Source organism: Amblyomma maculatum, chromosome 3 (assembly GCF_055883805.1).
Source record: "Amblyomma maculatum isolate TAMU_Amacu chromosome 3, ASM5588380v1, whole genome shotgun sequence".
NCBI classification, from domain to species: Eukaryota; Metazoa; Arthropoda; class Arachnida; order Ixodida; family Ixodidae; genus Amblyomma; species Amblyomma maculatum.
The window spans coordinates 36069266-36130213 of record NC_139346.1 but is presented as its reverse complement, the minus strand read 5'-3'; the positions used below and the strand labels follow the sequence as shown (position 1 = coordinate 36130213).

The 60948-nt window shown below is 46.3% G+C and overlaps 1 protein-coding gene across 1 annotated transcript; it reads left to right on the top strand.

Annotated features, from left to right (window-relative positions):
• Window positions 1–1322: 1322 nt before the first annotated feature.
• LOC146194517 (uncharacterized) lies at window positions 1323–56927 on the top strand. Its single transcript, XM_084596577.1, has 5 exons — window positions 1323–1457; window positions 16377–16534; window positions 28858–28931; window positions 32189–32272; window positions 56794–56927. The coding sequence occupies exons 1-5, from the start codon at window positions 1323–1325 to the stop codon at window positions 56925–56927; spliced, it is 585 nt and encodes a 194-aa protein (XP_084452703.1).
• Window positions 56928–60948: the final 4021 nt, after the last annotated feature.

Below are 60948 nucleotides of genomic sequence, written 5' to 3'. Positions count from 1 at the left end.
AAATTTCTATCGGTCAGTGACAGTTTTAGTTGGTTACCTACCAATGAAAATATTCATTACTTCTTCACATATACTGCTCTAACTGCCAGTAACTTCCAAACATTATGCTTAGGTCTGTACAACGAGGTGGAGCCTGTACATCTGAGGACAAAGCCATAGATGGACGACTATATGAATTTTAAGCATTTAATATGTGCAGGAATGAAGAAAAAAATCAGAATTAAAAAATTGAGGAAACAACTACACCCAAAAGTTTTTTTCTAAACCCGTTTGAACCGCTTCGGCCAAGGTCTAACCAGTTTGAATCGGAATGGAATATGTCTCCGGGGCCAAAACGGAACCCGAACTTGAAAGGCGTGATCCCGTTCAAAACCTGAAAAATTCTCGTTCCACACCCTGCCCATACGCATCCTGACTTATACCACAAACACTTCTTCCCCACCCGCTACCCAGAAAAACGCTCAGCTGGCGAAAATACAAAGTTACACAACATCATTTACTTTGGGCCTGCACCACGCAACGCGGCAACATTCCGCCTATCAATCTCTCCACTCCGTCCTCCTCGGAGCATGCACTGGGTTGCTACGTGCCAACTACCAGCGTGGACTGATCGAGCGGGCCGCTATAATAGCACTGGCAAACGGGACTCAGGATTGAGAACCCTTATATATTTCCCTGAGGCCGCTCTCACAGGCACCAATCCGCAAGACCAGCGACAGCTGTTCTAGCGGACCTGCAGAATAGTGGCAGTACATGGGGCCCTCGACAGAAGGCTGCGCTCATAAAAAAAGGCAAAACACAAAATACAAGTTTTTCCTCGTCCTCCTCCAGTACATATGAATGACCAGGTTGTCTATAGCTGAAGAAGAGGTATCCGCTGTCAGCATCAGCAAGAGTAAATACCCTTAAGCAGCATATTCGCTTTTACGGTTGTCTATAGCTGAAGAAGAGGTATCCGCTGTCAGCATCAGCAAAATACCCTTGAGCAGCATATTCGCTTTTACGGCCCATCAGCCCGAGCACTCAATTGATGTAAAACATGAGACTTCCCGTGCATTCCCGTACAGCTGTGCAGAATGTGAATGATATGGCAGGAAGAGGCAAGCTCTCTTTACCTCTGTGCTCTCTTCAAAATAATGTTACTAAAATGAAACAGCTGGACACAGGAAGACGAAAAGGATAATAACACAGTGCCTTTATTCATCCGGTATCCGTGCTGCTTTCTTTTAGCAGCGCTGCATCAACTAGCTCGTAACAACCGCCTGCTTTACGATAAATGTTTCACCTTTGATATTAGTTCTCGCTCAGGAGGGCAACGCACAATGGCGGCAGGGAAAGCTCAGATATTCATTGCGGCTATCGTGGCTTTTGCCGTGAAACAGCAAGGAACGTCAGCTTATCAGACATCCTATCCCGAGGAACGGAGTGACCTCCAGAAGTACCAGGATGTCAGCAAGGTAAGCGTGCTGGATTCTCTGCATTCCTAATGCATTTCGATTGTGAATCTGAGATCCCTCCGTATTTTTGTCCTTGCAATGCACTCAGTGCAAAAATAGTACAGTTTCAACTGCCCTTGAACTATGTTTCATGAGTGTTAGCCATCGACCACAGCCGCTGCCGCAACTTCATCTTGCCTCCCTGTCGCATATGGTAAGGTTCTCGCAACGGGCTAGTTTGGCTTCTCGCTGTTCGATGGTCTCGACAGCCTCTCTGACCCGACTACGGTCTCTGTGCTCAGCGACACGGCTAAGTATATGACGTATTTACTTAGGTTAAATTAAGAAGCGGCACAGATGGAACTTCATCAATACGAGAATTTTCAAAGCCGGGCGCGAGACTATTTTGAAGTTGGAACTTGATGAACACGACAGTTTTAGTGCACATCGCGATCGTGTGTTGCAGATTTAAACGAGGCTTGATCCCCTGCGGGAATAGCATAATCCTCTCGCGATTGGGCATGACAATGAAGGCGACGATTTGTGCTTCACAGTCGAAAAGGAACAACAAGCAGCGCTCGAAAAGGTGAAGAAATGGGTGCAATGCATGGAGCTACCAGATGTCAGAAACACTTGGTAATGATTTGGCTTGATTACCCCTCGTGTGTCCTCGTGTGTAATTGAAAGCTTTATTACTAATGGGTACACGTGGTAAAACCTTATATTTAAGGCGAAGAAGCCGGTCAAATGGAGCAAGAAAATTCAGAAGGTGCCGAGACGACGGGAGGGAAGAAGACGTGGAGCAAGAAGCTTCAAAAGACGACAAGAACACAGAAGGGAAGAAGAAAAAGGCGGAGCGCATGCGCAGTTGTGACCTTCGCTCGACACGGTGACCTTGACTTTGTATGGCGTAGTAAAGTTTTCAGACGGCATTCTTAGCGCAAAAACTACACACGCACACGAGAGAAAAGGGAGAACATGGGACAGGCAGGACTAGCCCGTCTACAAGTTCTAGCGAAGCTTTCGCGTCAAAACGCGCCACTCGCCAAACAACGGCGCAGAGCTAAAGCTCAAAAAGGATGACCTGACCGCGGAGCCAACGGCGACACGATAGAAAGAAGCACTGCTATTTTCACGTGGTGGCGACAAGGCCATAAGCAACAATATAAGAGGCCACAATTATTCTAAAAATATTCTTTATTATTCTGAATAGCGCCAGGAGCACAATTAAGAAACCTTGGGGGCAGCGCCGATGGCAGTAGGCTAGCTTGTCGGCCGTAAAACAAGGAATGCCCACTCCACTCGTCGGCGCTCAATTTAAAGTCGCTGAATAAATATGTGCATTAAACAATGCAAGGAGACCACAACAATCTGGAAAAATGTAGAAAAATGCGAGTGGCTAGAACCATTTGGCACACATTCCGGTGCGTCCTGGGCGACAACGAAAATTGCAAAGCGCGTATCGGTGGCACAGCGGAACGGCAGCGTAAATAAAGAACATTTTTGCGTGCAGTGCACGCAAACGAAACAAATGGCCGTGGCTTAGCTCAGCTAGGCCAGTATATATCCCGCGTTGCACAATTACCGCCACGCTGTAGAATGCTTCTCCCAACTAAACCGCGGAATCCTCGCAACACAAACTTTGCAAAGTAATGGCATTTTGTCATTAGCATTTTTTAATACCAAATTTGTTTGGGGTACTTGCCGATTCAATCAGAAGTAGGATGTTCCCATCGTATGCGACGGCGGCGATGCAAGGCGAGCCGCTGCCCCAGCGCCGCTAATTATTCAACGCGCGGTACGTAGCGAAAGCATGTGTGCCTGGCGCTCGGCTGCCTACTCCTCTGCAATCCATTCTAAGCCCATCTAATCCATTGTGATCCGATCTAGTCCAATCAAGTACAGCTCATTCCAGTCAAATACAATAAAATCCAGTCCTGTCGAATTCGACCCAAACCTGTCCAATCAAGTCCAATCCAATCCAGTCCAATCTAATCTAGTCCAACCAATCGTATCCATTTTTGAGTACAGGCTCGCCGGAAGTGAGCCGCTGACTAGCCGAACATCATCACCACTATACTCCTCACGCTAGCATAGTGAACTAGAAGAAATATAACGTCAGAGAAGGAGAATTAAGATCACCTACGCGCGATCCCGGGCGTGGCGCAGTTTGTAAAGCTTTCGGCGCGGAATTCGAGGAACGGATGTTCGATTCCCGGTGTAGGTGTTCTCGTTCTTTTTATGAAAAGCCCGGTCCTGTGGTGTGACGTCTGGCCAGATGGCTTTGCGAGGGCGCGGTGTGCGCCAGCTAGGCAACGGCTCTGTGCCGTCTCGGAGTGCGGCCACAGCAAAATCTCAAGTTCGTGGCTAGTGCACATTTTGCTAAAAAATTCTAGGGACCAATTTGGAGCACTAATGCTAAATACGGTGAAAGCTTGCGTTTGGAACACCGGAGAGACGTGCTTTACTGCGTCTGCTTCTCTAGGCTGCATGGTGCGGTATTCGAGGGAGCGCCAGATCAAAGGCGCAGCAAGGACGCTTGGATTGGACTCACGGCGTGGTCAACGTCGTACATACTTGAAGGATCTCGGGAATTCTCAATGACCGGGTACTGCGGCGACACATTTATTTATTTATTTGTTTATTTATTTATTTATTTATTTATTTATTTATTTATTTATTTATTTATTTATTTATTTATTTATTTATTTATTTATTTATTTATTTATTTATTTATTTATTTATTTATTTATTTATTTATTTATTTATTTATTTATTTCAACCTCAAAGGCCCCATTGTAGGGTGCAGTCGGCGGTCAGGCTCGATGGTGCAGTCGAGCTGCCTCCGGTAGTTGTTCCCAGGATAGTGAAGCGCTTTGCGGCCCCAGATCCCGGACCAAGTGCCCGGCCGGTGCTGGCGAGCCGGCCTTTGACGCCAGGCCCTTAATGATGAATTCAACCGCTAGCGACGCTCAGGAACGTCTGTCCCGTTCTCCTGCCCTGAACGAACTCACGCACACTGGCTCGCCCCGCACGTGACCACACTTCACTTCTTCTAGAGTAATCCGTGCACTCGAATACATGATCAACATCATCACAACCTCTCCCCGTTTCAAGACAGTTTCTTGCAACTGTTCTGGCGCTGGCGAGGGAGTAGACGTGGCGGGAGGGGGGGGGGAGGAAGGGGGAAGAATAAACTGCAGAAATATTAACAACACAACTCGTTCACACATGGCTTACATAGTCAGCCCCCACATTATCAGTTCTCTTGATATAATCTTGCGCACGTCATACGGAAGCAAGATCCCAAAGTTGGCGACACCTTTTCATAAGTGGCCATGTTCGACATGCAGAGTATGGGCGCGTTGTGTCTACGGAAATATGCTAATTCGGTTCAAAGATACATGCGCACAAACTCCGAAACAAAGTTCTTACTGCAGAACAGTGCAACTAGAAAATGCATCTCGTACACGCAACACACCATGCAGAAGAAACCGCGAGTGATGTGTATCACAAATTAAGATATAACTACCACTATTCTAAGCAACATCATCAGCCTACAACAAAAAAGCGTCCTGAAAATAGAGGAAAGACAAAAATATTCACAAAGATCAAAATGTCAGCTCCACAGAGCTATCATTCTGATGACTAATCAAAAATGAATTTGATGCTCAGGACTCCACGCTGAGAGCTATATAGCTTAGGTAGAAGAACAGTGCTTGTCCATTGTAGTCTTGTGAAAGAATCCTAGCAAGAAATGTCCACGTTAACTCACACCGAAACAATCGCACTTTCTATCTGCACAATCACCAACTCACTGTCTTCAAGCATACTATAAATCACGTTGCCGACACACCTACATAAAAAGATTCTTTTGAAGCTCGCGTTGATTCTCCCATTATTTCACAGGCTGCTTTTTTTCAGGCAGTCAGTGCGATGTCTTTGCTTTAAAGCATGGTTTCATTTCCGTCCTAGTCTTAAACCGAATTTTCTTGCGGAAACGCGATATGCAGGTCGAGGTGCTTCTCGCACTTCTACACTTTCTCCCACAACTTGCTTCTCGTAGAGGATGTTCTTTCCGGCCACCAACATCCTTCTTGAGATGAACGAGCTTTGGGAACATAGAAGAGCTTCGGCCAGTCTTTCGTCTCCGCTTGTTCTCCAGATATTCTAGAAACATGCTTGTCAGGATATGAATCTTTCTTGGCATGCCTCGGTTGTCCACATTTCCGGCGGTGATCTTCACCAAGTGAGTGAGTCGCTGCAGCTACATCTAACGTAATATAGTCATCTCGACATTCCGGACAATTATCAGTGCTGTTAACCAGTCGATTTGCGAGCTTCTCACGCCCAGCATTTCGTAGCTGCTTTATAGAACCTAGGCCAGCCACAGTCTCGACTCTTAAACTCTCGATATGCATTTTATCATTTTGAGACATGCTCAGATTTCTGCTCTCAATGATTCATTCTCAACAATTGTCTCATAGGTGCTCAGGTGTTCCCTGTGATACTCCATCAACGTGCCTACGTTTTCACTATTCCTCTGACAGTGAGCAGCACACCTTTCCTTGCACACATATGTCTTGCTGGAGCTGTCAGTCTCGTTATGAGCTGACGGGAACATATGAGGACGGTGTCCAACTGTATCTATGTCAAAACAAAGCATCATGTAGTCCTAATGGCTTCATAAGATTTTTGACAGATTTGTCCTTATCCTTTGATGTGATCTTATCCTACTAGCATGTACTGCGGCCTCTTATGCCCCATTTCCTTCATTAAACAGTGAGGTCACTTTGTTAGGGCTATGATCCAACCCAGTAGATCTATCTATGTAACGTTCAAAGCAATGAAACGAGGTGTTTTTCTCCTCCGCTGTCACGCGTTTTCGAAGATCCGCGAGTGCTTTTTCGGTCACCTTTAAACACTGTTCTCTTTCACGGAGTTTTGTAACCACGTGCAAGTGCTTGGGTTCGGCATTAGGCGTCAGCCGCCCATCCATTCGCGCTTCTGCCCAGTCCGCTTCTAATTCCTCTTTGTCAGCGCTACGCTGTTCTTCGTACCAGCCGAAGAATTCTTTGAGCGTCATGCCTAGCTGCTCGCTCATCAGCACCAACGTTTCGAGCTCCATCTTCACCCCTCACGGCGACTGAGATCTAGCACGGCGGGAAATGACGTTTGTCCGAATCCTTCTTGATACTCTGCCCTCTCTCTAACGGATTAATTCTCCGAATCCAGACAGGCTCGCCAAACTGTGATGTAATGTTATGGGCCCAGGTCCGTTCAGGAGCTCTTAGCAGGTACCATATCAGATTTACGGACACACGCACGCTTTTCGTGACCGCACAAAATCACTTTCCCACGAATACAGCTTAACTAAGTTCTACTAGCGCACGTCCAAAAAACGTCCTACATTTGTGTAGTCCGGTCGTGGACTCGAAGCCGGTGCAGGGAGTCTGACAATGCTCGAAGTCCGCTTGAGGCGACAGACGCCGGCGGCCGGGGTATGACGCGGGCCCTGTTCACGCCCAGGAGTCCGAGTACCCGGTAGAGCGGCAGATCACGCCCCGGCGTCCCAGTGCTCGGTACTAGGTACTGCGGTGGGTCACGCTCGGGTACTGCGGCGACAAAATGTGGCGGTCATGCTCGATGGTGCAGTCGGGCTGCCTCCGGGCGTTATTACCAGAATGGCGAAGCGCTGTCCGGCACCACACCGGACCAAGTGCCCGGCCTATGCTGGTGAGCCGGCCTTTGACGCCAGGCCCTTAATGATAAATTCAACCGCCAGCGACGCTCATGAACATCCGTCCCGTTCTCCTGCCCCGAACCAACTCACGCACACTGGCTTGCCCCACACGCGGCCGCACTTCCATTCTTCTCGAGTAACCCGTGCACTCGAATACATGATCAACATCATCACAGACATCATGATGACATCAGTTTGGGTTATTAAATATGACTGGATGTGACGTCATCATCATCATCATCATCATCAGCCTGATTATACCTACTGCAGGGCGAAGGCCTCTCCCATATTTCTCCACTTAACCCGGTTCTGTGCTAGCTGCATCCACTTGACACCTGCGAACTTGTTAATCTCATCGGCCCACCTAACATCCTGCCGCCCCCTGCTACGCTTTCCTTCCCTTGGAGTCCAGTTTGTTACCCTCAGCGACCATCGATTATCCTCTCTTCGCATTACATGTCCTTCCCATGTCCATTTCTTCTTCTTAATTTCTACTAGAACGTCGGTAACTTGAGTTATTTCTCTGACCCACTCTGCACGCTTTCTATCTCTTAATGTTACCCCTACCATTTTTTGTTCCATAGCCCTCTGGGTTGTCCTCAACTTAAGTAGAACTCTCTTCGTTAGCCTCCACGCTTCAGCCCCATAGGTGAGTACAGGCAAGATGCATCTGTTGCATACTTTCCTCTTGAGCGATACCGGTAAGCTGCTAGTCATAATCGTCGAGTGCTTGCCAAATGCGCTCCATCCCAATCTTATTCTTCTTGTTATTTCCTTTTCGTGGTCCGGATCTGCGGTTACTACCTGTCCTAAGTGGACATATTCGCCTACTACTTCCAGTATTTCGCTACCTAATGTAAACTGCTGTTCCTTCCCGAGGCTGTTGAACATTACCTTAGTCTTCTGCATATTGATTTTCAAGCCTACCTTTCTACTTTTCCTGTCTAGGTCATCAATCATTATTTGCAGTTCATCCCCCGAGTTTCTTAGCAAATCAATGTCATCAGCAAATCGCAGATTACTGAGGTATCCTCCATCTACCTTTATCCCTAACTGCTCCCATTCCAAGTCTCTGAATACTTCCTCTAAACAAGCTGTGAATAGTACTGGGGAGATTGTGTCTCCTTGCCTAACACCTTTCTTTATGGGAATTTTGTTACTTTCTTTATGCAGAACTATGGTTGCTGTGCAGCCACTATATATATCTTCCAGCACTTTCACGTACGGCTCGTCTACCCCCTGATTTCGCAATGCCTGCATCACCGCCGAGGTTTCAACTGAGTCAAATGCTTTTTCGTAATCAATGAATGCTATGTATAAGGGCTGGTTATATTCCGAGCATTTTTCTATCACCTGATTGATGGTATGGATATGATCGATAGTAGAGTACCGTTTCCGAAACCCCGCTTGATCCTTTGCTTGATTGCAGTCTAAGGTTGTGCTGATTCTATTAGCGATTACCTTAGTAAATACCTTATACGGAACAGACAGTAAGCTGATTGGTCTGTAATTTTTAAGGTCCTTAGAGTCCCCTTTCTTGTGAATGAGGATAATGTTTGCATTCTTCCATGGTTCCGGTACCGTCGATGGTGACGAAAAATATGGTCACGACGTGGCGTATTACTATAGCCGATGACATCACCACATGATGACGTCAAATCTCGCAGCATCCTGCGGAATCTCGCGTAGTGTGGCGCTTTTCGCAGACACGCACGCACGGACAGACGGAAACTCATGAGCCTATAAAAGCTTCCGCCGTAATAAGGCCCCGCGTCAGCTGGTGCCAGCAGCAACTGTTTAAAGACATCGCCTGGATGTTCCAAAATAAACACTGTATTAGAAAAGATTGCGGGAGTACCGCTGCTACCCAGCCCACGACCTTGCAGTGACTGATAAGTATTTTATACCTATTCAAACTGCATCAGTCTACACTTCGACTTCTGTTGAGGCCAAGGAGGCAGCTATTGTCCTCGTTATTACTCAAACCTACGCCGAATACATTTTCAGAGACTTCAAGCGCGCAATTTACAACTACGCGGTTCGACGGTGGGACCCACCGCCATAGGTATCTTGAGTTCTGGAGTCATCCCCTCTTGCCCTACGCAAATCATCTGAGTGCCAGCTGACGCGGCACATCCTTGCAACGAGGCGGCTAATTCATTCGCTCGCGATTCGACTGAATATGAGCAAGCTCGCCCCTGCCGAGAATAGATACGCGCGACGCGCTCCTCACGTACCACGATATCAGCTTGCATTGCCTGTGAAGGTGCTCCGCGCCAGTTTCAGACATTTTCGGACAATCACTGTCCATAATTTTCCATCTCTCGAAGGTTTCTTCCTTGTACCGAGCGCGCCTTATCAGGCCTTTGCCAGTCATGCCTAGCGCCGCCGGCTGCTCATCGCCAAATCCTTGACTCAGGACCTCATGGTCCAGTTGGAACATGAACCCGACCTCGGCGGCTGCGTTTCGATGGAGGCGAAACGAAGCGGCGTCCGTGTGATGTGCGATGTCAGCGCAGGTTAAAGATCCCCAGGTGGTCGAAATTACTCCGTAGCCCTCCACTACGGCTCCTCTTTCTCTCTTTCCTCTTTCACTCCCACCTTCCTCCCTTCCCTTACGGCGCGGTTGAGGTGTTCCCAGAAAACAAGTGAGACAGTTACCGCGCCTTTCTCTTCCTATAATTCGATGGACAAGTTGGAACATGACATTATTCGGTTCAAGAGTAAAGATGCTAAGGCCATCGTTGGCCTCGATTTAAAGAAGGCATTTGATAATATCTCGCACCAGGGAGTCATGGGCGGCCTATCAGAATTGAATGTAGGGACAAAAACGTATAACTATATCAAACACTGTTTGAGTGGACGTAGTGCCCGCTTTAAATTCCGCGATAGCACATCATTACTTTTCCCTCTGGGCAGTAGGGGTACTCCTCAGGGCTCGGTACTCTCGCCTCTTCTCTTCAACGTAGCAATGGCAAAATTGCCAGAACATCTACGACGTTACCCTCATTTAAATTTTAGTATTTATGCTGACAACATTACACTATGGATCAGCTGGGGTAGCGATGTCGTAATTGAACACACGCTACAAGAGGCGGTAGACACGATCGTGCGGTTTGTAGCAGAACATGGACTTACATGCTTGTCGGAAAAATCAGAACTCTTCATTTACAATCCACGATGCCTGCGGAACGAGAATAAGGTGGATATAAAGATTTAGGTACAAGGACATCAAGTTTCCCAGGTATCGCAGATCAGTATACTAGGTCTCCTTCTCCAAGATAATGGCTACAACGGAGAAACTATTAAGAGGATTGAGCGGCATGTATCTCAAACAGTTAGCCTCATCCGCCGAGTTTCGAGTAAAGGCAGAGGACTAAAGGAAAAGGATCTTCTGTGCATAATCCAGGCATTTATTATTACTCGAATCAGCTATTCTACGCCATACTTAACTTTAAGGCAGCAGATCGACAGAAATTAGCCTCATCCGCACAAGTATTAAAAGAGCCCTTGGACTCCTGCGCTGTACTTCCACCGCTAGTCTCCTGCAACTGGGCATCCATAACACATGGGATGAGATCGCGGAAGCGGTGCGCACTTCACAGGTAGAACGGCTCCACCTAACCGCCGCAGGCAGATCCATTCTAGAAAAACTGGGCATCGACACTTGGGGAGGCGCTCAGACAAAATCTGAAATAGACATGGCTGTACGGGACAGGCTATGGATACCTCCGCTGCCAAAAAACATGCATCCTGAACGCCATACGGAGCGTCGGGAAAAAAGAGCTAAAATGCTCAGTAAGAAATTGAGCCGATTGCCGCCGGAGGAAGTAGCCTTTGTAGATGCTGCCAGAGGGCAAGCCCCTTTATGTTTGCAGCGGTAACGAATGGGTCGGGTAGACCGATCACCGCGGTCACCCTGAAAACTAGATCTCCTGAGACAGCTGAGAAAGTGGCTGTAGCTCTAGCCTGCCCCCAGACAAAGGCGCGTTTCGTGATCTGCGACAGCAAAACTGCCATACGAAATTACAGTCGTGGGTTGATTGCTTCCCAGGCAATTCGAATATTACACCAATCATCAATCTCGCGAGCTATACAGCTGATTTGGACTCCAGCGCACACTGGCGTTCCCGGTAACGAATCCGCCCATGCCATGGCTCGAGGGCTGTACCACCAAGCCGGTGGCAGAGAAGGGGGGGGGGGGGGGGGGGGGGCTTGGAGCGGGGAGCATAGAGTGTGCAAAATCTTACACAGAAATTTTGCAGCATGATAGACTCAGTAGACGGGTGGCTGCTGCGCCAGCCCCTACCCTACATTGCAGGCAGGCCGTCGCCTGGCGTCGCCTTCAGACTGGGACATTCCCACACCCGCTCCTGGTGAGCCATATGCTCCCAGGAGAAAGATCTGAATTCTGTGCAATCTGTGAATTGAGAGGGACTCTCGAACACATCCTCTGGGACCGCCCCTTTTCTCCCGGGAGGGGTCTAAATCTGACGCCGCAACTCTTAGAGACCATGCTGCGCTGCTCGGACCCTGGGCTCCAGCTAGCCGCCATCCAGCTGGACTGGGATGCCGCCGGCCAACAACGTCTGCCGGCCTGAGTCTGAGGCGGGGCACCCGCCATTCATCCCAACCGACGGAGGGCCGAAGCCTCTTCATCCGCTGGAATAAATAAAAATTCTGCTCTCTTTCTCTCTTGTTGGGCTAGTTTGTGTCGATTTATTATAAATTAAAGGCCCGTTCTTTTTTTCCTGTGTTTGTGTGTTGTTTTGGCGAATTTAACTTATAGCTGACGGCAGATGGGTGACGTCACATCCTTGACGTAACCTTAATATAGTGACTTAACTATTTTAGTCTTTGGAACTTTCAAATTGCGCCAATCACAGTATCTGTCACTCGCGGATCCCGTTATCATCCTCACGGTGGAAAGCGGAATTATGAAGAGCGTTTGACGACCTGCGGTGTGCGCAACGGTAAAGCGCTCGATTGATCCAAAGGATGGAGGTTCGATTCCCGGATATATACTACAAATTTTTTTTTAATGAAGAGGCGTCACGCACGTTTTAAATGCACCTGCGCCTCCTCTAGTGACGTCACTCGTCGAGTTCGCGCATACGCAGCTGTGGCTAAAAGTGATCACACGCCCGCCAGACCCGGTGTTGACTAGCCTAGTGAAACTGTGCGCTTCAAAAGGTACCGTAGTGGATGGCTGTGGAGTAATTTCAACCGCTTGGGGAGTCCGAAACATTAAGTCTAACAAGGCCGCAGTAGTTTTAAAAAGAGGTAGTGTTGAAATGTAGTCTTTATGGACTGATTTGCAGCCGCAAAAGGCAAAGTCGGCAGTGGCAGTAATAGCAAGCGTGCTTGTCGGTCACCAAAATACGAATGCCCATTCCACTGGTAAACGCTCACAGTCGCTGAAAGAACACCCATATCAATCAATCAAATTTTATTTACAAACAGAAATACACATAAAGGTATGGTGGTTAATCTAAGCACGCAGTGCTTGTGAGATGACCAGGCAGCCAGTGTTGCATGTTTTAGAGGAAATAAATTATTACAAATTCAGAAACAATGCATCCATCGAGGAAAAAAAATCACGCACACACAAACAAAATCATAACACCAAGTTTCTCTCTAGGCAAAGAAAAATAAAGTCATGTGAAAACTCACATATCACAATACAAAGATAAACACCACTTCCTTACATTTTTCAGCATTTTCATTCGTGATTTTGTTCCAACAGTGTTTCACTTAGTTCATTAAACGTTCCCGGTACATAATAATTTCTGGCTTTCTTTCCATAATTAGTGAATGCTCTAGGTTAATTGTATCTCTCAGTTTTCCGCATTGGTACACCTTTTTTTTACTAATATGTAATTGCATTTCAATAGTAATAGCGGGTCAGCACGACATATTCAAATAGCTCGTGTACTGGAAGTATTTCTAGAATGCGGTATTTTTCTTTCGTCTCTGCTTGTTCTCGTTCTGTTCCATGGGTTATGCTGCTGACAATTCTTTTAACTACGCGGTTAATAGTTTTTTTATAATTAGAACATATACCGTATAAAGTGATACCGTATGCAATTACTGATTCGGCTAAACCCTTATACACAGTTCTTCTATTGTTGACAGGACGTTTCTCTCGCAGGCCGCAACATACCGCCGCAATATATAGCCGCAACAGCCCTCAGCTTTTCGCAAACGTACGCGACATAATTTTTCCAGGAAAAATGCTGATCAAACAGGATTCCTAAATACTTAACTGGCTCGGATGACAAAAGCATATGTTACAATTAGACTATGCATATATATGTTCCTATTTAACACAACCGTCTTATAAGAATTCCTGAAACACATTAGCTTTATCTTTGTGTGTTTATGAAATAAATGCATTCTGTGAGAACCAATTTACGATCGCTGATATGTATTCTTGGGAGCTTTGATGTCCCGTGTGAACATCTTGAACATCTTGAAGCGCAATTGCAGTGTCATCTGCGTACTGAAAACGTTCCGTGATCATAAACGTTGATGTTAAATAATGTTGACCCTAGTGTGCTTCCTTGCGGCCCACCATACTTCATTATATGAAGTTCACTGAAGCTATCCTCTATTTTAACGCACTACAGCCGGTTAGAAAAATAATTCTGAAAACATTAATAAAAGCGTCCTCAGAAACCTAGTTTCCATAACTTCTTTAGCAGCAGAGTATATTCTACCGTGTCAAATGATTTGTTAAGTCAAAGAATAGAGCTAAAACTGAATTATTGTTTTGTTATTGTTATATAAAATCTCACAAGGTGACTAGAAGGAACGGGAACATTGTAGAAACGCTCGAGTGGCTGAAAGGATTTCACACATTTCCAGGTGCGTCTCGAGCAGCAAAAAGAATGGCAAAGCAGCGCCCCCGGACACGGAGCATGAACAAGCAAAAGGCACAAGATGTTGCGTGCACTACAATCACAGTGATGAGGCCGCAGCTGGCGGTTGAATAGAAGAACTAAAGATTTCAGTGGTTCGCGATGCTGTCAACTGGTTCGTTATTGTCTTCTAGCTAGATTTGTATAGGCAGTCACATCACCGGCCCCATCAGACCGTGTCCTATCTTTACAACCAGTGTTTAACAAATTTCAACACAGTTGTGACGTATTTTGTTTTCGCATCGAAGTAAGAACGAGAGAGAACAAGAAAGCGCAGAGGAGCAGCACAACACTAGTGAACCAGGAACGAAGTAACCTGCTAGATTCTATGAATATTTCTAGAAGAACACGCTTCGCCGCTTGCAGACGTATTCAGAACTCCGTGACGCACAAGACGTTTATATTAGACAGTTTTAGTTTCACGTGCGTACAGAGTTACGTACGCAAACGTGAGAAGTCTACGTGCGCTGCGCGAATTTCGCCAGGACTACTTTTAGTTTCACGTACGTGGTGTACGTGAAGCAAAATGTATGGACCTTTCATACAAGCCTCGAAAAACTGTGCGTACGTGTTATGCCGCGCCATCTAGTACAGATGAACCAAACTAATTTTGTTCAGTCGAGCTGCCTTGAGCCGAGCCATGCAGCGGCCGTAGCCAAGAGTCGGTCGAATTGGAAATTGCTGTTCTCAACGTCGTTGCTCTACAATGAACAATTAGCAAGACGCATACCTATATGCGTCCACCGAACAGCGTGTCGCATGCAGTCTTCGAATGGATTGCATTCTCTCACGTCGCGAAGCATATCCAGATCGTCGCTTTTGGAAAAGCGAATTCGCTGGGCAACAGAACTTATGCTCACAACTTCACGACCTTCCCCCTACAACGGATTGGCTCTGGTTGGCTGCCGGCTTGCATCTGGCACTCTAGCCACTTCTCGCTCAACGCTGGTCTGGCGTGACCTCGCGAGATCGTTGCTATGACGACGACAAACGCTTCTGCGTTAGGCTTAACAGCTGAAAAATCGTCCTTCTATCTAAAAACAAAAGGCTATTTGTCACTTGAAACTTTACGCGAGGGTAAGATTGGGTAAGCTTAAAGCGAATACAACAGTTTAGAACACGATATCGCGCCGAGGAATTAGCGGCGAAGCTGTTATTGCTGTGAAGCGGGCGGGCAGGGCGTCGCCATGTTGTCAACTCTACGTACGCCAGCAACGTGAAGACGCCAACGTGAAAATCCGAATCTCACGTACGTCCGTAAAACTCCCGCACTCTTCACGTTCTGCGCATGCGCACCGGTCACACGTAGGCGCTTCACGTACGTAAAGCTCCCACGTACGTGAAACTAAAACTGTCTATTAGTATAACCTGTTCGGGTGCACTTTCAAATACTTAACGAAAGAGAACTGCGCTTGTCCCGGCTGTGTTTTTAATTACGCTAGTCATAGTTTTGCACGTAAGAGACAGTGTGCTAATGGCGTGCTCGTATAGCAGCGCAGCCCTGGGAACTAGTACGCAAGAGGACCTCAAGCTGTCAGACGTGAGAGCGTTGCAACTGGAAAAACATTCATTTGAGCTATCGTCTATTCAAATCAGGATGGTCTCACCGCGCACGGCATTGAAGGGCGGGGGGGGGGGGGGGGGGAAGGATTAACATTCAAGACTAAAGTTTAATTTGCCGCATTCCTAGTTCAAACGTTTTTTTCCTTTCTATGACAGATAACACCCAAATGAAACTATAATCGTTGGTTTCATCCTACTTGTTCACCCTCCATTGTAGTGAAGTGGTTAAGGCGCTCGATTTCTGTGCGCAAGGAGGCGCAATCGAATCCTGACCGCCGCAGCAGCATTTCGATAAAGACGAAAAGGCAGGCGCTGATGTGTTTTGCGATGTTAGTGCACGTTCATGAACGCCGCGTTGGTGAAATTTTCGGAGCCCTTTACTACGGGGTCTCTCATAGCCTGAGTTGCTTTGAAACGTTAAACCCAGTGAAGCAATGCTGTCCACCACGCACTAAAAAAGAATGCACGAAACAGAGTTACAAATGTGAACCTATACCGAGATGTTGATGCTGTGAAGGGATTTGCAATGCGTTCCTTATATCCCTGACTCTGATTTATATAATATAACTCCTGATTGTAATGTTTCAAACGCAAGAAAGTCAGAGCTGTATGCCGAAGCGGAAACTACTACCTTTGAAATGTAGTGAATAGTCAAAATCAATACTTGTTTTGTTTGTTATCATTTACCACGTCCTCTGTTTTTCACCTTCGCAGTGCTACCCAGATGTAGGAGAGTGGATATGCATGTACCGGAACTACTACGCTGATCCAGATTTTGGTGGCTCCTCCAAGTGCCTCAAGTTCCAGAGATACGGAACCTATGAAAACTTCACCACTCCAGTCCGGTTCACTTTCGGAAAAAATGGATCAACGTAAGCACGCATACTTCGGCTTTACAATTGTGACCGGCCGCAGGAGATTTGTAAAATAAAGCATAGCACCTCTCCTTAACAGCGGTAAAACAGTATAAAGCAAACGGACAAACCAAAGACTCAAACAATGAATGCAAGGAAATCAAATCGCATGAACCGCCCGTTTGCCACCTGTGTTTACATATCCTTGACTAAGCTCAAGGCGCTCTGCGCTCAGACCAAAGTCTGATTTCCTTTCTTATCGCGTACTTCGCTTGTAAGGCATCGGGTATAACGGTTCTCCTTTCAAATTGCAGTCTAGCAATGAAGGCCATGCGGACCCATTCCCATTACCTGAAAACAACAATTTAAAATACATTATTTGGTGGTTGTCGAGCTGAGTTAAACAGAGAATAAAACATATATCATGTTTTCTTATTTCACATGATTTTTCAGCAACATCATTAAAATGTTTCAAGGCTAAAGTCACGTTTTTGTTGTTTTCGCCACTTGATTTTCTACTTTCCGATAGTGGTGGAGCCACTTCAAGAAGGCTTTTCTCGTGTTGCCTGGTGCACTATATTAATGAAAGAGGCGCGGCTGAAATTAGGATGCAGGTTATGTGTAATAAGAAGAGCTATGTCACATGGCCGGAATTTTAAGCAACTTCGCGCCTGCAGACATTTACAACGCCGACGAGACCGGGCTATTCTACGAGATGTTGCCGGCTAGGACGCTCGACTTCAAGGGGCAGCGCTGTCACGGCGGCAAACACAGCAAAAAACGCATCACAGTGCTGCTTTGCACAAACATGGATGGCTCGGACAAGCGTCCGCCGTTAGTCATAGGCAAAAGTGCCAAGCCGCGCTGTTTTAAGGGAACTCGTAGCCTACCTGTGCAGTACAAGGCGAACAACAAGTCATGGATGACCCGCGCTATTTTCACCGAGTGGATGATGGCATTCGACCGCGACATGAAGCGGCAGGGCCGTAAAGTTTGCTTGCTTTTGGACAATTGTTCAGCGCATCACTCCGACGAAGTCAAGCTCACTAACACGGAGCTGAGGTTTTTCCCTCCCAATTGCACGTCTGTCTTACAGCCTCTCGATCAGGGCGTGATTCTTAGCCTGAAGCGCGCTTACCGCGGGAGGTTAATTCAGCGGCTGCTTTTTAACACTGAAACCGGCCGAGATACGAAGGTGGACTTGTACGTGGCACTGCAGATTATGTCTGCTGCCTGGAGCACACTGGGGCGCTCAGTAATTGTGAACTGTTTCAGGCACGCCGGATTTGCCGAAGGTCGACCCGTACACTCTGCTGGCCTAACACCAGGCGTTACAGACGACGACGAAGAGGCGTCACCGGCTCCGGGGATCGCGGCCGCCTGGAAAACGCTGGGAGAAATAGGAACCGTGCCGCCTAATCTCGAGCTCGACGAATACATCGGCGCTGACGCTTGTGTTGTTGTTCACGAAGATGTGAGTGATGAGCAGATCATAAAAGCTGCCCGGAATGATAAGGACTCTTCCGATGAAGAAGACGACGACGTACAGGAAGCGCCGGCTGCGGCTACCGCCGTACAGGTGATGGACGCTTTTGATGTCATCAGGAATTTCGTTGCTGTCCGAGACGACGATGTTGCAATGGGTTTGCTGACCGAGTGCGAAAATCGCGTGACGGCGTTGCTCGCCGTGAAGCGTAAGCAAACCAAGCTTACAGATTTTTGGCATTAAACGCCTTTGCTGCTGCTTGGGCAATTCTTTCTGCGTTTCACGTCAAATTTTTGCGATAACGAAGTTCCGCGAGAACGAATTTTTTTTCGTGCACCGTGAATTTCGTTATAGCGGGATTCAACTGTATATAATAGTTGCATCTTACCAGTACTCACTTATGGGGCTGAAACATGGAGGCTGACGAAAAGGGTTCTGCTTAAGTTGAGGACAACACAGAGGGTTATGGAGTGCAAAATAGGTATGAGTAATGTCAAATGAATGAAAGTGTGCAGAGTTGACCCGAAAACTAACTCGAGTTAATGACATTCTAGTGGAAATCAAGAAGAATAAATATACATGGGTAGGGCGTGTAGTGCAAAGAGAAGACAACCGATGGTCGCTTGAGGTAACAAGTTTGATCCCAAGGGAAGAGAAGAGTAGAAGGGGGTGACGCAAACTTAGGTGAGCAGATGAGATTAAAAATTTCGCGAGGGTCAATTGAAGGGAGTTAGCGCAGAGCAGGGCTAATTGGAGAAATATGGGATAGGCATTCAACCGGTGCCTTTAGTCCGGCTGATTATGATGATGATGTCTCTTGAACGCGTGCCGTTCATAATACTGAGAATCTGGTCACCCTACCATCAAAGTAATTTATGAACACCCCGTGGAGCTGCAATTATCACAGGGAGTTTAATTCACCCGATCAGCCTGTATAAGCATATTACCTGAAAAACGTGGCCTTCATTAATTCATTTTCATTTGCTTGCTGCGTTCCGTGAAGGCAAAAGAAAAGAGTGCAAAGGCAGTGAATTATTGCTTGCCCTTTTCTTGATCCCGTCTGAGTCAAACTGCATACGGTGCAGTTTTCTAAATAATGCATCTCTATTTCGCACCAATCCATATTGTTAGAGAAGCAAACCGTTCAGTATATTAAAGATTTTATTTTTTAGTTTGACAGGAGAGTGGTGAGAAAAATGTTGCGTGTAGAGAAGTGGAGGTTTCATTTAGTTTGGCTTATGGAGCTTGAAATCCTAAAGCTACTCTGGCTATGACGGAAAAGTGGAGGGCTCCGAAATTTCTGGTTTCTTTAACGTGCACAGCCATCGCACATCACAACGGCGACTTGTGTTTTGCCTCTTCGAAAAGCAGACGCCCTGGTCTGCATTTTTTCTACTGCATTTCTAGATTCTATATTTTGCATTTTTTAGCAGAGCAGTCGAGCGCCCTAACCACTCCACCTCCACGGCGTGAGTACAGAATTGAATTAATACAGTTCATCTACACTCGGGAAGCGCCAAGCCTTAAGCCTTATGTTTGCGTGTTCTTTAACGCGAAGTACAGCTTACTTAAATTAGCGTGTTTCGTAATTAGCTACGAAGCTATGACGTTCTACTACTGGTAGACAAATGTCCCCGTCCGAGAAAAGGGAGGAAAACGTCGTTTTGTGAACGCGCCGCGACAAAAGCACTGTAAAAAACGAGTCGTCCGGCCACGTGTCTGCACAGCGGCGATGTTTCACGTGTCCCACTGTTGTCGCCTTATAGCGTGTACCCAGCATACACAAGAAAACCTCGCAATATTTGAAGAAAAAAAAGCCTGGAAGTCGCCCAAGACCTTATGAGACGTCAGGCTGTCGCGGTTGCCGCATACTATTGGAACTTGGGAGACAGGCGTAAATTACTTGTACCTTTTGCCTAAAGTGACATCGAGATTAGCGTGTTAAAATGGCTATCTGCAACTTATTAATCAGGTACCGTTTTTCTTACCTGATCAGGTTTTTGTTGTTGCTTTTTACTTCATATCGTCTTCCCAGCTCACACATGGCTTCGTTATAAACAAAGAATATGAAGACGAGCTACCAAAGAATCAAATCTTTTAATTCCATGCACTTGAGAAATTAAGAGAAAATATTGTCCCCATTTTTACAGCGAGATAACTTTCTATATCAACCTGCTCTTGGGAGTTGATGTGCTGGTCGAAATTTTTCACGATTTATGTTTCCTAGAGGAAGCAATTCTCCTGATCAAGCTTTAATAGCTTAAAAACACAATAGTCCTTAACCACAAGATATAAACAAACCTCTTTCTTGGCTTAGTTGCTTTTGTTCCAGAAAACCCAACACAACATAAAACTTATGTTTACGATCCCTCGCACTAAAACACATTTTCTGATACTACACCAGAAGGGAGTGAACAATTAAATATACGTGGCAACACAGGTGCAGTCACATTAATCATGTGTTTAGTAGTCAACATCGATTCTACAAGTGCTGTTAGAGCTCTGGAAAACAGTACGTTTATCGCTAGCGCAAGCTTGCCGGGGCAGTATGCTATGCGACTTTATTGGTGTGTCTTTGTCTGATATGCGACAGCTATTTCTGCCTCCTATTTGAAGGAAAAAATATTCAAAATATCAGTAAGCGCTTATCTCTACGTTACTTAGTCATTTATGTTAACGCTGTCAATGAGACAAAAGTTGATGGCGTTTATGGGGGTGTTCAAATTTTCCTATACTCTATATCTCTTTCGAAGATAATCTGCCTCAGAGATGCGATGATAATAATCCTTCTAAAAGTTCTCGTTTTCGCTTTTTTATTTGTTGCGAATTTCGTTGTATTCCCGCCATATTTCTGGGTTCTGTGTCTGGGGAAATTTGTGGTAAAATGTTTTATTTTCTTTAATATTTCTTAATACCTGAAGAGTAATCCATGGCTTGCAATCTTTTTTTTTTTTTGTTATACGTACGATCTCAGTGGAAAGCAATGAGTAAATAATGTTTTAAATCTGCTGGTCAACATGATATATGCTCTGGTAACATCAGTTGTATAAAAAATGAACGTCCAGTCAATCACACCAACATGATTATTTAGAGGTACCTAAGGCTTGTGCTGATATAGGACATTAGGTGCTCATTTATGTCTGTGTATATTTAAAGTTCCTGCGCTGTAAGGGCAAAACTATACGGTGCTAGTCAATAATGTCGAAACTTAAGTTCGTGATCGTCTGTTTTCGTCAGGTGTATTTATGAGGACCAAATCAAGAAATGATGACATTGATGACCTCATTCGTGTTGGTACCGAAATTGTATTATAGAAGCATTGCACTCACCTATTGGTTGAACTTTTGCGGCTATACAAAACACGATTTAGTTAAATCAATCCTTATATCTCCACGAACTGTTAGTTTAAATTTAGAGTCAGTAGGGTTGGGAAGAAAACGCTCAAAAAACTCGAAGGACGAACCAATGATACCATTTGGAGGGCAGCAAAGTGCGGTTAACTGATTTCTGTTCTTTTTTACGGCAAGTATTTTATAGCAATCTGCGAGGAGGCTGTGCTCTTTTACAACTTCACAACGCGAAGACAAGGTTAAGATTGGCATGCCGATCTTCTCCTATCTGCTCGATTTAAACGTTAGTACAACGTTTGGGCGGTATATAATAATTCAATTTTGGTTGTTCCACGTCTCAGAGAATAAAAGATGTCGAAATTAAAAGTTTAACCTTTAACGCTATCGATATGTAATCGTTTTTTCTCTACATAGATCATCAACATGGAATAATGGGAAAGCCCACAGCGACCACAATCGCGCTGCCCACACCTTTCCTTTACGCTCTCACGTATGGCACCGGGTTCCTTCGATTCCAGCTAGCATGTCCGCCAAGCTAATTGCGAAGTACCACGGACCCTATCGTGTAACGCAACAAACTTCTGCTGTATATGACCTCATTGATTCCTTAGCCACCTCCAGCAACCTTCGCCGCCATGGACATATGAACGTCCACATCGGCCGCCTTAAGTCATATTATGATCCCGCTATTGCTTCTTCTCCTAGAGTCCCCACTATGGCTCCTTGTTCCTGCGTGGGCCAGATTGTAGAGAAGAAGTTACGTAAAGAGGCGATGGAGAAAGAAAAAGCCAAGGAGCTTTGCGGACCAGCAGAAAACGATCTGGCTACGAACTAGCCCACCATCGTTTCGGTCAGGCGGCTACTAGTGGCTCAGATCCCTCATTTAAAGGCAGCAATTTCACACTTCTCTATGCTGTGTTGCCTAAGACATTTTGTAATACGTTAAGACAAACAAAATCACTGGCCATTTCTGATATTAGAGGCAATATTTCCCTCAAAACTAAGCTACGCCTAACCGTCGCTGGTCTTTTTAAGCTCGTTTTTTCGGACAACTGTATGGTGTGTAGATAGAGCAGTAAGTGGCGCGTCGTTGCTTGTCTAGATTGCTTTCTCGGATGATCGCTATGGCTGGAGATGACACAGTGCTCCTTGCAAAGACGCATCCTTTTCTAGTCGATACGAATTTCCGATTTTGTCCGCGTTTCCGGGCACAAGGCATGACTTCGCTGCCGGACAAAGGGGCTCATTTATGAAGACTGGTTCATCTGGCATCGAATCTAAGGTAGCATTTGCTGTGCTTTCTTTCTTGGCGATTTGAAAAAATGTCACGTTTTCCTCCTTTGGAAGTGAACGACAGCATTTTTCCTCTTCCTATCTTTGGTCGGTACCCTGTGACACAACCATGTCATTCCGTTTGTAGCACTCAGCACTTCTATAATATTGTTACGATGAAATAAGAAGGGGTGTTTATTTACAGTGCTGATGTAGCGGAACAAGATGAAGCCTACTAGCGCCCCGAAACCAACGCTTCTTCCTCCTCTTCTGTCACACCATCACAATCCTTCATCGTCGTCATTAGCGTGACATTTCCCCCCCTACTCAGACGAAGCCCTCTGGGCGTGTTCGTGAGTCGTGCGAGGCTGACACGGCTTCAAGCGGGCAACATGACACAGTTCGGTTTTGGCAGACCGGCGACCCGATGCTGTCAGGCGGGCTATTCCATGAGTTAAATCACTAATGCGTTTGATAACCACATATGGGCCGTCATAATGGGCCAAGAGTTTTTGATGTAGGCCACGGCGCCGAATTGGACGCCATAGCAGACTAAATCACCTACAGAGTACGTGACCCGCCGGTGACTGGCATCGTATCGCACTTTAGAACGTTCTTGTGAAGCACCAGACCGTAATCGGGCGATTCTCTGAGCTTATTCGGCGAGACAGAGGGTCTCAGCCAGGCAGGGGTCTTCACGGCTTGTGAAGGGCAGGATAGTATCCAGAGAGTAGCGTGGTGGTCTGGCATAGAGCAGAAAAAATGGACTGTACCCAGTCGTCTCATGAGTGGCGGTATTAAACGCATACGTGATGAAGGGCAGTATGGTGTCCCAGTTCTTATGCCCTGCGTCCACATACATGGCTAGCATGTTGATAAGCGTTCTGTTGACGCGCTCAGTCAAGCCATTTGTCTGGGGATAGTATGGCGTCGAGTGTCGGAAAGTTACGGCGCATAAACGCATGAGCTCTTCACCAACATCAGCAGTGAATTGTCGGCCCCGGTCAGTGATGACAATTCGTGGCGGCCCGTGTCATAAGATGACTGAGTGCAGCAAGAAAAGCGACACCTGATGCGCCGTAGCAGATGGAGGAGCGGCGGTTTCACAGTAACGTGTGAGATAGTCCACGCAGATTACAATCCAGCGATTTTCATCCACGGACTTCGGAAACGGACCTACGAGGTCAATGCCTACTTGATCAAACGGTGCTGTCGGGGTCTTCACAGGGTGCAGCAAGCCAGACGGAGTTGCAGTTGGACGTTTGTGGCGTTGACATTGCTTGCAACTGGCAACGTATTGTTCAACCGTCGAGCGCATTCTGGGCCAGTAAAATCTTTCTTGAGCACGGTGGAGTGTTCGAACCGATCCCAAATGCCCAGAAGTTGGATCATCATGCATAACACGCAATACGTCCGTGCACAACGTCTTGGGAACTACGAGTAGGTATCGCTGGCCGACAGGCGAATAACTCTTTTCCCATAGGAGGCCATCATGCACTCAAAAACGGCTTGTAGGTACGTTGGCTTGGGCAAAGAGAGGCTGCAGACTGGTATCATTTTGCTGTTCCGTATTAAAAATATTCGTGTCGGGGAACGCTGGCTCGAGGGTCGATATATAATTGTCGAAATCGTCGCTTTCAGGTCCAGTCGTGGCCATTGGCATCCTAGAAAGACAATCTGCGTCTGCATGACGCCTCCCGCTTTTGTACACCACGGCAAAGTCATATTCCTGTAACCGGAGGGCCCAGCGTGCGAGGCGACCACATGGGTCTCGAAGGTTCCGCAACCAACAGAGTGAATGATGGTCACTTACGATAGTAAACGAACGTCCGTACAAATATGAACGGAAACGCTCCACAGCGAAAACTACAGCTAGGCATTCCTGTTCGGTGACGGTGTAGTTTAGCTCCGGTTTGCTCAGGGTACAACTTGCGTACGCGATAACATGCTGTCGTTCATCGTGCCGTTGGACAAGGACTGCACCAAGACCGATTCCACTTGCGTCCGTGTGTACTTCTGTCATTGCAGTAGGATCGAAGTGACGTAGGATGGGTTTCGATATTAAAAGAAACTTCAGTTGACGGAATGACGCATCGCAGCCTGGTGTCCAGTTAAAAGTAGAGTTTTTGTGGAGAAGGCACGTCAATGGGTAAGCAACGTCAGCAAAGCTATGTATAAAGCGTCTAAAATACGAGCACAACCCTAGAAAACTGCGCAACTCCTTCACTGTCGGCGGGGGTTTAAAAGACTCAACAGCGGCAGTTTTCTGGGGATCCGGCATTACACCATCACCATTGACAAGGTGTCCTAGCACCAGCGCTTGGCGCTCCCCAAAGCGGCACTTTTTGGAGTTCAGAATTAGGGCGGCGTTGTGCAGACAATTCAAGGCACGTACTAGAAGGTCATTGTGTTCTTGGAAGGATTTCCCAAATATGACGACATCGTCCAGATAGCAAAGACAAATGTCCCATTTTATGCCGCGCAAAACTGTGTCCATAAAGCGTTCAAATGTGGCTGGCGCATTACACAGCCCGAATGGCATAACATTAAACTCATAAAGGCCATCTGGCGTTAAGAAGGCTGTTTTTTTTCTTATCCGCAGGGTCCATTGGAATTTGCCAGTAGCCAGATCTGAGATCAAGACAAGAAAAATAGGACGCACCAGAGAGGCAGTCGAGGGCATCGTCTATGCGAGGAAGAGGATAGACGTCCTTTTTCGTAACAGAATTTAGACGCCGATAATCGACGCAGAATCGCCACGAACCGTCTTTCTTGCGTACAAGAATAACAGGGGCAGCCCAGGGGCTAGATGACTGCTTTATCACCTTCTTCCGTAACATGTCCTCCACTTGCTCATGAATGACTTTGCGCTCAGATGGGGACACGCGATATGGCTTTTGACGAATTGGACGAGCCGAACCAGTGTCGATGCTATGATGGGTCCGATGTGCAGGGCGAGAGGTTGGTCCATCTGTTTCAGAAAAGTCAAACATAGGCGAAAAAGGTAGAAGAATATCCACAAGAGTACGGCGTTGAGGTGAGCTCAGATCGGCGCTGATCATGCGGATGATCGAAGTTTCATCAGCAGGCAGAGGTACGGTGGCACTCGTAGCATCTGTGACCAAAGCAACGACGCGGGGCGCATCGGGTCCACAGGAGGCAAGCTTCAATCCCGTTGGTAAAACTGCGGGCTCGGACGATGGATTGATGGTCCATAACGAGGCACTACCGTGATGCACGGAGATCATACAGTGAGGGATAATTACATTTTTCTTCAGGCATGCTGAGTGAACTGGGTGCACCACGGCATGGAATGAAACCTTCTCAAGAAGTGGAACGGATACGGGGACGAACATGGCAGACAAGGGTGGAACTACGGTGTCTTCGGTAATACTGAAAACTGTTTCTTCATCCCGGCCACTTTCAAAAAGTGTCGGCAGATGCGAGCCATCAAAATGAACCTCTTGACTTCGGCAGTTCACGGTAGCGCCACAAAACTTCAAGAAGTCCATTCCTAAAATGATGTCATGTGTAGAGTGGGCTAGGACTAAGAATTCGGCTTGAAAACTTGCACCACCCACAGACACTTGCGCACTACACACACCCAGTGGTCGCAACGCTTCTCCACTCACACCACAAAACTTTGAAGCATGGTCATATTCAAACATCACTTTGCCTCCCAACAAGCGCCTAAACTGATTACTCATCACAGACACAGTCGCACCCGTATCTACCAAAGCTAATGTACACACGCCATCAATGAACACACGAATTTTGTTTTTGAACATTGCAGTTAAAGGGATGTTGGCACACAGCACATTTCCAGCGGCCTCACCCCCATCGGTCGCGCTGGTTAGTTTTCCGGATAGGGCGGCATGGGGGGCCGCCGCGGTGATGGAGAACGACGTGCACGGAAGGCGGGTGGAGGAGTAACACTTCGCTCAGATGCTGGGGAATGGTCGCGGAGATTCCCGTTCTGGATGTTACCGAAGTACCCACCGGGAGTGGGTTGCTGGAAAACGGGGCTGTATTGCCGATTTTTGGGTACTGCTGGAGGCACCGGGCGGTTATAGCGTGGCGGGAACCTACTGCGGCAGTACCTGGCGATGTGACCTTCGACGCCGCAGCGGTAGCATATCGGTGGGGAAGGAATAAAATGCTGTTGTGGATACGAGCCAGGCACAGCAGGGCGCATCGTAGGTCTGGCTGAATGCTCACACTGCACAGGAATCCTTGTAGATCGAATAGAAGATCTAGGTGCACTTGAGGTGACGTCATACCTTGGGGCTTCAAGCATCGACGCAGTCGGGTTGGCAAAATGCATTGGCGGGTAGTCAATAGAAGCTGCAATTTCAGGAGCTTGAGAGAAATGCTGTGCTTGAATCGCTTGTGGTGGTGAAGCCGGCCGTCTAGAGGCCCTCTGGACAGAAACCTCAGCAGATTCATGCAGGGGAAGCGTGTTGATCCGTAGAAGTTCTTCGCGCACGATTTGCCGGATAGTCGACGGAAGATCTAGTTGGGCATGGTCATCAAGACTGGCCACGGTAGGCACGCTGGCCAGCCGCCCAAATTTCGGCGGAATACGACGTGTTTTAAAAGCTTGAAACGCGCGGATGTGTCTAATAACATCGGAGACAGTGTCAAGGCTGTCTTTGGCGATTAAGAAGTTGTACACGTCCGCCGCGATACCCTTCAAAATGTGACCGACTCTGTTTTCTTTGGGCATGTTGGAATTGACACATTTGCATAACTTGAGGATCTCTTCTGTGTAAGTTGTACAAGTTTCATCGAGTAATTGAGCTCTTTGTGCAAGGGTCTGCTCAGCCCGCTTTTTGCTGGGAACAGAGTCGCCAAAACGCAGTTTTAACTCGGTGGCGAACCGTTCCCAAGTCGTTAAGTTATCCTCGTTATTCTCAAACCAGGCCAGAGCCGTGTGAGTGAGAAAGAAAACGACGTTTGTTAGCATGGTAAGGGGGTCCCACCGGTTGTACCGACAAACTCGTTGATAATCAAGTAGCCACTTCTCAACATCCTCACCTTCTTCTCCGGCAAAAGGGCGTGGTTCCCGGTAAGGCTGGGACGGAATTGGGTTGGAGTGGGCAGGCATGCCGCCAGCCTGGCTTGCAGCGTCGCGGCTTGCATGGTTTGTGTCGGTGTGGTCCATAATGGTCGTGAGCGGTGGCAGTCCAGCGATGCGGTGACTACGTCGAAGCTCCAGTTGGCCTTGCAGCGCTGTAGGTAGGGATCGAGGGGATCGTACGGAGCACCTTCCACCAAGTTGTTACGATGAAATAAGAAGGGGTGTTAATTTACAGTGCTGATGTAGCGGAACAAGATGAAGCCTACTAGCGCCCCGAAACCAACGCTTCTTCCTCCTCTTCTGTCACACCATCACCATCCTTCATCGTCGTCATTAGCGTGACGATATAGACTTGGCCTGATATTTTTCTGTGAAGGCGCATCGTTTGCTTTTAGGCAAAGAATCACATAATGACCAAAGAAAACCAAACAAATAACATTGATAAAATTTGACGCCATATATGACATTCTTTGCAGCTCTTCCCTTTACCTAAAGAAGACTAACAATTTTTCTTGGTGCTGTCATTTGATTCTTGTAACTTTGAATAGGAAGACAGCTCTCCAGGATGAGCTATCTTCCTATTCCTCCTATCTTCCTAGGAGGAGGAGGAGGTTAAGGTGTTCGCAGGGGTCAAGTGGATGCAGCTAGCACAGAGTCGGGTTAATTGGAGAAATATGGGAGAGGCCTTCACCCTGCAGTGGGTATAGTCAGGCTGACGATTATGATGATGATGATGATGATGATATCTCTCAGGCCTTTAACTAGAACAGAAAAGGTATTAAAGCTACTAACTGCGCTGCTTCTTTTGAAGCATACATTATTGGAGAAACGTATGCGGCTAATATTGCAACACTTCCTAAATATTATCTCTGTTAACAAATATAAAGCTTCTTTAAACTATTTGGAACAAAGTACGACAGAAACTGATGCCTAGTATGCAGCTAAGATCACATGATCTAAGATTACTGTTTTCAGTTACAGTCAAGCAATATGAAATAACGTAGCACCAAAGATAATGACAGAAGAGCAACTTAAGGGCTTGCTGAGGCAACTAATTGGCAACCTAAATTAGCGGATACCTTCTCCGAATCGTAGCTAACTAGATTAAAATGAATGGAGCATCGTTGAATATCTTGCAATATTCATTTCCCAGGAGCGGGACCTATGTGCTGGGCTCGTCATCGTGTTACACGGGAAAGGACATTCATACATTCATTCCGGACGACGGTGAGTGCAGACTTCTCTAAAATGCCGGGAGATCCCATACTACATATTTAAGCCGACATGTTGCTGTTACCCCAGACTCACTGTGTGTAAAGCGGGCAGTAAATCGCCAAGGCTACCCTCCAAGACATTTGTTTAGTGACTGCTAGCTTACATGGAGTTAAAGCGCCTAAAGGGTTTTCTGAGCGCTCAGTGAAAGAAAACTGGAACTTATTCCGTAGTAAAGAAACTCTTCTAACAAACATATATACCACTACAGATAATTTTCGCCAAACAGCGCTCGACATGGTTCACCGTTGCCCTAAAACGATTACTGAATAAGAAGAAGCTGCCTTTTCGATCAGCTAAACGCAACAATATACCTGCTCTTTGGTGCGCATATAGGGATGCCTTGTCCTCTTATCGCTCTGCTGTTAAGGAAGCCAAGCTTACTTTCCTCAGCAACAAGCTTCCGTCACTTCTCTCCAGCAAGCCGGCAACGTTTTGGAATATTATCAAACCCATCAGAAAAGACATATCTCTTAAAGATCGGAATGATGAAGTCATGAGCCGCGAGGAATGCTGCACCCTGCTAAATAACGCGTTTGCGTCATCTTTTTCGCAGCCACCTTCAGGTGCGATGCCATTCGTACCTAAACGTGATTTCTTTCCAATGGAACCTGTCATTATTGATTCAGTGGGAGTTATGAATTTTTTTATAAAATTGAAATTGTCTTCTTGCTGCGGCGTTGATGAAATCAACTCGAAGTTTCTGAAAAACACTGAAGTGTATTCATCTTTCATTCTGTCACAAATTATCACCCAATCAATTAGGCCTTCCTCATTGCCATTAGAATGGAAAGTGGGCAAGGTGGTTTGGATTTTCAAATCAGGTAACCCCCAATCTCCTCTTAACTACAGGCCAATATCTTTAACATCTGTTCCCTGCAAACTCCTTGAACATGGGATTTATTCAAGCCTCGTGTCATTTCTCGAAAGCAACTCATTTTTAGTCCGTTCCAACATGGTTTCGGTAAATACTTCTCCCGCGAAACGCAATTTCTGTCTTTCATCTACAGTATTGCCTCTGCATTAGACAACGGATCTTTTACTGAATGCATATTTTTGGACTTTGCCAGGGCATTTGATAAGGTTCCACATCAACTGCTTCTCTTTAAAATTAGCTCTTTAAATATAGATCTGAACATCCTTAGATGGATAAAATGCCCCCTGGCTAACCGCTCTCAATTTGCATTTGCCAATGATTGTACTTCATCTTTTTGTGCCGTGACATTCGTTGTCCCCAAAGGCTTTGTTTAGGTCCTTTATTATTTCTTATTTTTATTAATGACCTACCTAACGGTATTAACTCTTTTATTAAATTATTTGCAGATAATTGTGTTCTTTATCGCAAAATAACAAGTCCACATGATTGTCATATCCTTCAATCCGACCTCAACAGCATCTCCAATTGGTGTGATAAATGGTTAATGACTTTAAATACTAATAAATGTAAGAGCATGAGAATCTCGCGTCATTCAAATAGCCTGATTGTTCCATCTACTATATTAAAAGCGATAATTTGGAGCGAGTATCTTCTTATAAGTATCTTGTAGTTCACATAACCAATAAGTTTTCTTGGAACATCCATATCGATTTCATTACTGTCAATGCTAACCTTACTCTTGGCTATTTGCGCTGTAACCTCGCTCAAGAACCTTTACATCTCAAACTGATTATGTGTCAAACTCTGGTAAGGCGCAAACTTGAATATGCACCGGCAATATGGGATCCTGCTCAATATACGTAATTAACCTCACTGATTCTGTACAGAACCGTTCCGCTCGTTTCATCACCTCCAACTACCATCGCACAACTAGGGTCTCCTTAATGAAAACAAATCTTGGACTTCCAGATCTACTTTCCCGCAGAACAATTTCTCGCCTATCTCTGTTTCATAAAATTTTCTTTCATTGTCCGTCACCTAAAAGCGAACTTTTCTTGCAGCCTTCATATGTATCATCTTGCATTGATCACCAGCTTAAGGTCGCCGTACCCCGCTGCCGCAGCAACATTCTTTTCAACTCATTTTTACGAAAACCTGTACAGAATGAACCGCCTTCCCCACTCCATTGCCGCAGTTGTGGACGCGCAATTTTTCAAGGCCGCGCTAATTATTGTTAAGCAATCTGCATTTTTGTACTTTTGTGTGTTTTTTCTGCTTGCATTGTACCAACCCCCTCTTTACGCCTCTGGGCCCTGAGGGTATTAAATAAATGAATAATAAAGGATCACCTGTCGCTGACCCTGTTGATCCTGGAGGTTGTTAATTTGAGCACTACGATCCCGTTGCTATAGTTTAATTGCAACCAAAAAGAGTGTGACCGAAAGGATCGAATTGTGGTCAGTATTGCAGTATGTTTGCAAACCTTGGGAGAAAATAAGGATGTGTAGGAGATCGTCTTTTTCTACATGCAGATTACTCTGTAGAAAGACATAGTGGTTTTACAACGAATTTCAATAAACCCTTTTATGGACCAGAAGAGCTTACTGAAAAAGCAGTATACTTACGAATATTATTACTGCGCCTGACGATAAGCGCCAAATGGCAGTAGGAGAGATTACTTGATGCAAAAAAGAAGATAAACATTGTTGTCTTTTATTATTTATAATATTCTCAGCTTTCGGCATCAGCTTTCATGGATACAATCATAAACAGTTTACGCTGTATTTGGAAATGATATGCTGCACAACTATCAGCAACTTGCCGTAAAATACTGGAAATGTAACCTCTATGTGCTCTGGTATATCTTCAGCCGAAGTCTCTAAATTGAGCGGTGTATCTCACTGAGCTCGCAGTGTGACACTGAAGGGGCTGAAATACTGCCAGCTGCAAGTGAGCTGCAGCAGTTTGTAATGATTTCACATCTGACTCACCGCGTTTGGATTTTATTCAAGACAAGGAGCCCTGAGGAGGTCGGGTTTTAGATGTCCAAGAATAATTTTCAGTCAAACAAATCCTATGCCTAACTTTTAATTTATTAGCGCTGTGAGCAATGAATATAATTTGCGCCAAGAAAAAATGAAACAGACAGTGATAAGTGTCATTTTTTGTAGGAGCGCTTAGAACGGCAGAAAAAGATTTCTTCATGCATGGGAAGAAATATCTTTCGCGCTGCAAGTATGGCTGCTAAGCTGTCCTTCGTTCTCTCTGCCCCCAATCCACTCCCCGTACTGACATACCCAGTTATTTTGAGCTTCTATAATTTTTTTGCTTTCAGAAAATAACCCTCTAGAAGATTTTCACACAATCTACGTGGACTGTTCAAGCTGTGTTTTGCTTCGTCATCGATATGCTGCTAACGGTGAGTACAATATATAATGAGCTAACAATGATATGCTTATTACTGCGAAATATCTGGGAGCATAAGCAATCGTACTCTTTTAACCAGCTACGCATATTGCCATGTCAACTCGTTCACCAAACATAACGAGAGAGAGAGAGAACTTTTATTCGTCCAACAGAGTGACTATCCCTCTCTTCGGGGGTTTGACCCGGAAGGTGGGACAGTCGCCTTAGTTGCAGGCCAGTATAGTTCTTGGACTCCAGCGGCATCTTCGGCCAGTCGAACAATTTCTCTTCGGGCTCTTGGGTCTGAGCTTCGCAGAAGGGTCTCCCAGGCGTCTTTAGTTATATATTTAGCCCTGCCTGGTGACTTTGCACATTCCCATATTATGTGATCTAGAGATCCCCTTTCCTTACATAAGGAACATAGGTCTGATAGTAGCTCTGGCCACATATGATTGACAAGAACTGGGTTCGGGTATGTATTTGTTTGTAGCTTTCTCCGTCCTACTGCTTCCTTTTTGCCTAACGTGGAGTCTGGTGGTGGTAGGACCCTCCTGCTCAGTATGTAGTGCATTGTTATTTCACTATAGTTAATCAGGTCCTCTTGTTTGCCTTGCTCCGGTGGCACTCCTCCAGCCCGGTGTGTGAGATCTCGGGCTAGTTTGTGTGCCGCCTCGTTTCCAGGCACGCTGCCGTGGGCTAGCGTCCAAACAAGGGTGACGTCTCTTTCTATTCGCGTTTGATCGAGGATTCTACCCGCGGTATTTGCTATTACTCCAGCGGTGTAGCTCCTGATTGCGCTTTTGCTGTCACTGACTGTGTATTTTGCCTCGGTCTGAGCAAGAGCCAGTGCTATTGCAGCCTCTTCCGCTGTCTGTATCGATTTTGTTTTTATAGAAACTGCTGTAACCATTTCTCGCTTGCCATTGAGTACGACTGCATTCATTTTTCCTTTGCCGCAGTATGCAGCGTCTACATATGCAATTCTACCTGCATTTTCCGCCCGGAATCTCCGTGTCTGTGTGTCGGCCCTTTTCTCTCGTCTTTGCTTATTATATTCAGGGTGCATGTTCTTTGGTAATGGGCGGATATGAATCCGTTTCTCGACCTCCACTCTCATTTCCTCTGTCGTTTCCCAGTATTCCTTCGGTTGTATACCTATTTCCCTCAATACATTCCTTCCACCCTTAGTTTTCTCTAGCCTTCTTTGTTGTGTAGCTAGTGTTGCCTCAATTATTTCATCTAAGGTGTTGTGTATTCCCAGCATCATTAGCCTGTCCGTGGAGGTACCTGCCGGGAGGTGTAGTGCTCTTTTAATGCATTTTCTGATCATGCTATCGATTCTGTCTTTTTCGGCCTTTTTCAGGTCTAAGTATGGCGTGGCATAAACGACCCTGCTTATTACGAAAGTTTGTATGAGCCTTAATAGGTTACTTTCCTTAAGGCCTCCTTTTTTATTAGCTATTCCCCTTATAAGGTTGGTCGTTTGTATGACCTGTCCTTCCAGTTTCTTTATCATTTCTTCGTTGTACCCGTTCGTTTGGAGGACCATTCCTAGCACCCTCATTTGCTCGACTTTGGGTACTGCTCGTCCCTCCACTTCTATATTGACGTCCACTTGTTCTTTTTGTCTCAGGTGTTTCAGATTGCATATAAACAACTCCGATTTTTCTGAGGAACATTTCATGCTCCTCTCTTTTGCATATTGTACAGTGTTGTTTGCCTCCTCTTGAATTTTTTTGTTCCATTTCAGCATCGCTGCCTTTGTTTGTCCAAATGGTTATGTCATGCGCATATAGGCTGAATTTTATATCTTTTATTCTCTTTAGCTTTTCTGGAAGTCCACGCATGGCTATGTTTAAAAGTGTGGGCGATAGCACCACTCCTTGTGGTGTGCCCCTGCTCCCCAGTTCGAATATCTGAGATTTTATCCCCTGGTATCTTATTTTTGCTTTTTCTATCTGGTAAAAAATTTCTTACATATTCATACATCCTTTCTCCTACATTTAGTTCCGTGAGGCCCTGCAGAATAGCATCGTGTTTTACACTGTCAAATGCCTTCTTCAGGTCCAATCCTAAAACATAACGATTCTCGTCAAGCGAAGTGTTATTATATTAAGTTATGGAAAAGCGCACTTTTAATGATGGGAGTCTTTACACTTCAATAGTCGAAGCAGGAACTTGTACCGAAATATAATGGGAGGTAATACCATGATTATCACAAAAGGCGTTCACGGTGGTGTCATGTCGCTTCCCATTTAGCATTCATCTTCTGGTAAAGTGGGAGACTTGGTTCTGACAGGGATTCGAACCGACGACTTATTTACCTTCAGTTATATGCCGTAACTTGTAAGAGGCGTCAACCTTTAAGTAACACAGACAACGCGCCTTTTCTGCCCTCAAGCCTAACATATTTTCAATTATGCGCCAGTCTCTAAATGCCTAACCACCAAGCAAAACCATTCCAAAACATACTGAGCAGGGCTTTCGCGAATCTTAATCAACTTTAGCGGAATCAATCACCGGTAAATTTTAATCGAAATACTTTTGCCTCAATTTTTGTTTCCATATCCTAAGATTCCGAAAGCTAGGTTATTATTTTTGTGGAATTATTTTTAGAGCCGTTTGGTACGCCCGCACGAGAAGTGGAGGTTTCCGAATATCGCTTGCTAGCGCTTTTCCACATTTCTGGATTTTTTTATCTCTGTATGCTGATTGCGATCTTGCCATCCTTCTGGATGGCGGGCCACGAGCCCTACGCCCACTCGCCACCATAGAGCAGGCCTAGGCGTACTCAGGGGGTTACCTCAAACTCGCAGACGTGTAGCTTCCAGATTCGACGGATGATTCCACAGAAACTGAGATTTACTCCGACGGCAGCTACAGGCCTGTCCGGTCGCGCCACAAGAAAAGGAAGCTGCGCAGAAAATCGAAAACGACGTGGTCGTAAAAAAAAAAGAATGCTGACAAGCAATGAACCTTTTTTGTTGCATTCGTACTAACAGCGACGACGGCTAATCTTGAGGTTCAGGAGGTCAGAATGCATCCTTGGCAGATTATCCTCACCGTGGATGTCAAACCCCGGGCTACAATAGACAAGCTGAAATAAACTGGTGTGGTACACAACATGCCAGTCCGTTCCTTTGTTGTTTATGGGGAAAAGACTACTGAAGATGTATTTACACATTTTGACCCTGAGATAGGTGACAGCAATCTCTCCGCACCGATAAATTCTTCGGTGCGAATTGTGGACGTTCATAGTTTCGGTCGATCGAAGTGTGTTAAATTAGTCTTTCAAACTGAATCCCTCTCATCCCAAGTTGAACTGGGATATGTGAGAAATTCAGTCTGTATGTTCAAAGTCCTGTTCAGTGCCGCAAATCAATAATATCATACAAGTGAGTGCCGTTTGGGGAAACAAGGTACAATGCCATCTTTGCCGCGGTGCACACCAGTATGACACATGCAAGACGGAGACTGTCAAAATCTCTAACTATTCGGGTGCGATGGCCGAAAAAGCGGCAGGAATTATTTATACCAAAGAAGATGAGAGACAATTCGGCTCATCAAGAAGAGGCTGCGTCTATTAGTTGCCGCAAACGCCGTTTCCGACGCCGACCAAGAAATCAGAAAGCAAGCCTGATCAGAATAATTACACCTTACAGTTAAGGCCAGCTCAGGTGCCACAGCAGCTTGAGCCTGAACCCGATAAGAAGATGCTGGCTCCTGTGTCACAGGCAAATGCAAAGCCTCAGTCAGAAACTGTTGTCTTATCGTCCTCTCCTGATGTTGAGTGGCCTGCTCTACCATCAAAGGCCATCGTCATGCCTCATCCTAGCTTGATTGCCACACGTGCTGACATTACCGACAACCCTGACAGCCAGCAGGTGAACGAAATGCTGGAACAGCTTGTTCATTCAATGCGGGTTCTGCTTTCTATCTTCAACACGAAAACAAACACGGATTGCTGTTCAGTGTTCGGACGCATTTGAGCCTCTCTTGACGGCACTGCAATAAGTCACATCGGCGCACTAGTGCACGTGCACTAATGCATTGGAATGCCCGAGGTCGGCGTGGTCGTCTCAGTGACTTCCGACAGCTGGTCCAGAAGTAACGCTTTCCTGTGATTGCCATCTATGAGCCCAACATACCGTCCGCAGCCTTCCACATTTCTGGATATGTTTTCCTATGGTCTCTAGAAACAGACGGAACAGTCAAAATGTTTGTGTGTATACGCCGAGACGTTGCACACCTCTGCCATACTCTACAGCTCCACAGCATAAATCACATTTGTTTGATATTACCCAAAAAAGAAGTGTCTTTTCTTTAATCGGCGCTTATATTCCCCCGAAAGATGGCTTGGACGAGTTATTTACCTTCAGCGAACCTGTGTCGCTCAGCTCCTCATATTATTGGGGGTTACTTTAAGGCTCACCACCCTCATTGGAGTTAGTGCCATAATGAGCAACTGGCTAAGAGACCTGGCAGACGTCATGCATAGGCAAGATCCCGGCAATATAAACTACGGCTCACCAAGGTTTATACGTTGAACAACCTACAGCGCTGCTCGCATCTGGCGTTTGTTTCCACAAGCCTCAATCGCTCTTTTTCATGGTGCAGTGATGTGAAAACACATGGCAGTGATCACATACCAACGTGGTTTGCACCTGCCACTTCGATCGTCTCGTGTGCGATACACAGGTTAACCCGCCTTTAGGGCATCTGTAGAATCTTCCTGCGTGGATCTCCAGTCACCATCTCCAACAGAGGGCCTGGTTACGTCCTCTTAGTGAGAACACTCGCTCTGTTTATGAGCCTCCATTAGTGTCTATTACCGACGTGGAATATGAGAGGCTACGCGCAATCCTTCAGCGGTTTGAAAGAAAGTACAGAAGTAGGAAATCTATATGCAATCTCACCCCTGCTCGCAGAGCTTAACGAGAAGTATTGCGTCACGTTGAGAGGTAAAAGACAGCGCTGGAGATTGTTCTGTTCACTGGATCCCCGTAAGCCCCTGTCGCGTATCTGGCATGCTGCAAAAAGTTTGCGCTCACCTACGCAAGAAAGGCACCCTTTCCGTGCCCTGACCCTTTGTCAACGCCGCAATGAATTTGACGTAGTAGATTTCTGTAAAATGGTTGCTGGCACAACGCAGACACAATTACTAATTTCAGAGGTTTTTACGCCACATTCGCCGAAAGACCAATACAACTTGCCCCTTTCAATGCCTTAATTAGACGCCGCTCTTGCCTCATGTCGGCGTTCATCTGCGTCTGGTCATGACGGGATTTTTCATTCAACTTTATCTACCCTAGGCAAGAATGGTTCGTACTGCGCAACATAATTACTCAAATGATATATGTATTTCTAGTACGGTCCAAGACCACCGGACGATTAGCCGCCTGGTTGCTATTTTGAAGCCTGGAAAGCCTCCTTTCGTGCTTACCTCACACCGGCCTGTTGCCCTAGCAAGCTGTGTTGGAAATGTTATGAACGACTGGCGCTGGCGAGACTTCCGTAGTTTCTAAGACCTAATATTCTTTATTCGAATATGATGACAGAATTTCATCGGGGACTCTCTTCCGTCGAAAGCGTCATCAACCGTGCGGCGACAGTAGAACACGAAAAGCGTCACCGTCGACTAGTAGCTGCTGTCTTTTTATTGTGAGATATAAAGGCAGCTACGACAACGTCCTCAATGATGCTATTCTTGATGGACTGGACGACGTGGAAGTTGGTGGCCGGCTGTACTTTTGGATTGTGAGCTATCTCAGTGGCCGCTTTGTTTACATGACTACGCCTGAAGGAGATACTACCCACCATCAGGTCAGTCGTGGAGTTCCACAGGGAGTAGTCTTCAGTCCAGTTTTATTTAACATTCCGCTTAATGGCCTAATGAATGAACTGCCAACCTACATCCACATCAGTGCATATGCTGAAGCCATCTGCATCTGGTCTTCTGGTTTAACGCGCCCACAACTACGTGCGAGATTGAAACGAGCTGTGTCATCGACATCGATGTACCTACGACGTGAAGGTTTCCTCTTAGCGACATAAAAGTGCGCAGGGATCCCATTTACGGGAAAATGTGTCCGCAGCTACTTGATTAATCTTCATGAAGTCGTAATACCGTACGTCTCTCGGCACAGATTCTTGGGAGTAATTATTGACCACCGACTATCTTGGTCGAAACATATTACTATGGTGAAGAAAAGGCTAATTCATTTTTGCCATGTACTTCGTTTCATAGCTGGCATCAAATGGGGTCCAACTGAGCGCTCCTTAATACGGCTTTACGAGACTGTTTGCATGTTACATCCGGTACAGTCTCCCAATACTCTATAATATGAGCATTTTCTGCTTGCGGTATTTATAGCGTGCAAGCGCAGATGCTGAAGATATGTCTTGGATTGCCAGATCCCCTTCTAACAAAGGCGCAATTTAAGGGCACATGATGGCCCAATATCGATATTTTTGTTACAAAACCACTTTGTATCTATTTACGAGCAATTACACGACCCCCGTTGCCATCCACTGATGAAGGCTCTGAATGATGGGCCGGACTGCAATTTTACAAGTGCACTCCGCTGCCATCAGTCGCAAGTACCAACAGGCTATACCTTACAATATCATCCCGACCAGTCATCAAGGATTATGGATACACCTTCGGTGCGCTTATGTGTTCCTGAGATAACAAAGAAATCCAAAGTGCCACTTTGTGTGTAGGCTAAAGCCCCTTACTCTGGTGCCCATATATTCAAAATATCATAAATATATTCATGCATACAGTGACAGACAGGTGTCAGCACCGGCATCATCTGCAGCCGTGGTGATGCCCACTCAAACAACAACCCTTCATTTACTTTGGGTAATAATTCTACGTCAACTGCTGGTGAGCTTGTAGCCCTTCGGGAATCTATTCGCTACATATGTTGGGAACCACCTCAAAAATGGTGTATATTCACATACTGAAAGACTGCATTGCAAATGTTAGAAACGTTCTTATGCCAAACCGCCTACCAGTCTCTGGCACTCAACGTCATGGATATCCTAATATTTGTCTGACTCCAAGGCCATAGCGTAATGTTTCAATGGATCTCTGCACGCTACGGGCTCGATCGAAAGGAGCAGCCCGATGCTGAAGAAATGAGCGCCCCCAGCAGTGGTCTCCAAACAGTTGCGCCTTTTTCAAGCCCGGATACCACGTGTCTTCTTACGAACTGTATGAACTCTTCGGCGGCTTACTGGGCCCAGTCAGATGCCCAGAACTGCGGTCTACGAAAACCCTACCGAACAACCGTCCTTTTATGCTCAGATTGAAATTCCGCACCATCAAGGATGCTCCCTCATAGACTTCGTTTAAATGTGGCTTTAACACGCAGGTACTCTCTTTTAATTGGACAGGTTGACTAACTGGAGTCTTTAACTTGTGCCATTACAGAGACTGTGGACCATATATATTGGTGTTCCCAGTGTATGCGCGCGTACGAAAAGTGCTAGCCGTTTCCTTGAAGCGTTTGAACGAGAGGCCTCTGTCGGAGGAGTTTCTGCAGGGCGCTTTGCAAGACAAGGGTAGAGTGTACACGAAATACGGGCTCCTTGCAGTTTTTATGCGACAGGAGACTTGATGACGCTTGTAACACAAGTTTCCGTGCCTGTATGTATTTTTGTCTTCCCCCACATCGCCACTCATCATTGTCCTCTTTCTTCTCCTCTTCCCTTCCCTAGTGCCGAACAGCAGGTCAGGTTTTAATCATTCCACCCAAACTATATGCCATTCCTATCAATAAACACATCAATCGCTTTATCTAAACCCAAAGTTTTGCTATGCATGAGAACATTAGAACATTCCCAAAAATCTGCTGATGATACTATCTTATATTTTTCCATAGTTTCCTCACAATTATTGTCAAGACGCACCCCAATTGTTTTATATTTCAGACACCGAACACAAAATATAGGAATAACACCTTGCCCCGCGCCTGAATGTTATACCACTGGCATCAGTACGTTAATAGCATCATCATCAGCCGGAATATACCCATTGTAAGGCGATGGCCTCTCATTGTCACAATCTGCCTCCCATATACGACATGTGCAGCGCCTATTGGGGCGCCACTGAAAGCCGCGTAGCGGCGGCCGTCGGAACCCGAGGCGGGCCTCATGCGGCAAGCGTGGCCGTGGTGCGCGCGTGCGATCTGCCGCTTGTGCACGTCTCGCGAGCACTTCCGCTGTGACAGTGTGCGCATTAAGGATCGCACTTTATAATAGTGGACATGTGTTCGATATCACGGCCGTCTGGAACTACATCGCCTCCATGTGCATCAAGCGTCTGCTGTATACGAGCGTCAACAAGGTTGCGTATACGAAGTGCAGGACATTTTGAGTGCCCCGCTTTTATAACAACGTCACGCTAATTCGTTCATTCCTTCACCTATGAACCAACGTTCTTTGTTTGCTTAATGGTACACGCTTGCTTCGTTTGCATGCAGTATATTGCTACAGTAAGATATAGGCAGCGTCGTCGAAACTGCGAACGGTTTCGTACCGGTGCAACCGCAGGAAAAGCCAGCGAGCTTGCAAACCAGCCTTCTCACCATCAACAAAATAGCGAATATTCGGTTGCTGTAGCAAGAGTTAAGTAAATAGCAAGTGCAGCGACATGTTATGTTTTCGTAATCTTGCCAGACAACACGAATTAGCACTGGCTCTTGCCATCAAAGTAATTACGTGAAAAGTTTCAAAACGCATATTGGCAACTATCTCTACAATAACCCGCTGCAGTGGATCAGGCTAGTGAGGAGGATCGAGTAACCGATCCGATGTCGACCGCGCCGCCCGTGTTTCGGTGGAGGCGAAACGCAAAATGCAGCCGTGTGCTGAGGGATGTCAATGCACGCTATAGATCGTCTGGCTAAGTGTTTCACAAATTTAATACGTATTGTATCTTTCCGACTAGCGGAGGCGACCACGTTTAAACAAGAAGTGTTCACGGAAGGTGCAATGACAAGCAGAAAACATAGTTATCATTCGGGCCTGCCACACGACAAATTTAATGCTATTTGATATTTGTTTGCTGCTACATGAGAACATATAATGACATTTGATGAAAATATAATGGCTTTTCATGATGAGGTATCGAATCAGTTTGAAGTACTCATTGCAATTCGATCAACGAGAAAATGTGTTATGTCGGCACCAGAGACTCGGTGAGAAGATACACCCAAAAAAAACTACAAAATTGCCACCGGCATTAAATACTACTGTGCTCCTATAATTTTGCAGCTAGTCATCTATGTGAACTCTGACAAATAGCATCGTAAAAAAAAAACTGGCACTCATCGCTGCCAGTAAACCCTTCGCCACTGCACTCAGCGCAAGCGGAACAGGTCGCTCCTGCTGCCGCGGTCCGTCGGCGTCGAGTCGCCGACACGACGGATTTCAGTCGCCATCTTCAAAATAGTATGCTCTGTTCATCTTAATAGTACGCTCTTAATTTGAAGAAGGAATTTGAAAAAGAAAATATCTTTACTGAGGATCGCTGTTATGAAACGAGATTTTGGAAGAAGTGATAACAGCAATACAAGCAAATTTCTGCTTTTAGCAGCTGCCGCCGGTGTGATGCAGCTCATCCGATTTCGTTCTCTAGCTGCGCTGCTGTGGCGTCGCTGAAGTTACACCTTTAGTTTCCTCTAAGACAATTTGTGAGACAATTGAACTGATAGTAAGTCAGTCTTAAGAACAGGAAATTTACTATTTCCAAAGCACTTCCAGCTACGGCTTTTAAACGAAACCGTTTAGGCGTTAAGGCCTAGCGACGACTAGGGCCTAGCACGGCCAGAACGCCGTCGTCGGCCCGTCTTCGCGGGCAGCGTCGTTGCGGTAAGCAGGCGGCATGCGTTGTGGCAAGCGCTACGAATTTGTCGTATACTTTCTTGATGAAACTAAGCTCAAGCATTCTTCGACGGGTTTTAATACGGCAAGCGAATGATCTGGCGAAAACGTACGGGAGTCAACGGGGCTGTATGCATGCGCCGTAGGGCGATACTCGAAGGTTCTATAAAAGCGCCGTCGGCAAGTGTACGTTGTTGAAACTCGTAAGCGTTTCGCAGTCGAGCGCAGCCGTGAGTACCTTCCGTACCCTTTCGTAAAGAAACGCCGCCGACACGGCCGCTAGATTTGTAATTGATCCTCCTAATCAAGTGGTTGGTGACAAGGTATGCTAGGCATGAATGTCAGTTTAAGGGCTCCTTTCGTTTACAGCGCCGTCATCTTCGCAACATATTGAAGGAACTTCAATATTTGCATATCAATCACAGTTACTATAACTTGGAAATGGCATTAGCTTTGGTCGTGTAGCAGCGCGTCGACATAATGACATTAACCTGAACAAATATCATTCGGTGCGATTGCTTGCTTTCTGCGTCGAACAGCCGCGATTCACGGCCGCCGTCGCTCTCGTGGAGCATCACTGGAAACTTACGCAAACGTGTTCCTGGCAAGGTTTTATGTGTGTTCGAAAAACCAACTACGCAGCAATTCTTCCCAGACATTGCAAAAGGTTGACAGCGACGTTATATCTGTTAAACCGCGACCAAAGACGAAGGCACGACGCGCGCGCATAGACGCTGACATATACAGCGTCTGACCGAGCCCGCCTACGCTTTGTGGCTTTAGCGATAAGCGGCGCTGTCGGCGTTTTGCGCATCGCGTATACAGCGGACGTTAAGGGATATCCTCGCTCCTCCGAGCATGCTTCGACATGATTCTTCGGGGCAGCGACCGGGCCGCGCGCGTCCTTGACAATGGGTCGCAGCCACGGTGTAACCGTGGTCGCAGCGTAGCCAGCTGAGAGTATAATAACGCAGACCGCAGCACGGCCGCGGAAGTGTCCTCTTGGTGGATGCAGTCTTGCGGGCGACTCTCGCGGCCGCTCGCTCTGGGAAAGTGTCTTGTTTTTTACCGAGCACGAGATCAACTCATCGTTTCTCCTCATCTCGTACGGCCGCCGCTACCGATCAACTCTGCGACTGCGAGGCCTCATCGAACAAGAATGCGTGAAATTTCTTTTGACACAAACTGTCGTTTAATTGAATACTGTTTTCGCCTTTGTTTCAACCTTCATCTGGCTTAGTATTTTACGCTGTTTTCTGTGTAACTTGCCCCTAGTTACTATATCTGGAATACTTGCCTTGTTATTTTTATAGTCTTCATTTATCGCAGTGTTGGTTCATTATCGGTTTTTCCTCTTATCAGTTACTGAGGGATTTTTTGTCACTATCGTGTCGGGCCGGTTTCTTTTGTGTGTGTTCAATTATTATGCAGTGTACTTTGGACTACTATTTATAAATTAGCAATTGTTTGTAAAATCAAGTGTCTTTCTCAAACTTATTTCTTAATCACACACTGACACGCGTACTTCATGGGTTGACCGGTCTAAGTTTTATCTTTGTTCTCAAGCCTCATAGAATTACGACGGGTAACCGTAAAGAGGATCCCGTGCATCTGTTCACCGAAAAGGCGGGCGTTTCTGGCTCTCATATTTCTTCAATGAACCCGGTGCTGTGCAAGCTGTATCCATTTGACCCATGTGAATATCTTAACCTCATTCACCCGCCTACTTTTCTACAGTCCCCTCAGCTACCCTTTCCTTCCCTTGAAATTCATTCGGCTACCTTTAGCGACCATCGGGTATCCTCTGTGCGCATTACATGTCTCGCCTTCCATTCCTTCCAGATTTTGACTAGAATTTTATTAATTCGAACTATTTCTCTGACCCACTAAGCACGGTTCCCATCTCTTTAAGTTGCGCCTAGAATTTTCTGTTCCATCAACTTTTGTGGTGTCCTAAACATAAGTAGACCTCTTTTTGTCAGCCTCCTCGTTTCAGACCCAAAGCGGTATTCTATTGTTCTACACTTTTCTAAAACGTAATTTCCAAAAACTCCTGAATTTTTCTCACTGTCCCAGAAAATGTAAGCACATTAAGCCACCGCGTTCAGTTCAGAGTTTCTGCCTTTAAAAGAAAGCGGCTTGCGTTTTGTGCATTTCAGGGTAAGAGAGTAAGACAGAAGAATAAAAAGGCAGGGAGGTTAAGGAGGTTAAATAAGTGATACCCAGGTGGTGGAACAAAGGGGGGAAAGGAAAGAAAGAGCGGCAAGGGAAGGAGTTTGTCACATGTTAAGAGATCTGCAATAAAATGGGGCAGCGGGAGCACACTTAAAGTCTACAGCTCAACTCCGAGTGTTTTAAAAACTTAAGAAGTGTCTTCACTGCTTTCTTTTCTGATGAAGGTGTCGTCTAAGGGCTCAGAAAATTACCTTCTGTAAGACGCCGATTGTACAAGTGTAGCAAAAAGGAAGGCACGCTGCCTCTCAAGCTGAGGGCAATCACAAAGAATGCGCTCCAGTCGTTTCATCACACCGGCAGTGCTGACACGTTGGAGAGCCTTCCATAGCTATGAGATCGGAATAGGCATTTCTAAAAGCCTTTCCTAGCCACAGGCGACACAACTTTGTTGCATCACAGCAGGGAAGGCCGAGCGGTACCTCCTGCAGTTGAAGTAACTGGTCAAACTGGTGCGAGCGGGATATCCAGCCTTCTGGCGTAGACCATGATCGTCTAGTCACGTTTCGGGCGTGCAGTCGAAGGTGCCGTGCTGCGTCATCTCTTGCCAGTTGTTACCTGGACAATTTTGGTTGTATCCTGAGCCGATCAGCAGCATCGTCAGCTAAGTCATTGCCAACAATTCCCCTATGGCCTGGTATCCATTGGAAGATGCTTTTCTGACCCTCTTCTATGCTTGATGGTGGAGATGTCATACTTCCGCTACAAGTTGCTCATTGTTGCCACGGCTTAAGACCAATTGAAGTCACTGTAGGGCAGCTTTGGAAACACAGAACAAACCCATTGCCGAGGTGTTTGTTCAGAGATATACTCTACAGCAGAACGAAGTGCGGCCAGTTCTGCTGAAGTAGAGATAGCCTTATGCGAAAAAAATGTGGTACATTTTGTCTGTCTCGCTGGAACAACGACGGCGCAGTCATAACTAGTAGGTGTCACCGAGCCATCTGTATAGACGTAAGTACAGTCTCAATAGTCATTGCATTATGTAGCAAGAACTGTATCAGTTGCTGAAGGACTGGGGTTGACAAATTCGATTTCTTCGGTATCCCCGGAGTAGCAAGGCGCGCACATGGGATCTGCAGATACCACAGTGGCGATGTACGTCGCGCTGCCGGAGTGCACTGTTTTGGGATGATTGGCTGCTGCATTGCTATGATCTTTGACAATGCAGAATGTGGTCTCCGCCGAGGCAACTGCGCAAGATGATGCTGTGGAACCCTTGAAATATGTCGTATGTGTATTCGCAAGGAGTCCAGGGCAATATTCATCGAAAACGGATGGTCTTTGGCGAGTGCAACATTTCCCAATGTTGATGACCACCGAGGAAGACCAGGCATGAGCGAAGGACCTGAACCTGGGTTGCCTGGAGGGCACGAAAATTAGTCATGCACGTGTTAGAAAGTACGAGTGTACTATACAGCAGGAATCCTAAATATAGTGCTTTGTACAACTTCAGGAATGGCCTAAATGACGAGCCCCATATTTTCAGCCAAGAAAACGGGGTAATTGAGTCATGGATGTTAGTTCTTTCAGTAGGGGGCTCTAATGCGGTCTATCAAACTAATGCTTGTAATGCGGGCTCTATGATATTGCGGTCTATCAAATTCCGTAAGAAAAGATGAGATTTGTAGTAAGAAATGATATGGCGATCAATCCAGAGCGGACATTGAGTCATAGAATTGCGTGTAACTGCCACTAGCGCTCACGTTTCTGGTGAAGCGCTGAGACCTTGCTTCTGAAGAAAAGACGAAGTTATTGTGGCTCCCCGTTGACGTTTTGCACGTACTTGGAGACGCATGACAGAGGAGGCCCGAAGGCAGGTGCCATCACCGTACTTTGATATCTGGGTGGTGGCAGGGAGGTTCTCTGGGAGCGCATTGAGGGGCAAATGAAACATTGTAATGCAGAGCATACCACCCTGGAGCATGCCACGGTGGGTATAATGCGCTGGAGTCGGGCCACATAATAATAATAATAATAATAATAATAATAATAATAATAATAATAATAATAATAATAATAATAATAATAATAATAATAATAATAATAATAATAATAATTAGTTCACAGGAAAGAGAAGGCGCAGTATCTATCATACTTGTTTCTCTGTACACTTGAACCGCTCCGTAAGAACGAAAGGTAGGAAAGAAAGTGTAAAGAGAGATAGGGGAGCCGTAGTGGACCGGAGTAATTCCGACCAGCTATGGACCTTTATCGTGCACTGACATCGCACAGCATCCGGACGCTTCTATTTATCTCCAATCGAAACGCAGCCGCTGGCGGTGGAAATCGAACCCAGGTACGCCGGCACAGTAGTCGGGCATCTTAACCACGGCACAACCGCAGCGAGGCAAGAGTCAGGTCACATGATATTGAATAAATAACGCTCTTCTGGAAAATAGCTCTCTATCCACGCAAACATCCCACCACCGATGCCCGCAGTTTCCAGCGTATCAGGGATGGCTTCATGGGATACTTTGTCGTAGGCAGCTTCATATCAACGAAGAGTGCCACAGACAGGCGTTCCATTCATATCTGTGGTTGAACCGTGACATGAGGTCAACGACGCTGTCAATAGAGGCGTGCCCCGGGTATAATTTGTGCTGTTCGATTTACCACTTTAGGTGCGTTAAAACTATTATTTCCATAACCTTTCCCACGCAACTGACCCCGGCTATATTGGCCTGTAGGATGTGAGCTCGAGCGGATATTGCCTTGCTTTTTAGTACGGGTATAAGCCGACTAGATTTAATTCCTGGGGAGCAGCACCGTCGAGCCAAGTGTGGTTATAGCGTTTGAAACGCTGAAGGCGAACGCCTGAAGTCGTTCGCGTTCAAAGCGAGTGTCTACATCTCGCAAGAGCAGAGCCGAGTTCCTAGCAAAAACAAACGACATCACCGATTCCCGTGAGGTAGGAGAAATACGCTGGGAACCCGAAGTACTCGTTGTAATTATTATTTCCTACAGAAGTCAGTTGCTATCTGAGTCTTCTTACGATCTTAATATATAGCCAAAGCACAGAATGGCTGGCTACTGTGGAGGCATACGAAGGCCGCGCACAGTCCGCTAGATGAGGGACATGGGCTTTCTGGAATACGAGTGCAGCCAGACGGACTTCCAGCGCTGGTCTGCCGGTCTATCTCTTCTTCGCAAGATTTTTTTCTGCATACGTCTAGCTGCTCTAAGGTCAGGTAAGTACTTGGTTCGTCGGTATCAGCTTTTTGCTCACCGCTGAAGAGTACGCAAGCGTTCTAGGTCGATATCAAAGTCACCGTCTACTTTAAATAATGATATGTTATTAGCAGCAACAGTCATACCATTTCCAATAGTCTCCTCTAACCTGCCAGTGTGGGCTTATTTGCAAGCCTCCTCCATATGCTTCGGAAATGAGTCGATGGCATGAGCATAGCTGGGGCGGATGCACCAAGTCCATTTATTTATAGGCACGATCGCATGCTGCAGCTCTTTCTTTGGTACTCTGATCCATTGGACGCGCTACTAGCCAATCAGGCTATAGGACCAAATAAGGTCTGTCAAGGTCTATGTAGCATGACGATAAAAGTTTCAATAAAGAAAGCAAATGTGGTCAATCCTATGGGTCTTCACATCAAAAACTTAGCTGGGGTTTAGCTTTAATTAAACCCTGTAGGTTGCGTAAGCAAAACCGACGTAGCTTCTCCTGTTCTTCTTCTGCAGCGCGGCGTGGCTACCGACCGTGTTTACCCGACGGCTTGAAGAGCCCGATCTGCCCCGACGCGGCGACGCGGCGACGGTCCTATCTGCGGTCGCTCTAAAAGTCAAACGTACCTAACGACCGTGTTTACGCGACGGGCTGAAACCAGGCGTAGTGTTACTTACGCAACAAAAACCAATGAACACACTCGTGCAAATACAGAGAAACTAGTGTCAGGTCTTGGCAACTGATATATAGGAAGAGCCGCGTAGCTAATCTGAACTGATATCATTTAGTGTACAGAGATCATTGCCGGAAGCAAATAATGTCAGATTCCTACTTTGCCGGTGATGGTCCATGAAAAGGAAAAAAGCAAGAAGAATAAGAATGGGATGGAGCGCATTTGGCAAGCACTCACAGATTATGACTAGCAGCTTGGCGGTATCGCTAAAGAGGAAAGTATATAACAGTTGCATCTTACCTGTACTCGCCTATGGGGCTGAAACGTGGAAGCTAACCAAGAGAGTTCTACTTAAGTTGAGGACAACCCAGAGGGCTATGGAACGAAATATGGTAGGGGTAACATTAGGAGATAGGACGCGTGCAGAGTGGGTCAGAGAAATAACTCAGGTTACCGACATACTAGTGGAGATTAAGAAGAAGAAATGGGTGTGGGCAGGACATGTAGTGCGAAGAGAGGATAACCGATGGTCGCTTAGGGTAACAAACTGGATTCCAAGGGAAGGAAAGCGTAGCTGGGGCGGCAGAAAGTTAGGTGGGCGGATGAGGTTAAGAAGTTCGCAGGTGTCAAGTGGATGCAGCTAGCACAGAACCGGGTTAAGTGGAGAAATATGGGAGAGGCCTTCGTCCTGCAGTGGGTATAGTCAGGCTGATGATGATGATGATGATGATGATGATGATGATGATGATGATGATGGCACTTCCCCATAATAAATGGTGGGCATTACAGTCGCCAGCAATAATCCGAGAAGCCCAGGTTGCTTCCACGATGGCCTTCAGCTTTTCGCATTTCAAATGAGAGGAGGAAGACACATAAGCTGCAATCAGTGTGAATACTATCGCTCTTGTCTTCACTGTAAAACATGCGTACTGATTTTTATTTTGAGGTGAGATTGAGCAGCAAACATACGTCATGTTAGTGCGGATGTCACCAAGACTTTGCTGCGCTCTCCACATGTAGGACTGAGAAAGGATACGTACCCGGAGAGTGTGATTGCATCACCTATTTCAGGACGTAGTTGGTGAAACTTACTCCCTCAAACTTTACATTCGTGACTTCAGGCCTTTTACATTCGACTGGATTAGCAGGACTCCTCTAACTTCCTCCCAAAACGTGGGAAGTTGGCCAAGCATTGTAATTTAAAGATCCTGAACTGCTAGACCGAGGGGGTCCAGCCCCACTAAGACGCTTCGAGCAGTTAGGATTTCCAGAGTCTGTAGCAGAGGTCGAACGATGTTCAGCACCGTCCTTGAGATCACAAGGAGTTGCAGATCTTGTTTCTGGAAGGCCGTCCGGAGTGGCGGATGTGCTGAATGATGGTATCTTGTGTCGAAGTGCCTCAGGATGGTGTAATGGTGGAAGAGCTGGCCAAGAATCTCACCCTGACGCCATCTCGTCTTCATTGTCCGTAGTGCGCGAATCTGTCACGATGGGGCATGGTGGAACCGGAAGAAAGTGAAGAGGAGGCGCCAGCAGCACGTTTTCGCTGCTATAATTTGCAGTGGCCTGTCGGAATTCCTCTTGCGTCGGGCACGTCTTCTGCGAATAATCTGCTTATCTGCTTCGCGGTGCGATGAATTGTCTCGAACAATTTGCTTGACTACGGCCTACTCATGTTTATTCGTGGACAACTCTAGGTGAGGCGTCATGGACATCATTGCAATTTTAACACGGAAAAACCTGTGCAGTACATGACTCAGCGTCTTTATGTTCGGCACACCTGGAGCACACACTCGCTTTGCTGCAGGCTCCGCTAACGTGGCCCAGTTTCATACATGTCTGAAATTGTAGGGGCTTTGGTATGAATGGCCGCACAGCGTGACGAAAGTGACTTATATTCACATGTGACGGCAGGCTGTCACGTTTGAATATTGTCACCGTCAAAAAGCCACAGCAGCCAAAGTAGGGTTAAAGAGCGAACGTACATGGCCAAGACAGCCGGGAACGCGAGAGAGGAAGCCGAAGAACGCCGGTGTGACTAGCATGGCTAAGGCCAGCTAGAACGTCCGGTAATGTAGTCCAGACACATGAAGCACCCACAAGATTGATTAGGAAGGCGGCATTGCTCCCCCTCTTTAAAAGGCGCCGGCCTCGGCGCCAATTGTTGGCGATCCGAGCAACAAGGAACACTGGTAGTTATGGGTAGCTGGGGAAGCAGACCGCCCTCTCAGACGGATTGGGCACTACACAAAAACTTGTTTTCCGGGCTCGTAAGTAGCATTTCTTTGGCGTACATTATACTGGTAAGCATCTTTTTCTTCCTCGCGCCGCATACGCTGTCGAGTAAGTTTACGAGTGGCCTCAGCATGCAGAACGAATTCATCAGCACCCATGGCGGTGGTTCAGGAAGCAGCGTTGCTTCCAGCATAGTCATGGCTTCGCGGCCTTGGACTAAACGAAACGAAGTGCGTCGTTTCTTGCGACGCAGTATCATATGCGAAGGTTATATAGGGAAGTATTGCGTCCCAGTTCCGTTGGTCCTCGTCGACCTACATGAAATCGTGTCGGTGATTATCGTATTGAGCTGTTCGGTCAGTTCATTTGTTTGCGGGTGATAGGTGGTTGATCTCCGGTGACTTGTGCCACTGAGTCGCATAACCTCCCGTGTACGCGCCGAGGTGAGAGCCATTCCCCTGTAAGATATAACGACTGCGGGTGCACCGTGACGAAACACAATTCTCTGCATAAAAATGGTAGCAATTTAAGCAGCGGTTCCACGGGGAAGAGCTTTCGTTTCACAGTATTGGATGAGATAGTTGATGGCGACCACAATGTACCGGTTACCGAGCGAGGACTCCGGAAACAGGCCGAGTAAATACATGCCAACATTAGTCCGGCAGGCTTAGGCGGTGGCGTGTTTCGACGTTGGCACTCCCGACAAGTTTTCACATAGCGCTAGACCCTTGCAGTTATCTTAAGCCAATAATACTTTTGGCGTATACGGGCCAACGTTCGTGGAAAACCCAGGTGACCAGAAGAAGGGTCGTTGCAGGATGCCTGCAGGACTTTGTCGCGAAAAGCCTTAGGTACGACGAGAAGATAAACAGCTTCCGTTGGCCCGTAGCTCTTCTTGTACAAGATGGCGTCTCGTAAACAGACCGATGACAATCCGCGCGAGAATATTCGGGGCGGAGTTGGATTAATTTCTTCTAGATACTGAATGAGAGGCCGTAGTTCAAAGGTCGTCTCGTTGTTGTTGAGCGAAAGTGTGCGTGCAGATAGCGCCAAGAAAAATTATCGTCTTTGAACTCACTGCTGTTATGCAGAAGCGCGCGGGACAAACAGTCTGCATTACTGTGCTTGTTGCCTGATATATAGGTCACAACAAATTCTTAAATTCAAAGGCTCCAGCGTGCTGTACGCCCTCAGGGATATTTGAGGCTCGCCACCCAACAGAGCGAGTGGTGATCCGTCACGACTGAGAAAGGCTAGCCATGCAAGTAGGGGCGACATTTTGTCCCTGCCCACAAAATAGCTAGACACTCTTTTTCGGTAGTGAAGTAGTTCGCCTCGAGCCGGGATAAGGTGCGGCTTGCGTATGCGAATACGCGTTCAAAACCATCCTGCCATTGTACAAGGACCGCTCCAAGGCCGTCGTTACTTACGTCTGTGTGCAGTTCTGTGCCTGCTTGATTGTCGAAGTGACCAAGTATAAGCGCACTTTGTAGATGAATTCATGGTTTCTCAAAGGACGGTTGCTGCTCTTGGCTCCAGCAGAATGGTTTGTTCTTTTTTGTGAGGCGAGTTAGGAGTCCAGCTATCCGCGAAAAGTTCTTCACAAATCACCGATAGGCACAAAGACCAAGAAAACGACGCACACTTCGCTTGTCACTTGGGATGGGGAAAGCAGCGACGGCGGCCGTCTTGTCGGTGTCTGGGTTAACGCCCTTTGCACTCACATTGTGGCCGAGACACTCCAGCTCTTGGAAAGCGAAATGCCACTTTTCTGGCTTCAGGGACAGACCGGCTGAACAAATGGCCTCGAAAACGGCGCTCTGGTGCTTTAGGTGTTCCTCGAAAGTGTCGGAGAAAATAACAACATCATCCAGGTACACCAGGCAGAATTGCCATTTCAGGTCAGAAAGCACAGTGTCTATCTCCGCTGCAAGGTTGCAGGAGCCGAGCATAGGCCGAAAGGGAGCACCCTGAATTCGTACAAACTGTCCGGGGTAATAAAAGCGTCTTCTCCCGGTCTCCATCTTCCACCTCTATCTGCTAATAACCACTGCGTAAATCAAGCCATGAGAAGTAGTTGGCGTGCCGCAGACGGTCTAGGGAGTTATTAATGCGCGGTAGCGGATAAACGTCTTTTTTGGTAACTTTGTTTAAACGCCATTAATCAACGCAGAACCGTAAGGTCCCATCTTTCTTTGCCAATAAGAGAACAGGTGACGCCCATGGGCTCGTCGACCGCTCACTCACGTCGTCCTGGAGCATTTCCTGAACTTGTCGGCAAATTCCATCGCGCTCCTTTGGAGAGACCCGATAAGACGACTGGCATAATGGTCTCTGATTTTCGTCCTATACTTCGATGCTTTGTGAGCGGTGTCTGTCTAACCTTTAAGGGCGTTGCGAAACAGACCCGGAAAGAGTCGATCTCTAGGCAGCGTTTTTGATTAGGCAGGAGGTCTGAGTCGACGTCAGTTTTAAATGAAGTAGTCGACTTTTTTAACGGGTTCGTGATTTCGTACAACGGTTTGTGATTTCGGACGGATGCGAGAGTTGGACTGTGAAGAAGGCTGACCGCCGAAGACGGAGAGTCTTCAGAGTCTCTTCAGAGTTCCTTGAGCTGCCAGAAGATCAACACAGTCGATATTGCCGACCATAAACCCTGACTGCTCATTGCAGGGTCAAATTCTAAAGTTAAAGCTCAGCTACTTTGGTCATCTGATGAGAACAGAGGAGTCGCTGGAGAAAGATTTGATGTGAAATGTTGACGGTCACCGGAGAACGGGTAGGCAGCGAGCGTGATGGTTAGGTGGCATCCTCGAGGCGTTGCAGATGAAGTTATGTGTGGTTAGATAGGTAGTGAGAGACCGGAAAGCGTGGCGTGATATAGTCTATAGGGTCACGAAGAGTCGGACATGACTGAAATACTGAACTGAACTGACTAAAATGTCCAATACAAATGGCATACGTCACTCTCGTAAAAGCATCTGCAAGATTATCTGTATCAAGCAAACATTTCAGGCAAATTGAGGCTGGAGATATCGTAACCAAGAAATGCATTTGTCTTTCCTAAATCCTAATGGCCATGGACAGGGCGTGTAGTGCGAAGAGATGATAACGCACGGTCGTGAAGGTAAAATTCGATTCCAAAGAAAGGAAAGCGTGTCAGGGGGAGGCGGGAGGTTAGGTGGGTGGATGAGGTTAAGAAGATGGAAGCGGTCAAGTAGATATAGCTGGCACAGGACCGATCTAGTTGGAGTAATATGGGAGAGGTCTTTGCCCTGCTTTGGCCATACACCGGCTCATGCTGATCATGATGAAATATATATATATATATATATATATATATATATATATATATATATATATATATATATATATATATATATTCGTAAATCAGTCTACAAGTCTTTCTGAGATCCTGCGGTCCCGTATTCTAGCTGAAACTCTTTGAAGAGTAGTAATGAGTGATCACGTACTTGGCTTTATTGGGAGAAGGTCATGAGAGCGTCATTGCGGACCATGCTCCAGCTGCACAATGCCTTAATCATGGGATTCCGCTGGTACAGATTACCTTCACTCGGAATTATCAATAAAACCAACCTAAGTATTCTACATAGCTTTCAAGTTTAAGCTCTGTGAACCTGCCTGGGATTACCGAAATGTGACTCTACAGCTGCTACAGTATGAATTGCCCAGGAACACCCCATCGCTACCTACCTAACAGTTGATGTCCCCGAGGGCATATTTCCGACACAACTCTCGGGTTCCCTCTCATAATTTGGCCAGTTTTCCTATTGCCAAGCCACGTACACCGTTTACAGATACCGTTGGTGCACATCGAGCTATTGTGCCGTCCCAGTTTACACCCGCCTCTAGACCATTATCTCCACTATAGAGCCTGCATAAACCACACGTGATTCTTTCAATACCCGGAATCAGGAAGAATGTCGAGCTATCGCCCACAGAACTAAAGCGGGTGACTCTCGAATACTTCCATGAGCAGAATGGAAACCGCTAGCACGTCTGCACCGAGGCTCAGTGAATGTCGTGAGTTCTTCGGGCTCCATGGTCCTCCTCGACAGGACTACAGAAATCAAAGTTCTTCGACAGCCGCAGAGCTAACTGCTCTTCGTGCAGCAATTAGGCATATAAGTCCGCAGAGCCCCCAGCAGTGGTCTATTTTCACAGATTCGAAAGCAGCCCTAGCCGTGGAGCCCATGACTAAGTTGTGGCGGAAATACGCAAACTGCATACATATGCCATCAATAAAGGACACGACATCATCTATCAATGGCATTCAGGACACAGCGACATAGCGGGAAATCTCCGTGCGGACGAGGTTGCGTGAACCGCCCACCAAGAGGGCGATTGTGTGTTGATCCCCTTTTCCAGGGCAGACGCAGCGGGCACGCTTCCCGTAATTGTGCGGGAGCACACGCTCGCTTTGCAGAATTCTGGCCAATTCGCGAACTCCCGTTTAAAATCCCTGGACCCTGACCAGAAGCTCCGGCTTCCACCTGGCCTACATCGACGTGAATAAACTTTGCTGTGCCGCCTGTGGGTTGGTGTAGCGTTCACAAACTCTTATTCGTTTGTAATAGGTATGACAAATAGCCCTGCATGTGCAACCTGCGGGTGTGACGAGACTATAGGCAAAACTTTTGCGAGTGCCCCACATACAGCGCGGAAAACCAGTATCTCTGCCGTGCGCTGGAGCGTCTAGATGGACGCCCACTGACTGAAATAAAAAATCTAGGACCCTAGCCGCGACGACGGTGAAGGCCTCCCATGCACTGCTCCTCATTAAAACCACGGGCCTGATCGATAGGCTGTGATTTTGCTGTGATGTGACATAATATGACTGTGACGTGATGTGACGTGATATGGGTGTGATGTGACTATCCTGACTTCACCCATCGCTCTGTTACCCATCACTTTTATATCCACTCACTCCCTTACCCCAATGCAAGGTAGCAAACCGGTTTGTTTTATCAGTTAACCTCCCTGCCTTTCCTCTTGCTCATCTTCCGCCTTGAAGAGTAACGCTTTGAAACATGTGTCCGAATTCATACTTTTAGGCATTCTTTGTTCACGTCTTTTGAGTTGGTCAAAGCACTTTCTCACAATATGTAACATTACGATCAAGTGCCTAGTTTGCGTGATATGTGCCTTTTAGTTGCCCCTTCAAAATCTAAATTGACAACATACATAACTGATTTCATCAATAAAATAAAGTTCAAAGGAAACCTGGGCCATTTGTTTGTCAACAGTATGACCTAAATAATTTACCATCATCGGCGCTATATACCCAAAGATTTCCAACGTTCTGTCCGCGTGGCGAAATTGACCGCTTAAAGTAATTTCACAATAAACTTCATTAAATCTGCTTTGCGTCATTGACTGAACACCTGCAGTGTTCTAAAGTTTGATGTACACGGAGCATCATCCTTAAATGTATCACCTCTTTACTCATGCTAATAATTGCTCAAATTGGGTGTCTTTCCTCGTTTCATTGGGCGCTGAAATTTTTTACGATGTGATGCACGGTTGTTACATGAAGAATATTTTCAACACTATTGGAAATACCTCATTATGCTGTTTCCGTCTCAAGTTGTTAGGTTTTCGTTTCTGACTGTTGCCAGTAGACCTCGTTTTTACATTATTGCCATACTTCAGAATTCCGGGGTTGATTCGTTATACTGCATGGTTTTGCTGTTGACACTTGATTATGGTGTACATTGTTTCTTTCTCCTGTAATAGCCACGACGGGGCTGCAGTTTATGCACATGAAAAACTTCTGCAGAGTCACATAATACCGCCTACGTTCATGAAGGTGAAAGCTCACTCACGCAATGCACTGCGCGCGATGCCCGATTCCCACGCTTCCTGCGGAGCGCACCCTCACGCAACCGGTAATGCGATTTCCTCTCTCCTCTGTCTCATTTTCTTACTGCGCCTTATCCGCTCCTCCTATAACAACTCCCTGTTAAAGGATCTCTATTGTGCATGCCGTCCTCCCACTCTCGCCACAATGGACTGTTCCTATGACAACCAGCGATGCATGATTGGAATTTTTTGCATCTTGATGCAGACGCTTCCTCTCTACGCCATGACGAAACCAAGTATGGCTCTGGTCTTAAATAAACAGAGCCTTTAAACTATAGGCCAAACAGAGTTCCCGGCATACAGTGGTGGCAACCGATTTTGCGCGTTCATATAAGGAAATACTTAGGGGGAGGTTTACAGAAACTTTCGGTTTCAACTGACCTTGTTCAAGGCATGCGTAATCTCTCTAAAGCACTCCTCGTTTGGTCTAAATCAACAGGTCGCGGATGCTCCCTGTGGCGCAGACGTGGAACACTGAATGAGCCCAACGACTGCTGCGAGTTCATCTATGACGAAAACTGTGGATCGTCGCCAAAGTACCAGGTGTACGATTCGGGCACGTGTGGCTTCTAACCAAAGCATGAGCAGTGCGTATACAGCAACGCTGCTGAAATGAGTGCTTCATTGGCCATCGAGAACAGAAAACTGTGCGAGCGAGTGTGGGTTCATAAAGAAGCTCGAATCAAAAGACAAGGAAAAAAAACGTGCAACATGGGTGTTGGCCACCCTTGCTTGTGGATATGGTCCATTATACAATGTAAAGTGTTTATAAATATTTTTGAGAGCAGCATTGTATCGAATAAAGCTATTAATTTTGCTGAAGTACCCTACTTCTTTGTATTCCTCTCAGTTACCTGTATGGCCATATATGTAGCCTAAGCAAAGCGTGGTAGCTGGTCTGAGCCTCAAGGATCAACACCTTGGCGCAGGCTGTACAAACAATGCCTTATTGTGAATACGGTAAGCTTAAACAAATTATGTTACCTTACTTTGAGAGCTTTGTTCCAAAGTGTCCTTTTAGCATATAATGAAGCTTCTTCAATGATTCTTATTTCTCCTTTGTCATATCAGTTTCTGTGTATTTACTCAATTAAAAACTGCCGCAATCTTAGCCACACTTTGATCAACACCATTATAAATATGACAGTATGAATTCAGATGTATAACTCTCCTTATCCTTTCTTGATTCAGTGACTGCTGACTTCTTTTACGTGGCTGAAGCAAGAAAAAAAGGATAACGAAATTATACAATTCAATCAACACCATCATAAACGTGACGGTGTTGATTCAAATTTATAACTTTCCTTATCTTTTCTTTCTTGCTTCAGTGATTGTTGACTTCTCTTACGGGGGTTCATTATGGGCCACTTTATGCTGCCAGCATTGTCTGCTGAATGGGTTGAAGACCGTCGTACTTTTCATGATATGAGGTAACTCAACAGGAATCTCGTAGAGCTGCCTCTTTGAACTTTTCATCTCGTTTGACGCGAACTCTGTGGCATCGGAAGATATTCTACTACCGCAGTACATACGGGGGCAGCGGTATTGATTTGTCAGTGTTATAACACACGAAAACAAAACGTCTTTAAGGGAACACTACACAGCCATCCCTGTGGTGCAGCTGCAAGAACAGCTCAGAGGACATTTGAAGCTCATGCGTTCAACAAAGAGCTTTCTTCCAGAATAACGGCTTGAGGGGCTAGTTGGTGGTGCATAATACCCAGAAAAGTCTCTTCGCTTGTGTTTGTGTTTGTTGCGCCACATTTCTGAGTATTAAGCTTTCTTACAGGGATGTTGGCTTTTCTGGAACCCTGGAATGAGTGCTTCAGAACTTCTACAGGTATAGCCTAGTTATTTCAAGGATAAGGGCATTTATATCAGGCCCTATTCACAATGTCATGCAGCTCTGTGGCATGAGTCACCGGAGAACTGCTGGTCACCCTCAGTCGAATGGACTCATTCCGCGGCTTAATGATACATAAAGGTTATGATTTCTCATGTATGACCACTGCATATCCGAGAGGGTAGTTTGCCGTATGTAACATTCGCCAGACCACCGAACTTCAAAAGACGACCCGCTTCACACCATTCAGTTTTTGCACAGTGGTGAAGCCGTGATTACGCTAGATGCAAGGGTGCTCCCATATATCGAACGCTCACCATTTTGTGGCTTCTACAGATTTCTTGACCAAGTGAAGCAATCCGCCAGCTGGCTGGACAGCGAACACGTGGACATTAGGCGGCAATACACAACGCTCCAACCATCGTTAAAGGGAGGTAAATTATTAACCTTGTTATGCAGAATAGTTCTTGACTCCAATCAGCCTGCACGGTAACTTCGAGATGCTTCTGAATCGTTGCTATTTTGGCCCGTACAAACTGTGAAGCAAACCAAGTGTCCTCAATTAAAAAGTTTGTGCCGCAAAAGAATGTTCGCTCCCTCAGACGGCAAGTTCAATCTGGCATTGCGCAGGTCCCACAGATAAATATTTAAATTTTTACTCCGAGTTGTCAAGTATAGTGCAATAATCTCTCCTTGCTCCGAGCGAAATCCGTACGATGACTTTTAAAATGCTAAGGACAGTGTCGCATTCTTCTTTATTTTCTGGTGCCGCCTTGTGATCGGGCCCGGTTTATTGGCGTCCGCCTGTGCGTCGGCTGCTTGAGCCGTGTCTGCCGGACTAGTTCCGCTGTACATGCTAAAGTTGTGTTACGCTGTTTCGGCCTTCAATTGTAGTACTATATTGTAGCGTGTGCAACAGCAGCCGCTAGGCGCATGCTCATCGAGAGTCTCGTGCGCGGACTTGAAGAAGTGGCCCCGTGGCGTTCGATTAGAAGAGGCTGAAGTTGGCTGCTGTCTCTCGGTGCTCTGGGCCTGCTCTCCAGTGCCTGCTAGATCAACCCCCTTAAAAACCAACCTTCTGGTTGCGGGCCTTAACAGCTACATGACACTGATGGAGGTGAGGCCTTACACTCTATTTATCGAGCCTCTCGCAGCAGCTCATCGAGTCCCAACCTGCTTCAGCTGGTGTCTACACCCGTTCATCGCTGCAGCCGTCGCCTCCCGGGTCTGGCGCCGTAATTTGTTCCTCTATCTGAACCGGCGCCAGCTGACCAGCAGTTCGAGACTTCTGCAATGGCCCAGGCAAGTCAGCATCAGTTGCTGCTTCAGCAGCCTCGTATACCCCTAGTTTCCTTGGCGGTACTGGGGAAGATGTCGACGACTGGATCGACCAGTTCGAGCGAGTGGCGCAATTCAATCAGCGGAGCCCTGGTCAGAAGTTGCGCAATGTATATTTCGCGCTTGAGGACTGCGTTAAAATGTGGTATGAGAATAGGGAGGCCAGTCTTCAAAGCTGGAATTCCTTTCGCCGGCAGCTGCGGGAAACCTTTGCCAGCCACGACCGCCGTGGTCGAGTACGCCGCCTCCTAGAAACTCGTGTGCAACTACCGAACGAGAGCGTGGCCATGGCCGCCGCGTTTTGATGCATGCGAGATGCAAGGCGGCCGTCTGGTGTTGGATCTCTGTGCATTCTTTCTAGTCCCGTATAAGAAAAATAATCGGATTCCTCAGCTTTGGCCACGTGCATAGCCGACATAGTTTTGGAACGTCAAACCCATAAAAACCTACAAAGACGTGATGGCAATCGCACTTTATCTTTTTTTCATCTTCGCTTGCCGTAGTGGCTAAAAAAGGAAAGAATAAACCTAAACCAAAGCAAGTAGTTATAAAACTTTGCAATCACATTAGGAAATTCTGAATTTGTTGTTTTTTTTATTTTTCTCACCGCTGACAAAAAAAGAGGTTGATTGATGCGGTTTATGAGGTTAAAAGGTTTAAAGTGCATCAGACTGACGCCTCTGTAGAAGTGAAAAACAAAACTAAAAAGAAAAAATAATAAAGTTTTCTTTTTAAATACTCTGTGTTTTATTTCTTCAGATTTCTAATTGAATAGTGATGACATCTAGTGGGAGGCATCTCCCGCTGCAGATGAACTCTTTTTTTGCCAAAACTCACCTGCACTGCGCTGTTTTTCTGCATAGCTTCTAGAGACTTTTCGCTTCTGTCGATGTGCTGCGAGCATAAGCTAAGCAGGGTCATAATATTCCCTCAACATAGGGTGTTTTAAAAAAGAACAATAAAGTGGATTTTGCAGTACTGCTATGTTCCGCCATAAACCTGTAAATCTGGGAACCTGTAGCTAATATCTGACGGTGCATTTTAACCTGGTCTTTCCGGAAGATATTCCTGTATATAACAATGCTATGGAATCTCTGGTACTGCGCGCAAGACAATGATTATCTACACGAGAGCAGGGACAATGTCATATTTTGTTTCGTTGAGGGTCATGAGAAAACGTTTTCCTGGGGAATGTTCAAACCTTGCGGTAACCAAACGAATGACGATGTTCAGTAACGCGCTGTGAAGACGTTCCGACGTACTCCAGATGCAGATGTCTTCTGCATAAATCAAAATGTGTACACCTTCTAGTAGGTTCTTTCTTATTTATATCAGGGTAATGCTGAACAAGAGAGGGTTAAGTACTGCCCCTTGAAGAACAGCCTTTCTTCTCTGCTGAATGAATGACCAGCA

Excerpts from the sequence above, each read along its gene's own strand:
- LOC146194517 (XM_084596577.1), top strand. The coding sequence starts at position 1,323 with ATGGCGGCAGGGAAAGCTCAGATATTCATTGCGGCTATCGTGGCTTTT. Across the intron at positions 16,535-28,857 it reads TTCGGAAAAAATGGATCAAC|GAGCGGGACCTATGTGCTGG; the intron begins GTAAGCACGCAT and ends TTCATTTCCCAG. Across the intron at positions 28,932-32,188 it reads TACATTCATTCCGGACGACG|AAAATAACCCTCTAGAAGAT; the intron begins GTGAGTGCAGAC and ends TTTTGCTTTCAG.